This window comes from Hyalella azteca, unplaced genomic scaffold (genome assembly GCF_000764305.2).
Source record: "Hyalella azteca isolate HAZT.00-mixed unplaced genomic scaffold, Hazt_2.0.2 contig3778, whole genome shotgun sequence".
Classification (NCBI taxonomy): domain Eukaryota; kingdom Metazoa; phylum Arthropoda; class Malacostraca; order Amphipoda; family Hyalellidae; genus Hyalella; species Hyalella azteca.
Window position 1 is genome coordinate 4464 of NW_025934014.1, and position 63464 is coordinate 67927.

At 38.3% G+C, this 63464-nt stretch overlaps 6 protein-coding genes across 7 annotated transcripts; 2 read left to right on the forward strand and 4 right to left on the reverse strand.

Annotated features, from left to right (window-relative positions):
• Positions 1 to 3146: 3146 nt before the first annotated feature.
• Positions 3147 to 14002, forward strand: LOC108681409 (bis(5'-adenosyl)-triphosphatase enpp4). Its single transcript, XM_018170432.2, has 11 exons — positions 3147 to 3342; positions 5355 to 5477; positions 6294 to 6465; positions 6856 to 7362; positions 7731 to 7929; positions 8283 to 8382; positions 8814 to 8833; positions 8950 to 9051; positions 9413 to 9565; positions 10077 to 10197; positions 10683 to 14002. Exons 1-11 carry the CDS (start codon positions 3245 to 3247, stop codon positions 10786 to 10788), a joined length of 1701 nt encoding a protein of 566 aa, XP_018025921.2. The 5' UTR covers positions 3147 to 3244; the 3' UTR covers positions 10789 to 14002.
• LOC108681416 (transient receptor potential channel pyrexia) lies at positions 13665 to 18227 on the reverse strand. Its single transcript, XM_018170438.2, has 3 exons — positions 18070 to 18227; positions 16363 to 17707; positions 13665 to 16157 (listed from the first exon to the last, which is right to left on the reverse strand). Exons 1-3 carry the CDS (start codon positions 18084 to 18086, stop codon positions 14592 to 14594), a joined length of 2928 nt encoding a protein of 975 aa, XP_018025927.1. The 5' UTR covers positions 18087 to 18227; the 3' UTR covers positions 13665 to 14591.
• A 6195-nt stretch (positions 18228 to 24422) lies between these two features.
• Positions 24423 to 28203, forward strand: LOC108681407 (stress-associated endoplasmic reticulum protein 2). Its single transcript, XM_018170429.2, has 3 exons — positions 24423 to 24591; positions 27142 to 27214; positions 27661 to 28203. Exons 1-3 carry the CDS (start codon positions 24508 to 24510, stop codon positions 27696 to 27698), a joined length of 195 nt encoding a protein of 64 aa, XP_018025918.1. The 5' UTR covers positions 24423 to 24507; the 3' UTR covers positions 27699 to 28203.
• Positions 28204 to 28630: 427 nt separating this feature from the next.
• LOC108681419 lies at positions 28631 to 37200 on the reverse strand. Of its 2 annotated transcripts, none has more exons than XM_018170441.2 (2): positions 37070 to 37200; positions 28631 to 32808 (listed from the first exon to the last, which is right to left on the reverse strand). In XM_018170441.2, exon 2 carries the CDS (start codon positions 32799 to 32801, stop codon positions 31677 to 31679), a length of 1125 nt encoding a protein of 374 aa, XP_018025930.1. In that variant the 5' UTR covers positions 32802 to 32808; positions 37070 to 37200; the 3' UTR covers positions 28631 to 31676. The 2 variants fall into 2 exon arrangements, with proteins under 2 accessions (XP_018025930.1, XP_018025931.1); XM_018170442.2 differs by having other exon boundaries at positions 37055 to 37200.
• A 7330-nt stretch (positions 37201 to 44530) lies between these two features.
• Positions 44531 to 54086, reverse strand: LOC108681408 (proline-rich protein LAS17). Its single transcript, XM_047879762.1, has 9 exons — positions 53715 to 54086; positions 50215 to 50334; positions 49106 to 49213; positions 48714 to 48810; positions 48264 to 48342; positions 47417 to 47607; positions 45717 to 46552; positions 45516 to 45599; positions 44531 to 45230 (listed from the first exon to the last, which is right to left on the reverse strand). Exons 1-9 carry the CDS (start codon positions 53793 to 53795, stop codon positions 45072 to 45074), a joined length of 1755 nt encoding a protein of 584 aa, XP_047735718.1. The 5' UTR covers positions 53796 to 54086; the 3' UTR covers positions 44531 to 45071.
• Positions 54087 to 54782: 696 nt separating this feature from the next.
• LOC108681411 lies at positions 54783 to 60604 on the reverse strand. Its single transcript, XM_018170434.2, has 4 exons — positions 60508 to 60604; positions 58598 to 59089; positions 58053 to 58114; positions 54783 to 57171 (listed from the first exon to the last, which is right to left on the reverse strand). Exons 2-4 carry the CDS (start codon positions 59054 to 59056, stop codon positions 56496 to 56498), a joined length of 1197 nt encoding a protein of 398 aa, XP_018025923.1. The 5' UTR covers positions 59057 to 59089; positions 60508 to 60604; the 3' UTR covers positions 54783 to 56495.
• Between the last annotated feature and the right edge of the window lie 2860 nt (positions 60605 to 63464).

Consider the following 63464-nt stretch of genomic DNA (forward strand, 5'->3'; position numbering starts at 1 on the left):
ATTAAAAATGAACTGATTCTAAAAAAGCTCTGGTTTGCCACTATGCCTGGCACCTATATTGTTGAATAAGCAATGAGCCAGGTGAGGATGTGGTTTGCAAGTTGCAACCTCAGTCTAAAGTCTAAACTCAAGCATTTACGATTTGAAATTACGTATTGTTTATTAGTAGGTATTACAATCTATAGCCTATTCTGCCTATAGAGTATAGACCATAGTGGCAAAGCAGAGAGTTTTTTAGACTCTCCCTCAAGTTCATTTTTGAGTCCTATAAGTAGACCAGTAAAGTATCCTGGATACCAGCATCATCATACATAAGAAATTGTTTTGCATCTTGGGTAAATGAGGAAATTAAAAATGAACTGATTCTAAAAACTCTCTGGTTTGTCACTATGGTATAGACCATATATAATTTTCTTAGTAAGTTAGTATTGTATAATTTATATTGATATTGCATATGCCTCATCACCAGGGTGTAGAGGGTGGAAGCAGCATTGCCAATATATGGGTTTTTAGGCCCAAAGCGTCGCCAACCATTTTCAAGATACGTTGGCAGCCTCCCCGGGAAATTTTTAATGAAAAGCTATTTACGCAGAGCAATGAAAGCAAGTGTCTACTGAACATGTGATAACGCAGTCTAACTGCTCTAATGTGACTGCAACACGCTCAACATGTGACTGCAACACGCTCAACTACGCAATCGCAAACTTGTTGTTGTTGTTTACATTTGCGTAGTATATTTTAGTGGGAACTCATCGGAACTGATTTCAGGACAAGTTTCACTGCACCCTGATCCATCCAATGTACCGGAAACCTTAATTTTTTCTAAATTGTTGGCCAAAGACTGACAAATATATTAAATGCAAAAATTTCAATCTAAATGTGTCGGCAAGATCTTCTGAAGTAGCAAATTTTGCTATTGAAGCATCGCCAAAGATCTTGTAATATTCATCCACTCTCTGCACAGACTCACAGTGGCCTCATCACTCACTGTGCAATAGTGGCCAAAGAGGATATTTTTTGGCTGCCCATCCCAAGTTCATTTCCAAGTCCTATAAGTAGAGCTAGCAGCTAGCCTAGTAGCCCAACTGTGAACTGCCCAAGGCTGTAAAGTAGGGCCTTTCAGCTCGAGATATTGGCATTTTTTCAAGCTCTCCATCAGCCACCTTGATTTTGAATTGGCGTCCATGGACTATGGACGGTCATAAACTATGGCTGATCATAAACTATGGCTTGGGCAGCCATGACCTATCATAAACTATAGATTGCTCGATCAGCCCTGCCATCACCGTGCTCATCTTTAGCTTGTTTGATTGCTTGTATCTGTCACTCGATCACAATGTGCATACGCCTGGTGCACCCAGCCTCTAGGCCCAATGCTAGTTATGCTACTGCTGAAAAAACTGGTCAATCTATTGTGTTCTAACATGATCTATTGTGTTCTAATCAGTCTAATGTGATCTATTGCGTTCTACCGCAATCTATTGTGTTGTAACGCAATCTATTGTGTTCTAACGTGTTCTATTGTATTCTAAGACTAAGGTGATCTATTGCGTTCTAACGTGATGTATTGCGTTCTAACGCAATCTATTGCGTTCTAACGTGATAAATTGCGTTCTTACTCAATCTGTTGCATTCTAACACAACCTATTGCATTTTAACGTGATCTTTTACATTCCAACATGATCTATTGCATTTTAGCGCTATTTGTTGCATTTTAACGCAATCTATTGATCTATTGCGTTCTAACGCAATCTATTGCACTCTAAAGCAATTTAATGTAACCCAAGGCAATCTAAGGTAACCCAAGGCAATCTAATGTAGCCTAAGGCAATCTAATGTAACCTAATGTAATCTAATGCATTCTAATTCAATCTAATATAACCTAATACAATCTAATTCATTCTAATTCAAACTGGCACTTTCTACTGCAATCTAAAGCATTCTAATGCAATCTTTGAGAAAGACAAGAAACTTATTGAAGGTGTTTTGAGGAGAGCAACTCAAGTCGTCCCAGGATTTAAGGATGTGGCTTATGAGCAGCGCCTGGAGAGGATGAACATTCCTAGTACCTATGGCATATAGGAGAACTTGTGGCAACCTTATCAAAACTTACAAATACACTCATAGCTATTACCAGAAGGAGAATTTATTCACGCTGGACACGGAAGGGATCACCAGGGGTCATCAGTTTAAAATAAAGAAACCAAGGTGTAATACTACTGCAAGGTGGCACTTCTTCTCTCATCGTGTGGTTGATCGGTGGAACGGCCTGCCAGCGGAGATTGCCAAGGCGACAACACTGAATGCCTTCAAGAATCGACTTAACTCAGTTATGCGTAGTTATATGTAAATGTGGAGGAGCCTCCCACCAGAGTGCGACCACTGGACAATCGGGCTGGGCGCTCTTAGGGAGCACGTGTTGCAAATTTTTTTGACTTGACGTGGCCATGTGGCCATTTTTTTAGTTGATTTGTGTTTGAATGCAAGACAACGAGACTCGACGACATTCCCTCGTCGGCCTAATCATCTGCGTTGATTCATGCTATGCTATGCTAATCTTTAGTAACCTTGTTTAGTAACCAGAAGGATTACTAGAAACAAGAACCAACACCAGGGGCCACGGCTGTAAACTAAAAAAATTGCGTTGTAACGCATCCATGCAACATTTGACATCCATGCATTGTTTGACGCTCCGAGTATGAACGCCTTCAAGAACAGACTAGACGAAGCTATGCAGGAGTAATGTTCAGTCATAAAATGCCTAGCAAATTATGGACCAGGCAATAAGTCCAGCAGCTATCTCAATCAATCGTCAGTTATGGAAAGATCGGGTTCCAAAAGCCAGATCCCTTGTGATCAAGTCACAGAATATTCAAGAATCGGCAACAGGCCATGGGCCTATTTCTTCGTGCGACACTTCTATTCTATTCTATTCTATCACAGCATGTCTTCCATAAATTTGGTAACACAACTCAGTTGAACTCACTTGTGACTGTGACAAGCCTTGTAGATTCTCAGTCATGGTATACTTTTTTTTACAGATTTTTAGTGATTCCTGAGTATTGGCATTATATGAACAATTTTAATTTTTATAGTGATATAATTGTAATTTATTAGTCTAATAACTTTTATTTTAGTGTTTAAAACTGTAAAATCATTGATATTACTATTTATCCTGGCTATTTTAATGTAGAAAGTACATAATAACTGCATATTGGATCTGATTTGCCAAGTGGAAGATAAAATGAGTTTAAAAACATGTGTCAGTTTAAAGAATATATCTAGAATATTCTATATGTTGTTGCTACAATATTTCAGCTTGGCTGAAAACACCATAATCAGGTAAGACATTGGAATCAATGGTTAATTACCAATGCCCAGCCAGATCCTGGCCCAAGTAGTAATTTTTGACAAAGCATTGGTAGGATTAAAATAAACAAGCATAAGCAATAATTTCACAAGTCACTTTTAAGGGGAGCGTCTGGGACAAAATGAAAAATTTTGACTTTTTCAGTTTTATACTCGTCTTAAAGCTTACATTCTGACGCATCTAACGGTACCAAAACCATCTATGTATGTTGATTAATGCGTTCACAACACACCAGGGGTGGTTAGGGGTGGTGGAGTTCTTTAACATTTAAGATAGGCCAAAATTACCGGTAGCACACATAAATAGCTAGTCTGAACACGCTGTGCTTCAGTTATCTGCCTGCACTCATATGGGATAGTTCTTGTGCTGATGTAGCTGTTGTTCACACCATCCTTGACAGTTGACAGAAATTGAGCTCCAATATTGTCTAGTCTTGCAACCTTGCACCCTTCAATGTCTTTTTCAAGGCATGTGTGACTTTTTTGGGCCCTACTGAAAAGTTAACTTATTGTCACTGCAAACCTGTCTCCTAGAGTTTTGAAGCTACATCAATGAGACACATATCATTTGATGTGGAATAAAGATTTCTACACAATGATGTACGCGTTTTTCTGATTTCGTTAGAGTTTAGATTTTATTCTGCAAAAAGGGGGGTGGCAGGGGGTAAAATTGTAAAATTTCCAAAAAATGCCCCCACACCCACAAAAATGAGAATTTTCAAAAAACGCATACATCATTTTATAGATATGGTCTTTATACATTGAATGATATGTGTCTCGATGTTGTAGCTTGAAAATCCTAGGAGGAGATGTGATTTCTAAAGTACCCCCTTTTGGCCGTTTTCTAAGATTTTCACATTTTATTTCATTTTTTCAAAAAATTCACATGAAAAAAAGTCTTAAAATTCCATTTTACATACCTATGTATCCCAAATTTCAAATCGATCCATCCATAAATAACTGAGATAAAAATTTGCCCCAGACGCTCCCCTTAAAATCACAGGCAATACTATGCTTTTTTTCTTACTGTTTGTAAAATAATTTATTTTAAAGATTAGGTACCAGTCTTGCAATCCTGATGCTGAAGCAGCATATTTTGGTCTCTGAAAAACTAATTTTCCAACCATACTACTGATACTAGTGTAGATGATGAAAATTAATAAGAAATTTTTTTTCTTATAAATTAAAAAAAGTATGTAAGTTCTTTCACATGCAACACCTGTCTGACAATATTTAGGTCTCAGAAAAGTTAAGTTTTTAAAAAAAACAATTAAAAAAAAATGTCTAAAAGAAAACATGAAACATTTCTCAAGTCAAAGATCCTGAGAACCTTATCTTGTAATTGAAAAATATATACTTTGCAAGTAGTTTTTAAAGTTGCTTTGCATGAAATTATACCTAGGTACATCCTTTTGCTTTACTTTGCAAGCCATAGTTTTAGCTTTTTGGTCCTTTATGGACAGAAAAGCAAAAAATCTATCACTTTTTCTATCCTTATTGGATGGAATTTTGTCATTTTTGGACAGAAAAGCTGCAGCAACATTGTCAGAGCTGCATCAAGATTCCTGCTAGATGAGTTATTTTCTATTTGATAATTTCTAATAAACTACCTATATTACAACCTTACAACTTGCAAGATTTAAAATCTAAAAAAATATGTACCTTCAGAACCAAAATATTTAAAAAAAAAAAACAAGGATTCTTCTCATCACAAATATATAGACATGCTATGAGGGTTGGTTACTTTGTGAGTGCATGTTCATCTATAGTGTTGGCTAATCTTTGATTGCTTTTCCTCAATGTTCCTATTTAACTTTCAATTTAATTTATTTTTATACTTCTAAATGATATCAATTTTTAGCTAGTTAGGTATGCATTAATGTGCTTTATCTGCATGATAGGATGACAGGGTCAAAAGTGATAGTTTTTTGGATTTTATCCATGATGAAACAGATAAATGATTATTAATAAATTTCTATTTTCAGTGGCCTCTCACCAAGTGTCCTTGTCATCTCATTGGATGGTTTCAGCCAAAGTTATCTGCAGAAGTTTCATTTGCCTAATATCAAAAAAATTTTCCAGGATGGTAGCCATCCTAAAATTTTCCAGTAAGTGTTAAATTTATTTCATTTTAAGAGTGTTAAAATCTTTCCAATTCCTAATTCTATAGACCTATTTGTTCAATTCTTGGAATTTGAAATCACTCAAATGTTATTCATACAACATCTGCCAAACTGAAAGAAGCAAAATTAATAAATGCTAATGTTTTTCTCTATATTCCGTATTGTATGATATATTGAGAGTTATGCAGAGCTCTCAGATTTGTGAAGCATCTAAAGAATCTACTCAAAGTTTTTGGCATTCATTTATGAAACATTTTTTAATTAGCAGATCGTGTTCTCTTAGATAACATATTTGACATATACTCATAGCATCATCCATGTGGAATAAAATAGATCAGAAATGAGTGGAACAGGAATTAAGTAACAGGTTCTGCATGTGTGTCACATGATTAGATGCCAATGCATGGCTGACAGCAGCAGGATATTTGTTATTTATTCAATATATTTTTCCCGCCCTAGATCTTAGGAGAAAAGACATTACTTCTGATGTGATATTTTTAAAAATGCTTGAATTGATTATTTTGTAAAAATTATGCAGAGGTCATTTCTATCCAGATTTGTACTTTTATCTAGACCTCACGGCATGTTCTAATTGCTATCATCAAGAAATGTTAGGCATTTTTATTTTAACACTAAGTCCTGAAATCTTTTCTTGAATCTTTCATTTACTGCTGAAATTCCTGTCAATATTGCACCATTGTGGAATTTAAATTTTGTTTCATGTTCCATCCCTGCTATTATTCACTAGTATTTGTTACATGAAATTCCGTGATGCCAGTAAGAAATGCTTTTTATGTTCAGGAATCAGTACCCCACCAACACATTACCCAACCACTTCAGCATGGCCACAGGTTTGTATGTTGAGAGCCATGGTGTGGTTGGCAGTCCTTTATATGATGTCCAGCTTGATCAGATGCTAAATGGCACACATGAAGAACTCTACCTGCAAAATAAATTAGTTAAACCTATTTGGGTAAGTTTTTGCAATGATATTCTTGGCTGACTAAAATTTACTTCTTAACCCTATAATCTTGTGGGCTTGCGTTGAGTTACATCTTCTATGTCTGAGAGGTTTGGTTTTGATATTTGTAGTCATAATTGAGATCTTTTGCTGACTGGGTTGCTTGGAAGCTTCATATGATACGTACATCTGAAAACCTTAGTGTCAAATTTTGTCTGTCAGGTGTTTAAGAAATTTATAATATCTGTATGATTAGTAAAACTTCTTTTGTTCAGCAAAATCAAACTGAATTGAGCTTGTATATGTTCTAGTCTTATTGTTTAAAACTCATTTGAATTTTTAAATTTTTTTCTGTATGCTGTGTGTGTGATTGTTCTGTCTTCAATTTTCCTCACACTTCAGGTTGTAAATGAAGACCATGGTGGAGTTAGTGCTTGCCTGATGTGGCCAGGCTGTGGTATTGCCTACCACAACTCATCAGAAACTTACCATGTCCCTTTCAACTCGAGTGTGACATTCTTGGATCTCATAGACACGGCACTCACACTTCTCTCCCCTACAATGTTCCGCAAACTTGACCTCAAGAATCAAAAAACGAGAATTTCCAAGACCGCGCTAGTTGAATCAGGGCCACCAGATCATGTGAACTCGTCTGATGTAGGAGGCATCAGCAATGGAAATGTGCCTTCATCAACTGAAGTGCCAATTAACAGTGAAAAATATGTTAATTCGTCGACACCATCTGAGCCTGAAAAATCTAAAGCAAACTTGGCAATTCAATCTTTAGCTTCTAAAGATCAGAACAAAAGTAAACCTGCCAACCTTGTAATGTTATACTATTTCCAGCCTGATGCAATTGGTCACATGTATGGTACTGAGTCTGATGAACTCAAAGGAATTCTACAGCAGGTAACTATAATATCACTTTTCCTAGATTTATATCATTCTTTACAAGCTCTTCTCACGCTGGGCATTCTGTTCCTCAAATTTATGGTACACTTTTTGTAAAATGTGTTATATCTTGAGAATATTGGTAGCAAAACTTGATTTTGTTTGCATTTTTTTTTTGCTGCTCTACATAGGTAGTTTATGCTGCTTCTCAAACCTTTCTCTGTTCATATGTTTAAGAAAAAATGACACTTTCACGAGTGTCACTTTATCATTTTGTCCAATCTGCTTTGCTGATAAGCAGGTCCTTGAGCAGAGCAGTTCGTGCGTGTAGAACATTACACCCATAAAAATTAGTTTGTTTTTGTGATAAAAAATATAACCTACAGATTGATGAAGAAATTGGATACTTGATGGGCCAGATGAAAGCCTTACAGCTCACTGACCAAGTCAACCTGATCTTGCTGAGCGATCACGGCATGATCGACGTGCCTCCATCCAACGTGATCGACTTGAAGTCATTTGTTGATCCAAGTTATTATACCTCATCAGGCTCATCGCCACTCCTGCATATTTATACTCAGCCAGGTGATTGAGCGATACCTTGATTGATGAGAGTTATTCAGTTCCATGAAAATTCTTTATGAATAATTTTAAAATTTTCTTGTTTTCATTTTCCAGGAGTTCAATTGTTAAGGCTGATGAGCTTTTTGCAAATAAGGTTGATTATAATGGCTACCTTATTATAGTGAACAGGTCGAGGACCTAACGGTTTACTAATCAAGTGTCTTTGATATCATCATTGCCATATTAATAAAATGAGCTTTTCAAGATACCATGGAATAGTGGTGAACAAAAGCATGTATTATGTTAACCTCTTCAAGCATCATCCTGTACACAAAAAATATCTACAGGTGTTGATTCTTATTATTGTGTTCCAGGTAAATCATACACGGTTTTTGAGAAACTCCAAAATGCTTCTAAAAATAATGCCTTCAGTGTCATCATCAAAGAGAATATGCCAGAGAGTTTGCACTACAAGTGAGTTCAGTAAACTTTGAGGAAATAAACCTTTTTTGAGCAAGATTTGTCAAGCTTAGAAAATGTGGTTTTAGTTAATCTAAATTTGAAATTTCATAACTTAGCACTGCAGAAACAATAGATTCGGATTTTTTTGTCATTTTTTATTCAGATTTAAAAATGCATTATCAATTAAATGTGTCAATATTGTTGGTTTCAATATATATATATGTATATATACCTATATATATTATTATTGATAATAGTAATAATATTATTATTATATATTTATTACCATCGTTTATTGTACTGGATTTTAATGACAACATACAATCGAGGCTCATTAAGACAAACTTTCCTCACTATATTTAATAAGAATATTTCACACGGCTCCATGCTGATGTTTTCTTGCTGTGTTCTAAACACATTATTCTGCAGGCGGTGTTCATTAGCATTAAAATGCGCGTGAGTGGTGCAAATGATAACAGCTTATGCATATTGTACATATACAAATAATTGTCAATACGAGTATTTTTCCAGCATTTATAAGGGATTCCTGCTTTCCGTACTGAAAAAATCGCGTTTCAGAGTCAAGACCGTTCGGCTCTCACGGTTATGACCTCGCTGTTTGCCCTGAGATGGCTCCTCTGATGGTGGCTGTGGGTCCCTCGTTCAGAAGTAACTTGCTGGGTGAGTCCTGCCAATATTACCATTCTTTATTATGTCTAGCAAGCACATGTAAAACATTTTGAAATTCTTTCTATGTTTACTATTCTTCATTATGATAACGAATTTGCAATTATTGTAGATATCTATGTGATGTCATAATGTACAATATTACAATGCTTTGTTATGTCTAGTTATGAGGAGGTGGTTGTTAGAAAACTTTTGGTGTAAACCTGTTTCCCAGTTACCAATTGTATAAAACTAATCATTATTCAGTTCCAAGCCCACAGGTTTCCTAAAAAACAATTGATAAAAATATGTACTTTTCAGTTCCAAGCCCACCGGTTTCCTAAGAACCAATTGTATAATAATATGTACTTTTCAGTTCCAAGCTGCAGCAATGTTGACATCTTCCCGCTGCTGTGCACGCTGCTGTCTCTGCCAACGCCCCACAACAATGGCTCCCTGGAGTCGCTGGAGCTCATGCTGCGCACGCCCCCCACGCTCTACCTCCTCTACAGGACCTTCCTTGTGCTGGGTCTGTGCTCCCCGAGTGTTCTCATGCAATACTCTCATGCCATAAAAACTGAATATTATTCAAATTATTACCTAATAATATATTGGTTCTTTTTAAATAATTAATGAATCTAGTTCAGCATTTGCGTGTGTTTTGTTCTGCCCATGTGTTCATCATAGATTCACTACAATCATGAACCTTGATAATGTGTCGTGATTAGGCATCTTACATAAAATCATATAATTTGCCATGATGTTCCAGAATAAAGCATATTAAACCTTTGATTTGCACTTCAAATGGGCCTCTAAATAACGTCTTTTGCTGGGATCGTAGCTGGGCTGATAGCTGATGTTGCTGTTTACTGGAATAAGCTTTTATGATTAACAGAACATGTAAAAGTCTAATTATATGGTGGTCAACTTATGCTGTTTTGTGCTGAATGAATGTATAAATTAAGTAGTAATTATGCGCAATTAATAATATTAATCAAGAAGTAATTCGGTATTTGGTATTAATTATATTTGGTTGGCAGTGTGCGTGGTAGGACTGATGCTGCTGGGCATAGGGCTGTACTGCAAGCTCCGGCAACCGCGTGTACAGCACCACAGGCTGCGCACCGACCCCCAGTCCCTCATCGGGGGGTCTGACCACAGGTTGGTCCTGAATTATCCCTAAGATGTTCTTATAGGAATTATTCAAGTTAGTCTTACAGTGTCATTTAGCGCTACAATAAATTTGGTTTACTACCATTTGATTAATATATTTCTCTGCATGCGTGTTGTTTGCAGCTGAAAACAGCTCATTAAAGCCAGTCGTTTATGGTCTCTTTGTTATTTAACTAATTTTATCCCTTTAGACTTTTCAGGAGGTAAGAATTTATTTTATATCCATTTCATTAATTACACGTTACGATTTCTTATTTTCATACTAATTTTTTCAGAAGTTTAATAATAAAACTTCTTTATCACTTTTCAATAAAGCTTGTATCCAAAAATGAAATCATGGCGGATATCAATTTATTTCGATAAATCATATTGCAGATTCTTTGTTTTTTTCTTGCTTCATTTGTCGTGGAAATTTTGTCATAGTTTATTTTCTGGAATGTAAAGAAATTTTCATTTAAGCTGAATATTTGCAGGCCCGCCGTGGCGCGGTACTCGCGCCCCAGCGCCATCATGCTGTCCGAGGACGAGCTCGAGGAGGAGGAGAAACTCTTGTCCAGCGCTGACGTCTGGGAAGTGTGAAGGGGTGGAGGAGTGTTATAACGGAGGGAGGAGTGTGGAGGGATGGAAGAGTGGGATAGCGGAGGGAGGAGTGAGGAGTGGAAAGGCTGAGTGAGAAGTGCTATGGGAGTATGAAGGCAAAGCGAGGGAGGTTGAGGTAATGTGCAGGCGAAGAGAGAAAGACTGGGGAAATATGGAGGAAAAGTTAGGAAGTGTTGAGTAAGAAAAACAAGTTCAGTGTTGGGGCGCCTAGCTAAAACAGTGCGTTCGAGTTGCTCACACTTGCTGACCCAAGCTTGTTTTGACTCCTGGAAGGAACCTCGCCTGTCTGGTACCAATTTCCTAGCAAAGTTGACACCGAAACCTCATAGTTATTGTGATGGAAAGTATTGTTACGCCTTCAATTGAGTATTATTGAATTTGTATCACTTGATTATTTTTGCTGTGTGCTTTGTATTCTAATGCAGGCATTTAACTGAGCAAATGCTTGATCAAGTCATTTATTGCTGTATTTCATTTGCTAATAAGGTATGTTTATTGTTCCTATTGGCGCCACTTTTTAGGTATTTTGGCTTGGCGCTCCTAATTTGTTCGTTTACGTATAACGTTTGTTAGAGAAATGATGAGTAATGAAGGTATAACATTTTTATATATATAACTCAGCCTAATTTCTGATTGTTTAATGAAAAATAATTTTGCCGATTCCGATATGGCTAATTAGAGGCAGGAACCGTAATGGCTTAAGTGCAACTTTAACTCTCTACCATCGACGCTGCTTCTGGCCATTTTTCATTGTTCCACTGCAGCCATAATTTATATCTTGATCTGTGCGTTCTTGTATTGATTCTTCTCATTTAATGAGGTAGCAGCGTTCCATATGCTCCTCGATGCTTTCTTTTATATGGCAGGCAATACTGGAATACAGACGACATGCATTTATGATTACATCAACGATGTTCTTTTTTCAGCTCTGTTGCGAAAATGTATTCTAAGCTGCTGTATGAAGTCTGGGCATTACCGTGTGATGCCGTGTTTGGGCGGCCCCGTGTGATGCCGTGTTTTGGTTCGCCCCATGCGATGCCGTGTCATAGCATCACAGTGTTATGCCGTGTTCCGGGCATTACCGTGTGATCCTATGAACAAGCGAGCACCCGTTCTTTTCCCTTATTATTTAGCTTGATATGAATGTTTGCAATTCTCTAGCACGTTGTTTTCCAGATTTTTTAATGAAAGAAATAGTTTGTAATTTTCAATTAGAAATTAAGAGTTACCGCCTTGCTACTGGTCTCTTGCTGGTCCACGATGGCTTTAGCGGTGTATGCCACCGATAATGTTGATCAGTGCCAGTTGATACTATATTCCTTTTGCCAGTTTGTGCCAGTTGACAATTGACATAAAGTGAACGAAATGTGCGGTCGTTCACGGCGGTTGTGATCACTAGTCTTCCTACGCATTCCTTGCGCACGAATTGTTAACTCGTGCTAGAATAAGGCATAAAATTCTCATGTCTTTGTTGACCCGTGATATGATGAGCTGGATAATATATATGCTTATGTTAGTTTGATTTAAATGCGCTATTAAATGCTTCTGCTTTTTGTGACTAGCGCGCTGTAAAATTGGCCTGAAATGCATTTGCATTTTTTGACGCCTTTTCGGATGGGCCATTAATTTATCAATGTGTTATTTGTTCATTTAAAGCGGAAATTAATAGGCGTCCAGCGCTGGTAGTTGGCGGTTACCACGAGCCATGTTCCTGTTAGAAGTTCGCGCTCAAATAAAGGAGCGAAGTCTTGCCACCACAATACTCTGGCTAGTCCCGCTCACACAGCAAGCTTTTCTTATGGTCAACAATTATGAAGTTGATAGAAGTTTCATTTTATTCAGTAGAATCTTTTCCGTACTGAGGCTACACTGCCAGTTTGCGGGGCCTTTTCGATAATCTGACTTAGTCTTAAATTTTATTGACATAACGTTTAGCGCGAGCCGATTTTCTTGATTAATATCCATATGTTGGGTTACTTATACGCAGTTTCCTATTGGTACAAAACTATGAGCATTCCAACACTAGTCATTGATGTCAGGTGAACCGTTGTTTTCTTGGTACAAAACTATGAGCATTCCAACACTAGTCATTGATGTCAAGTGAACAGTTGTCTTCTTGGTACAAAACTATGAGCATTCCAACACTAGTCATTAATGTCAGGTGAACCGTTATCTTCTTGGTACAAAACTATGAGCATTCCAACACTAGTCATTGATGTCATGTAAACCTCTAACTTCGCCGACAGTTTTTAAACTATTAATATAGCTTGTTTTGACTTGATTCTATCTACTCTCTGAGTTAGTTTTGGGTTCTGGATTGTTCAATCTCACTGTGTGTGTTTGTGTTTTGTTTACTATTCGAAGTGTTGTTTTTTTAATTTAATTCTGCTTTATGCGTTTCATTTCAACTGTGTGCTTTCTGCTAAGTTATTTATCTTATGTGCTGTTCCTTCTCACTATTTTTAGCTCAATGTTGCTGTGTCCTATTTTAAGTTGTGCTTTAATCTCACGAAGATTCAGGTGCATCGAAACAAACGCCATAGTCTAGTCATTTCGTGTCCTTGGTTCTCATACAGACAATAATACGAGAGTAGTAAGAACTTGTGACCACACTCAACGTTTCTCTCCTTCATATGAAGTTATCAATAACTTTAATTTCAATTATACCGATTGGCGCTGGATTATTGAAGCCATAAGTATTTTCGAGCAGGTGGTCCGTATGTGTGGACTTATCATTTGCTGGATTCGCAATGTTACTATGATGTTGCCTCTAATCTTAGCAAATGGATGATTAATTATTCCCTAGTTATCACCATTGATAAAGGTTGAAAAATTCATCGATTAGTTTTTTGAGAGGTTCAATATAATCATCACATAACAATGATAACATATACCTTAAAATAAAGTGTTTGCAACGTGTGTGCCATGCTCAGTAGTGACGAACAAGAGATTATGACTTTTTATTTTCCAATATTATTTAAGACACTGTTACATCTGAATAAAATTCTGTATGAAACCTAATATTGTACTAGGTAATTCTAAAAAAATGTGCTCGAACCTAAGAAAATTTTTCCATCAGGGCTTTAAACCACGGTTTTATGAACCGAGCTTTTGTTCGCTTCTGTGCCTTTCTGCCGTCGGCCATGGAGCTGACAAGACGTTTATATTTTTTTGTAATACAGTCAATCTTATTTTCGTTTGTTTTAATGCGCCTCGTTCTTACTTACGTTCGCAAAGAAAGTTTTTACAGTAATTGTTAAAAGCATAACTACGACCCAAAAATCATTCCTAATTTAATCACAAGTGCTATAGGGTTACGTGTTCCTTGATTACATGGCGCCCCGCTGTAAAATTTGAGGTATCTGAATGAGGGCTTCAGTTTTAGGGTTAATTTGTTGTCTATGCTGTAGTTGTGGGGTTAATTTGTTGTTATTGCGTAGGCAGGATTCCTTGCATTTTCTTGTCGCAATCGAGCGAAGGCCGACGTCCCATGTAAGCGACCTGTTCGCACGGCCGTCTTCGTGGCTGTTACGGTTCGCTCGTCCCTTCTTATTTCTTCGCGTCTTGTGACGAAGGAATGAGAAAGTCGCGATGTCAACGCTGCTCCTTTTTGCTGGCTTTAGCGGCTTGGCCACTTGAGTGTTTCCGCCCCATATTGGTGAGTATTGATTTGGAAAAATTGTTGATAATCTCGACCTTCTGGTCTCGATGCTAGTCGCATTGTTCATGGCACTGGTACTCTTGTTTCTAACTCAAAATAACATCAAACTTGCTGCAACTGATCAGCAAGATTCCCTCCGTCGCACATCTGTTTCTTGATCTTTACGCTTCGAGAGGATCTTTTCAAGCTGAGCCACCACCGTTGCCAGCGATTCCTTGATGAGCCGTGATTCCTTCTTGCTGTCGTCCGCCTCTCGGATAAGAAGCTCGAGACCGCAGTGCACAGCCTCGATGCCTCTGGCTGTGTCTTTTTCTTGGCTTCCATGGCCGTATTGCGTTGCTTGGCTAATGGATCTAAAATTTGCGAAAGCTGTGCGCCGCCAAGTCCTGTGGTTCCGATAGGTTGCAACTCTACGGATAGATTCAAGGAGATCATGGGAGAGTTTGAATCCATTAACGTTTTTTGGAGACACCGATAACACGCCTCCGTAATGTGAAGGTAATAACAGAATTCGATCTCTCACCATGACGAGCATTCCGCTTGGCAAAGCCATCGATAGCCAACGGCTGAAGAAAATGTTCTCGAGTGACGCAATGAGTTGAGTTTGTCGAACTAGTCGATCCAGTCCTGCGGACTGTTGCAGACCCTGTATGTCTGAAACCGCCAAGCCGACGAGCAAGTTCATCAGAATTACAGTTCCGAATATGAGGAACATAGCGAAAATTACGTGGGCTGTTCCGGGGTAAAGGATTTGTTCACTTTTGAAGAAGCGTTCATCGTACTCGAGCTCTCCCGTCATCATCACGATGGTTTGTAGAAGTCTCAATAGAATATTTTTGAAGGGGTCGTGATTGTGGAACAACACCCCAAAACTAAGGGAAAACGCGTTGATAAAACACATGTAAGCCAACAGAAACTTGCCCAAATTTTTGGTTCCTTGAGCAAACATCTGAATGTACAGCCCGAATAGAGGGAACCTTCCTATTAACAGTAGCAGCTCAATCCAAGTGAAGAGAATCAAGTAGGCAGCCGCGTGGTACTCCCAGTCGCTCCGTGTTTCCGCGTAATATCCTGAAATAGTCAGGCTGTACGTGAATATGATGATTGGCCAAACAAGAAAATTGTCCAGAGTTGATAAGTAAGTTCTTGGCGAGTCTAGAAGCTGGACTAACTCTTTTGTTGTCAGTGCTGCCGTCATGATCCAGATGACGACCGTGAGGATCTCTTTTACCACCATTAAGCATTTGGCAATTTCCTCCGTGGTTGTCTGCCCAACACGGAAGTTCACTATGAACAGCATGCGCGTGGCCGTCAAGTTCGATGAATTCAAAGACGCTGCTGGATGTTGTGACGGCGCGTTCATCGGGACCTCTACCTTGGGTTGATGTGTTGTAGGATATGCAGTGGGGATAGGATCTACTCTTGCTTCATGAGACAAACTCGGGCACATGGGCTGTGAAGTGAAAGATTGCAACGTGTATAATGTGATTGCCAAGGTCAAAATTGTGTAAAATATTATGTTAATTATGAAGAACATCCTCACTCGCTGCCATTTGAGCTGCAGAAAGCTCTCACATAGAGGGTGTTTAAGTAGCAGCCTTTGGCCTTCGTTCATGAAGCACGTGAGTAGCCGACACTCAGGTTCCCGTCCTTTGGCTCCTCGAAACACACTGAAGTCCAGCTGCGTCTGTTGAGCAAGTGAGAGGTTATTACTTGACGGAAGAGTCTTGTATAATTTCATTCAATGTTAGCGGTACTGTGGTCGATGTAAAAATATCGTTTTCTAGAAATAATCTGTTGTCTATCTAAAATTTCGGTGCTTTATACTTTATAGCAAGATCTATCCAAATGTTTCTTCATTTGCGATAAATTTGTTGTAGTTAAATAGTTACCTGAGTTTCGGGATCGCGATGGGGATCCCTGTCGTCGTGGTCTATGGCTGCATCGAGGACTTCTTGCAGGTGGTAGAGGCCCGTGGGTGTTTTCCTGAGGATGATGTTGAGAGCTGATAGCCCTCCTTTTGTTTTAGCAGATACATCGCCTCCCTTTTTAAGAAACATTTGAACACAATAAGAAGATTCGTTCAAAGCTGCTAAGTGAAGAGGAGTGTAACCAGCAAAATCTGCAGCGTTCGGGTCTGCATTCGCTTGTATTAGCAGTTCAAGACATTCGTAGCATCTGGAACCCTTAAAAATCCCGGCGTGAAGCGGTGTTTTTCCGTCCTGATCTCTGGCGTTAGGGTCAGCTTTGTGCCTCAAAAGCTCCTGCACGGTATCGGCTGATTGAGATCGCGCACCAAGATGCAGCGGGGTTTGTCCTCGGGAGTTCGTTTGTTTCGGATCTGCGCCAGCATCAAGTAAGCGCTTCACAATCCGTACATTTCCCTCTTGCGCAGCTATATGAAGGGCGGCCATCTTGGTAATACCACGCGATGCTCGTACGTCAGCCCCAGCTTCTAATAATACTGCCACTAATTCCTCGTAGCCTTCACCGACGGCCACGTGAAGAGGTGTTTCACTGTAGAGAGTCGAAGGGTTCGGTACGGCCGAAGATTCCAGTAGGAGCTTAACACACTCAATGCTACGCGCTCGCACTGCATAGTGTAAAGCAACTTCCTTCCCTGTATTGAGTCCCGTGTTGACGTCTGCATCGGCATTAATCAACTCCCTTAGTGTCTCAATGCGACCTACTCTAGCGGCGAGCATCATAGGAGTTACTTCCTTCTTGTTGTCCCATATCGATGGGCCGGTCACTTGAGCCCCAGCATTGACGAGCTTAACGATACTTTGCGCATCACCGTTTTCTGCTGCCAAATGCAACGCACTGAACCCTTCTGCGTCAGCAGCATCTGGGTTAGCCCCAAGTTTTAGAAAATAAGATATGAGCTCAACATCATACACGCATGCCCACAATAGACAAACATCAAGCACCACACGCGAGCGACGAGTGCGAAGAAGACTTGCTAGTTCGTTTCGTTTGTTCGTCGACAACAACTCGAGCGATTCAAAAGTCTGGCCTTTAGATGAAAGTTTGTCTCTCAGTGCTCGAAGTCTCCTTTCTCTGGTTAACTTCGCATGATCTTTCCCATTGCTCGCACTTGAACACGCCTGATGACCCATTTCGCAGGCCAAGTCCTCATGCTCCGAACTTTCAGACGAGATTGAGGAGCACGACGCGGCCAACCATTGCGTCCTCCTGCGACTAGCGGCGTTGCTAAGCCGACGATTACGAGAATATCTAGATATCAAATAAAAGAAAATAAGATGATTAAATGTGCGTCAAGAATTGTGACCTTGAAAATTATATCTATTAATAAAATAATGCCTCTTTTGCCATTCATCTACATGGTGCACACGGCGTTGAATAAAGTTTAAGAGTTTTTGTTTAATTTGCATTGATGATGCCCTACAGAGTAAAAATCATTGAGGTTTTCTTTCTGTCGGCGCATCGTATAACGTTGATTCAAATATGTTTGAATAACGTCAATTTGTTCTTGACACTTTCAATGGATATCCTACACCGAAAAGTAATGAACCTGCGTTGGCTATTGCCTTTTTACCTTCCAGCCTCCGACACGCTAATTATAAATAAATTCTTACTTTGAAACTCTTCGCATGGATTGAGGCTCAGTCGATGCCTTCTTCGCTCCTGTCGACCGATCGGGTTGGTTCACTGGTCCGTTCTGCGACGCATGGGATGTTGGCTTACTGTTGACCGACGATAGTACTTTGTCCAAGTCTGGCCACCTTCAACAAAAAAAAAAAAAAAAAACAGCATTCAATCTTTTTTACAGCATTGCTCACATATGTTGCTCAACAGTTGCATTCAATTTTCTGAATAATCTATTGAGCGAGTGCGCAAGTCTTCCATACCTTCGATTTTGATCGCAGACCTCGAAAAGTTCTAATCGAGTCACTGCGTCCTGGGAACATCTTATTCAAGCTTGTACAATTCATTGTATTTTTACAGTTTCATGCAGAATAATTACACATCATTTGGTCACCTGATTAATTTAGGATGTCGTTCTTGTTGTACCCACTGCCGGATGCGAACGCTCCTTCGACTGTCAGCGGACCGTTGTTGTAAGGGCGATTGCAACGGCGGCGATCTTTGGGCCAGCGAATTTTTACTCTCGTTATCGTTGAGGTCTGGATGCTCCCCCCAAGAATAGGGTGTGGAAATACCGTGACACAGTTTGGGATGACTGAAATTTAAAACAATTTCTGATGAATGTTCTACTAAACGCGAATGTAGTTTCAGTTAAATATAAGTTAATGTTACCACAACGTCATGAGCTGTCGGTCGCTTTGCAAATTCACACTTATTTACACCTTGCAAAAGTTATGAAAATCAAATTGATCCTGGAATAAAATGAATTATTTAACCTGTCAGTTTTAATCATTATCAATGCATTAAAATCAACAGTCCTTCCGAGATATGAAAACAGTCAACTTTCTGGGAAAACTTAATTGTGTGACAATTTAAATGACTCCCACTCACCTATCACGAGGCTCATTGTTCCCAAAAGATATGTCGCTTCTACTTCTGGGAACACGAAGACCATATGAAGGTGCATCCGTTTTCCGTTCAACATCGCAGTCCACGTAACCGTCAACTTTCTGGGGATCCCGTGTCGTCTCCACAGTTTGAAACACATTTGTCATCGTTGCTTTCTTATCTTCAATGAACTGACGCGCAAATGAGGAACTCGAGATGCCCTGCCAGAGGAGATAGTCGAAGTCTACTCTCAGATCGTTTCAAATGATCTCCGATTTCTGGGTAATTTGTTTTCGTAGGACCTGGATCTTGCGCGCCCTGAGCGAGAGCTTTCCATTCCATGTGATGAGCGGAATATAAAAGATTAGGATGCCTTAATATACCAACTAAGTATTACTGAGATCTTAAATACATATTCTTTTTCCATTCCGCTATAGAAAGTTGAACTTACACTCATTAATATCACGGATAAATTTAAATCTAACGATTTATGCACACTAATTAGACTAAATAGTTTCCTTGGCGGTAAAATCTTTCAAAAGGATAAACAAATGGAGCGAGGTAAAATGCAGTTATCTTACGTGCAGAAGGTAAGGAAAATACCCTTAGGAGGCAGCGTGTCGAGCTTTAGGTTTGTGATCTAACTGAGGAGCCCGTGGCTGCCAGCTCACTCATTCCCACCGATGTTTGGTAAACTAGAACCTCAGGGCGGTGTCTTGCGACTAAGCTTATTCTTCCCGTTGTAAATAAGGTGATCGATTTAAAGTCGAGCCGCACCTCTACTGACCCTATATTCTGACTTCCGTCGTCATATGCATAAAAAATATTGATATACCTACATATAGAAATAAGAATTTAATGAATGTTAGTTAAGTAATTCAATGTAAACTCCATAAATCCATGAACAACGCTCGTATAAGGCGTCGAAGAGGCTATTTGTGTCCGTACGCCAAGCAAGCGGTTGTTTACTGCACCTAGCCTCGCCCTGACTCTCGCCCTCGCCAACCGCTTGTTGCACTGCCCACCTGTGATGTAGAATGCGAATCTTCTATCAAATTTCCATCATTTTGAAAGTTTAAAAGTTAGCGAATTTAATATTAAACTTGAAGCTTACTGGAATCTGAGCATTAAAATCTATATTTGAATAGTTGGTGTCCGCAAAATCATCAGATTCACTTACATTGAACTTAAATAAAAATGCAACACCTTGCTTTGGGAACGCAGCCGCGCACCACCAATTTTGTGCACCAATAAGCCCCGAATCGAACGCCTTGGATGATTGGATCTCTACGGACATCCACCAATCAGCCGTGAATGGAACCTGCTATCCGTGGCCGACCCTTGACATCACTCTGCATTGAATATTTTGAGCTCTAGGGAACGCAGTCGTGCACCAACGAATTTGTGCACCAATCAGCCCTGAAAGGAACTCCTAGCATACATATATCCGGATGACCACCAATCAGCCGCGGATCAAGTCATCCGTCAGTAACCAGCCCATGACATCATCTTGTTTTAAATATTAGGAGCTTTACGCCACCATATTCTGAAGCTAATAGCCCAGAGAGTAATGGTTGTCCACCACTGAACGTTGCATCGAATCATCACTTCATACCCTGACTTTAGCTCGAACTGTAACTGGCGGACAACGGACTGCGACCAACCAGCCCAGCTCGCCAGGGGAGCGCAGCCGTGCACCACAAATTTTGTGCACCAATAAGCCCTGAATCGAACGCCTTGGATCTCTCCGAACATCCACCAATCAGCCGTGAACCATTGTGCTTTGTCCTCCTCCGGCCTTGCATAGAACCTGCCGTGCACCACCAGGCCGCGGATCCAATATGACTTTCGGACACATCGTTAAATTACGTAATTTTACGTTCACCGCATCTGAGGTTAGGTTTCAGATAGCATAGTTCTGTTCGAAAATTTATCGTCCTTCGACGAGTGGCCGTTCGACCGAGGGCTGGTTCAAGCCACGGCCTAGATATGATTGTCCAGAAGTGTTGAAGGCTACGTTCCGGAAGGCAGGAATCATGATGGTCCATTACATCTACGGCAGTGGTGGTCTTAGGCAAGCGACCCCTCGACAGTGGAACTGCATGAATCCTGCTGCCGTGCATCACCAGACGGTCACTTTTAGCTCGCAACATCCGGGGTTAGGTTTCAGAAAGCATAGTTCTGTTCCAAAATCTATCGTCCGCTGACGAGTGACTTCCGCGGCTTCGCTAAATTGCGTGAAGCCTCTTTCACACACGGCGTGAAATGCCGCAAGCGTAAAAAAACACGCAACTGTATTTACCGCACAATCATTCACATCAGGTGGCTTGTTACCTATTAATCTATCAGTATTGCAATGCTGTTCTCCGAAAGTGGTGATCAGTCTTTGTGAGCTCTATATAAGTGGCTGCTCTAAGAAAAGAAAAGAAGGCTCTCATGTTGTCTTACTGCATGAAACACAGCAAAGGAGGAAAGAAAGGCGGTGCTGGATTCACCATATAGTACATTTAAGACCCCAAGAAGTAGAATTTCTCACACTATTTGAAAAATTAAGAGGATATAAAGTCAAATTCTTTAATTATTTCCGTATGTCAGCAGAAGTTTCGACGAATTGTTGTCTGTACCAGACTACCCGCTGTCTGTACCAGACTAGGATGTGCGCCAAAAACCGCTGCGTCAAAAGCCGCACAGTGTGAAAGATTACATTCAATACCATTGCAAGCTAAACTGTTGCGGCAAATGCCGCAGCAATTTTGGGAGAACACGCGCAGGCAAAATGCGTCAAATTTGACTGTGCGTTAAAAGCCGTCGTGTGTGAATAGCAGTGAAGATTACGTATGTCCGCTGAGGTTCGACGTGAAATACCGTTGCGTGTTTTTTGACGCATACGGCATTTCACGTCCTGTGTGAAAGGAGCTTAAATTTTAGCTCACAACATCTGGGGTTGGGTTTCAGATAGCATAGTTCTGTTCCAAAATTTACCGTCCCACGACGCGCGGCCGTTCGACTGTGGACTGATTTGACACCTGGGACAGATAAGGCCGGCTCCGGCGCGCTCCGTCCACGCGGTGTAATTTTTTTTCGCGTATTGGCAGACGATGCTGGGCCATTCTACGTCAGGCTACTCTCCTGTGGGCTGATTGATCTAATTCAATGGATGTGATAAAGCGGCGTAAAGCTCCTACCATTTTAAGCAAGATGATGCCATGGGCTGGTTACTGACTTATGGCTTAATCCGAGCTGATTGGTGGCCTTACGGAAATATGCTAGGCGTTCCTTTCAGGGCTAATTGGTACACAAATTTGGTGGTTCACGGATGCGTACCCGTGCATCCCTGCTGCCCGCGGTCGATCTTTCTCCATAGCCGCCGTGTCTCGCTGATATAGATGTCTCACGGTCAGTCTGGCCGTAGATTGTTTCATAATGATCGTACTTCTGAATAGTGGTGAAGTCTTCCTCGCCGATGATGTTACTCCAAGCTCATTGCCGTTGTTTTACTGTGGGTTGGACTTGGCCTCACCTGAGTTCTATGTAATGTGATGGGGAGATTCGTAATGGAACAAGTATTGGATAACCTGAGAGTCGTAACTTGATGCATCAAAATCAGCATATTTCCAAACGTGACCCATTTGCTAGTAGTAATTGACAACGGCTAGCAACATTGATGAATGTGGATTGATCGGTACACATAATTTTTTTATGATATCAGGAAGTCATCGATATCATACAACTACAAGTTTATCAGGAAGTCATGTTTATCTACTACTGCATGTTGAGTGAACCGTCAATATCATTTGCGAGAACTGCATCAATGGGTGCAGAAAGTCTTGACTATGAGGAAGCGGACTTCGGACTGTTTTTGTCAATGGGCGGGGCGCATGCCGGAGGCAAGCCTTGACAAAATTCATACTTGGTTCATATTCCTGTCCATACGTAAAAACGCTAGAGCCTAGAGTGCATAACGGCCTATGAAGTTAAGTGCTCAAAGCCGAAGCGCCGGATGTCCACAGCCACAAAATAAGCTTGCCAAAGGTTAACTTGGCCATACTACATCTGGCCAAACCTCTTCAGACCTAACCTAAACAAGCTGCAACCTTTCTCCACCCAAAACCAACCTGAGCGGACCTAACCTAACCTCATTGGTTGCAAGAAGTTAGAAAGGCGGTCCAAGTGTACTGGTAGAGCCAGTCATTGGCTGCAAGAAGGTTGTTAGCCGGGACAGCGCGAATAGGTTAGGCCGGAGTAGGTACAGCCGGATGTAGAACTGCCTGCTTATGAGCGAGAATGCTTAATTAAGTATTGGTTGAAGACCTACGGCGCTATTATCTTTCGGCAGTGTGTCGCTTGTCTGGATTACGGAGTTCAAGCGTAGTCTGGGGCTTCTAGTTCTGAGGCTGAGTAAAGTTAACGCATGGTGAGGCTAGGCGTTGGCTCCAGGGCTTATTTAAGAGTAAAGTTTGCGGCGAACGGCTGCGCCCCAATAGGGCAATGCTAAGACGGAAAGCGGCATTTCATCATGTTTGTGCCTAGGGGACTGAGGAAAAACGTTCACATGTTCGCCGATGACACGATATTGTTTGCCAAAACCAATAGTTCTATGGGAATTCCCCAACAATGGTAAAAAAACATGGCACCTAAAACATTGTTTCAAATCAACAGCACTGTTGCATCACGGTCATTAATAATAATATAATATAGCGGTTTCAGCGTTTATTAGGCCGGAGGCCTGTCGCCGATTCTTAACATTGCAGAACATCCACAGCTTGTTGCGGGCTTGAACTCGCAACTCACTGCTTCAATTCTGCTTTGCTCAACCGCCCGGCCTCCTTGCCGATTCTCACCAGAAACTGGCGCACAGAGCTGGGGGATCGAACCCGCACCTCTCTGCGCTAATCTTGGTATTCAACTTTAACCATTGGGCCACCCCATGGTTTTCTCTGCAAAATTACCTTCCGATTATGCCTTCAATAATATTGATGTATTTTTTTCTCAGTATCTATTCGTCGATTTTTCGTTTGTTCATCATCCGCATTTGAGTATTTAGTGCGATATTTTACGGAGCCAATTATGAAAAAGTCTACCATGAATGTCGAACGTGGCGCGGAAGAATATCAGTTTTCTCTCCACGTGTCGAAGATTTTGTATTTATTTTCTTTTTTTATTTAAGACATCCATACAAATATTATCTTCAATTACTTTCATTTATAACATAATCCTAATTAGGTTTTTCTAATGCATGTTGTTGAATTTTCTTGAAAAAACTTTTGGAATTATTTTGATGAATAAATGATTATATATGAAATTATTCTAAAATAACTTTTTCAAGAATAATAAAAAAGTCAAGAGGCACAATTATGAGCAGCTTTTATTATTTTTATCATCACCGTAATGATTTTTGAGTGGAGACTAGATGCTCATGCGCAATATTACGTTCCTGGATCAAGCCATATTACAACTCCAGAGCCAGACAACACAGATGTTGTGGCCTGTTAACAGTTGGAATCGGTGAGAGTTGGATGTGAAAGCTATTAGCCTTCGAAATGCCTCCGCAGCATCGAATGAAAGCCGCTAACGAAAAAGCGGCGAAAAACATCACGAACAGAGGAAACGTTGTCACTAGCTCGGTAAGTTTCAAAAAGTTCATGTTATTCATAATCGTTCGAATACTAGTGTAAAGCCCTGTCATGTGATAACGTTGATTCAGTGAAGGGCATTTACGTGTGAACATGAAATCTTGCTTTTCAATGGTCAATCGTGTCATTGTGGCTTAAGGGCAGGCCATGCAGACTAATGATGCAGTTCAATGCCAAATCATCAAATGCCAACTAACGTTAAGATAAGTTATTGAGTTGGTCTCATTTTCACTTAGTTAGCTTACTTAGCTACCTTAATTTACATACTGAATTTTTAATTTCTGTCCTTTTGCACTATGAAAAATTGAAAATTAGGCTAATGATCTGTTGGTCAGTTAGTGAACATGAATCACAAGTTAAAAAATCATTCTTGTCCAAGAATCTGGTAGGCTAATCCCCAATAATTCCTGTCAATAAATAAGCTAGGCCTAGAAGTTAGTGGAGTAAATAAATAATCACAGTATTCCTAATTCTGTGGTTAATGATGAAATGATAATGTTTGAGTTTGACTTTTGAGTCAATGATGCATCAAATCAGCATCATTGCTTGTAAAATTGCTATGCAATATTAAAAATTTTTTTGAATTAATTTCTTACTTACAGTTTCTGCCTTCTGCTCTAATTTGAGAGCTATTGTTTTTTTCTTTGCCCAAGCTTAGGAAAATTTTTTAGATCAATATCAGCAATTTTGTAATCACTACTGATCATGCATAGCGACAAACCACAGATTTTTTAGAGTGAGTTCATTTTTAATTTCCCCATTTACTCAGTATTTGGACCAATTTACAAATGTATGATAATGCTGGTATCCATGATACTTTACTGGTCTGCCTATAGAACTTGAAAATTAACTTGTTGGAGAATCTAAAAAATTCTGCATTGCCACTAGCCCACCCACTGTGCAGAGAGTGAACGAAGATTTAAAGACCTACGGCGACGCATTATCGGCCAAATTTTTGCCTTCAGAAGATCTTGCCGACACATTTAGATTGAAATTCTTGCATTTAATATATTTCTCAGTCTGCAGCCAACTATTTAGAAAAAAAGTAAGGTTTCCGGTACGGTACGTTGGATGGATTACGATGCAGCGAAGCTTGTCCGGAAATCAGTTGTGATGAGTTCCCGCAAAAAAAGTAAACAACGTTTTTTTTATTGCGTAGTTTCGGTCACATTAGAGCGGTCAGACTGCTTTATTACATGTTCAGTTGACACTTGCTGTACAATCGGACTGTTTTTAGGGTAAAATTAGTTATTTGGATTTTAGATCAAAATGCTATCTAAAAAAAGGAACTTGGCTGACTTAACCCAACCTAAGAGCTTTTTGTAAAATTTCGATGAACAATCCGACCCTTTATATAAAGGTGAGTGGGTAACTTAAGTTACGTAACCCCCATGTTAGTAAATAAAGGTGAGTGGGTAACGTAAGTTACGTAACCACCATGTTAGTAAATAAAGGTGAGTGGGTAACGTAAGTTACGTAACCCCCATGTTAGTAAGTCGCGAAAAAAATCGGTTTTCCGATGCCGACCGCCAAAAATGGATTTCAGATTCGTAATCTACACCCCAAAAACATATAATTAAAAAAAAAACACCCTTTTTTTTGGATGTAGTTAATCTGCAATAATACCGATTTATTAGGGTTGTAGTTCCTAAATTCCCCATAGTCAGTTTTAAATATGCAGTGAAAATATTGCTGCTAAATAAATCAGTTTAAAAGTAATTAGAGAGATATGCCTATCACAAAATTGATACAAAATAACTTTTGGAATTTTTATTAGTTGATTTGCAGAATATGTACCATAGTCTTGATTACAGTCTTCGAATTTTTCTCGTATGTGAATATGCTTTGCTATTGTGTCGTTTACTGGCATATAAAGATAGAAAATTCTTCATTCAATTTTAAATAAATCATTTATAATATGGTTTTTCTTAGTCATTAACAATCATACAATAACACCAATAGTTGTTAGAAAGACTTTACACACTGCACCAAGCAAAGAAGCATTAGCCCTGATTCCTTCCATTTATGAGCCCTAAAAAATCACGCAATGCTGAGCATGGCCCATCACCCATCAATCTATTACCCTGCTGCATTAAAGTTAAAATAAATTGAAAATTAGATTTGTTGGAAATTTTACAGCAACTCTAAAATTAGGCAATTAAAAAATCTGTAAAAGTCTGTTTTTGCTCCACTGATGAGCCCGTTTATTTGCACTTGACAATCCACAACTAATTATTCTGCCTATAGCTACAACTAAGCAATTCAAGTTTACAACTCTCATCCATTTTAAGAATGGCAATACTGAGCCTATAAATTTTAAAAACTATCAGCATATTTTACTGGAACTGCAAGATAGTTACTGTGAATATTTTGAACTTTCCACTTGCAATTGATGGTTTGTCAGTTTAGATGTTTTTCTTGCTGAAAGCATAATATGTCATATTTTGTCATCTCTACATGTTAAATGGGCGCATGATTCTGTTATAGGTAATATTCATATTTGTTTACGTGAAAACTATAAGGGTTTCTTTTTCATTTCAGAGGCAAGGCAGTGATAAATATCCTGTTGGTCCCTGGCTGCTGGGTCTCTTTGTCTTCGTTGTTTGTGGTTCAGGTAAGTTACTACAAAGTGCACTTATGCTCTGCTTTATTGTTGGTTCTTTTATCTTGAACAGAATTTTATATCCAATTTCTGACTGGTTTGGTTTTTTTCAATCTCCTCAAAAAGTTGATGGAAAATATAAAATACTACAAGCATTGATTTCTGACCATTTTACATCTTCATATGAGCTAACAAATTGGAAAACTTGCAAACCATGATCATGTAAAACTTCCTACATTTGAGTTGTTTATATGCATATACACGTCTTGAATTGTGAATCATTTTTAAACCAAACGACTGAAGAGGTTTTTGTTACAAATGCATGCATCTCCATTGGACATGTTGCTCTTGATTTAATTTATCAGTACTATCAACCTCAAATGAAGCCATTAGTATGACTCTTCATTTATTAATCTAACTTTCCACAAATTTCACTGATCTGTCTTCATATTTTGCAGCTGTGTTCCAGATCATCCAGTCCATTCGTATGGCTTGATCAGGCATCTTGACCGTGTCATCACCTTGGCTCCTCTTTGGTACAACTTTTGAAAATTCATCACTCGGGCTCCGCATTCTAATATTGACCAGTTGCTACAGTATTCTGGAATAAACTTTGGTTGTTTGCGCCTTCTGATAGTCGACTCATATTGATTTTGGAGTTTGCTTTCCCATTATGAATTTATTTTTGTTGTTTTGACATTTTTGTACTGGCTGCACAAAAATTTGGATTCAATCAGTTTTGGTGTTCATTTCTTAAAGTAAAGTGTGTGTGTGTGGCTGTGTGCTGCACTGAGGATCTGCTATATCTGGCCATTTTCTACTTTTTTAATGCGTTCAGCTTTTATATTGCATAATTATGTTCTAGAATAATTTTGTTGGGTTTGGTAGAAGTTTGTTTCCAAACCCAATGATGTTTACCCCGAGTGAAACAAATATATTTATACGTAATTATTGCCTTGCTCTTGTTTAATATGATCGTCTATTAAACAATTCATGGGCCATCTGATTCTTTCTGTTCCTTTACATTTAATTCAGCTTTCGTGTGCGTGTACATCATTGGTCACGAAATTTTACAGCCTGTAGGTTACTTTTGTCGTAATCCATGCGGGTCATAACACAGCCGAATGTGAGCAGAGGGCTGTTATTATTGGTTTCAAGAATTGAACAAGTACGGTTCTTGCAACGAAAACAACAGATCAGTAAAAAGAAAACGGCATTTCATTTTAGTTGACCTCTCAATGGTCCCGAAGTGAGATTTCTTTTGAAAAAATAATATGTACAGCGAAGTGCCCTGCTGTCGTCGCCAGAAAACCGCGTGACTATCACTGACGAGTTTCAACTCAATTATTTCAAACTTGTACAGCTGTTCGTACCGATGCACCAGGCTTAATTTAGAGAACTTAAGGATGCAAATGAGGGAGCAGCTCGTTGGTTTTACAATTGTTTATTAATAAATCTAGCGCAATGTATCGCGTACAAAATGCAGAATGTATTAGACTCTCGAAGAATCTAGTTTTTTGTCATGCGCGAAAGGCGAAGAAAAGTTGCAAATTTATGAAAAATAATATAATTATGAATGAGGCAAGAGCTAGCAAACGCAGAACAGTATTAAATATTCAGCGAAACCAGCAGGTATGTCAAAACGCGCCGCAGCAATATTTGCGGGCACTATTCGCTACACGGTAACACTATGCTCATTACTCCAGATAAAAATCACATAACTTCGCGACGTTATGATCATCGACTAAAATATTTCATCACGTCAATAATTAAATTAATATATGACATCTTAGAACACAGAAGTGGTACCAAGTAAAGTTGCCAGCAAGCCTCAATGTAACTGGAAGCTTTTAGTTGAAGAGCGTACAGCGTATGTTTGATTACAAATGAAGCAAATATTCATCAAGTTATACAAGACGCTGGCCAAGGCTCGGCAGCTGACGGTCCATCAGAACAGACTCGTGTCGGTGCACGAGAATCGCACTGCGGAACTTTGGCTTAGGTTTAACCCCAAAAATGTCGAAGTTAAACGGATGCAAAAGCTTAGGATTGTGAAGTGTAGACATCAACAATGGAAGAGAAATTTAATCGATTCAACCTATAGTATTACACAAATAAACCTTAACTAAAACCAATAAAATAAGATTCGTGCAACGAGAAATTATACCTCTGATCAAGTGAAAAAAGACGAAAGTCACATATTGTGTGTTGATTGCATAAGTTTTGACAGATCGAATGCAAAGCTTAACAGTTATCTTAGAGAGCTACGAAGACGAAAGACGTAATGGATCACGTATCTTAGATCTAAATATACGTATGCTGCATAACTATTCACCAGTCATTTTTAGTGAAGAGATTTAAGGGAAGGAATTATTTCAGGCAGAATACGAGGGTGCATGTCGGTTGTGATATGTGAACATAATTGGCGAAAGAGACGCAAATGACATAGAACAATTGCGAGAAATTTTACTAAACTATCAACTGGGAGAAGAAACGTGTTGCATATTCAAGGCGAGTTCAATAGAATAAGCTACGTAGGTTTACGAGAAAAAGAAGGCAAGAAGACTTAGGTGTGTTTGCAGTTCCAGAATTGAAATTTTCACAGGAATAGTAAGTTCAAGGATGAACATCAAAGCCGTAATATTTTGATTCATTGCTCAACTAACGATTTTCACTAATGAAATGGAGTCGCTCCAAAATTTTTCATCTAATTGACCCTCTTTCTTTCAACTGGAACATTCACTGGAGAATGAATCAGAGATCTGGATCAACATCAAGCTAAATTTTATGCACAAAACTCATCAAAGGCTTCATTTTCCTTTTCAGTTGCAGCAGAAGCACCAAATACAGTTAAGACTGTGACTCGCACAGCATAATTGAGATGACCGTATCACAGAAAGGACAGCATCGTTATGTTGCGCGTTCACTCAGCGGGGACACATTAAGGACAGAGAAGGACATCAAGGTTAACCATTACAACGGGACACATTAAGGACAGAGAAGGGCAGCTTAGAGTAGTAATATTGCATAGACTTAATGTTGTGATGTAACACAGTAGAAATATTGTCATGAGATTATTTGATCATTAAATATGGGTATTTACCCAGTATTGTAGCACGTGCACTGAACAGAAGAGAAACTAAATACACAATATAATAGAGGAATGAGATTGCAAGAACAATGAATGTCATTGTAATGAGACATCTTCATCATAACAATACCTGATGAAATTGGCAGAGCAACAGAATTACAAGCTAAATCATCGGGCATCACGAGATTAATTTTTGGACAACGCCGGTTCATCAAAACGAGCTGTAGAACTCAAGTAAACGCTACACGGTAAACCTATCAACACAGAAACATTGCAATGGGAAAAGAACTAACGCTCATTATCAACGTTAAATGACAAATTCCATGTTTGTAAAAGACGTACATAAAGCATTGCAATGACGAGCCTTAAATTAATGTGGTGGAAATGAGCCAATTGTTAGATAATCCTAAAATTTACATGGATATGAAAATATAAATTCAAAATTTAATGAATACTGTAAAGGAAAAATACTCAGTTGATAAATACTTAAATGCAATATCACAGGAAGAGCTTATTCACGTAAGAGGAATGCTGCTAATGATCAGGCACAATATATATGAGGAAAGATAGCTTGAATATTGTCTAGTTGCTATGCTTTAGGTGTGTTTAAGATCTGTTATTGACGCTTAGCACGGCAATAAATGCATGCAAATCGAATGTAAAGTTACGTCATTTGTACTTGGAGAATAATCAACAAGGGATAACACATAAAGCTGCACAATAAAGTTACTTGAGACACGTATGATTGAGCAGCTAAGGATGAAACAAGCAAAGAAATGAATGCCTGCCTACCTTGATCAATTCACACAGTAACTATCGATAACATGAAGCAATCTTAAAATTTAGCAAGAATAGTTTTACATTATCAATACAAAATTACGATTCAGTTTAAAGGCACTTCGAAGCGATGCTGAACGATGGGCCATCATCCTATCAAAAGGCACAGGTTCAAGTTTTGTTGGTCGATCATTAGGCAAAAGATGGAATATGAAGCTCATTTGAAACCGTTGTATTTCAAGTCCGAATATTTAACAAGAAAAAAAATGTAGACCAGAATGATCGTGTCCTTGACAGCGGTAATAACACAAAAATATGGAGCTTCAAACTGAGAAACCATGGGTTTAGCACTGAACATAGTTTCAGTTACACTTTAAATTATTTATTTTCCAACATCACTGAACATTGGCACAAGATACATTCAAGCTGAGACACATACAAGACCTTACACCCTTAACGCTATGATCAGATCACTAAATGAGATTCATTAATAAAGGTAGCTGTGCTAAAATTCTTTAAGAATCTGCGTTTCTTACATTAAAATAAAATTCAACAACAAATGGAGAATGATTCAAGTTACTTGAAATTACAATAAACTGGTAGAGACTAAACAGATTGTTCAGCAGATGTTCGGGCATTCGTTTTGGCCCGGTGTGGAAGAGTGCCATTCTGTGGGAGCTCAATATGTTCATCATCTTGTTGTGTAGAGGATTTATTGAGCGTGTTAGTGTCATCAGATTGAGAGCACTCGCTATTTTCAGGTTGCCGCGCAGCATAGCCCAATTTATGTAGGACAGCCACCCGCAGTTCAGGAAAATCAGAAGTGCTTTCAAGAAGAGTCAAAAGAATGTTAAGAACATTCTTAACTAGAAATATAGACACAGGCTCACGCATCATGACCCAGAGGTAAATGCGGACACACATGTATGGTATGTTGACGAGAAAGAGATGCAGCATAGTGTAAATAAATGCAAGTATTGTACTGGATCTAACACGGCCATAGTCATTTTGGCTTAGTTTGTACAGGCAGATATTGGGAAGGAGGAGTGTAATGCAACCAAAAGATATTATAGTGTTTTCAAAAGCAAATGAGAAAACCATTTTAGTCTCTGACACAAACAATAAAGATAGGAATGTGATGGCATCAAAGATTTCAAAAGTGTAATTTTTGACCAAGTTTGCAATATACAAGGCCCGCATTGAGTGCCTCGCAGCATCATAATGGCCTTCCACAAACACAAAGAAAACCAAAGCAGTCAAGGCAATGGCCATCTTCATCACTTGAGGTGTAAGGAAAGACTCTTCACTAAGCTGATTGACTATTTCAAACTTGAAAATCATAGCAATTTTCATGATGAGGAAGAAGGAGTAGAACATCCAAGAAATGTAGCCTAGTGGATGATAACCCAGAATGTACTGGTATCTCTTGAAAATGGATTGCTGCTTTGCAGATTCAGAATGCTTGGCATACGATTTTCTTTTGACTAACTGTTCATCAGACTTCTTCCAGTGGCTGTAACTACGTAGCATTGTGAGAGCAAATATCATAACCACAAGGAAGTCTGCAAGGAACCAGAAGTATGGGCGGGTGTCATTAGGTGCAGCAGTGATGAAGAACAGGTTCAGGATTGCACCTTGAGTGGCGGAAGCCAAGATGAGCACCAGCGTCAAGAGCGTGTGAAAGACAAGCTTCCGGGTCAAGATGAATGGACACACACCATTTACTGCCATTATGTACCTGGAAAATCAGAGTTAATTAACATACAGAATAAGTAAGTTAAACAGGTAACCACATTAAATGCTTATTTTACTAAAAAGGTAAAAAACTATAAAAAAAACTTCTAATTCAGAGGAGTGTTTTCAAATTCCTAGCATTCTAAAGCTAATCCCCAGTTAGGTTCAAGCCCTGAGCATTTTTAGTTGGTCATTGTCTTCAAGACAATTAAGATATCATTATACTTCTGGAAATTATGTAACTGCTCATTTCATTTATATTCATAAATTTGAAAGTTTTCAAATCTATTTTCAAATTTTCATTGTTTGAATATTCATAATACCTACACCATCACTACTTTGCCATACTTAATTAATGAGCCTTTGCCACTAACAATTATAATTCAGTAGCATACTTATTGCAACAGTGATGATACGGTAGGTATGCATTTTGCACCGCAGAAACGGAGGTTTGCAAGGACTTCTACAAGAAAAATTCCAGCTAAAATCTTTTCATTTTCAGCATCAAAGAAAATGATCATTGCTAAAATAATACCCAACTAGAAGAATCTATTATGGATGGATATAAGTAGAATTGAAGTAAAATATTTTTCCCTAACAGAACATATTTAATCTCAGTGCAAATTTAGCAATGGCTTCCTATTTAGAAACAGCAAGTTCTATGGTCACATGCATGGTTGCATTTTTCAGCAGAACTACTATTTCAATACTTTCACTGCTTATTTAGGAAGAAATGATAACCTATAAGTTTTTAAACAAAACAATTTTAATCTACTAGTTTGATGCAACTTTGCTCAGGAATGGATCTTGTTAAAGTAGGCACAATGTAGGGCAGGAATGCACAGTATAAGGCAGCTTCTGGAAGGCCTTGTATGCAACAAGGCTTCTAATAATGTGGCAGTTTGAGAATTTGTTCAAAGGTAGGAAAATCCCAATCATGGAGCACGCTGTGTAGTATCTAGTATGGGTCTTACATGCAATTTTTCTAGCTCTGAGGAACTAGCACCTGAATGAATTAAGCGAATTTAAAGAGAGTTAACTAATTACATGGTTAGGTATTTAACCCAAATCTGTATATCTGTCAGGGAAGTAAATTTCAAAATGAGGCCTGGAAAGGCATGAAAATTCATAGTGGCAAAGCAGCGAGTGTTTTAGACTCTTCCTTAGGCTCATGTTTGAGCCCGATAAGTAGACCAGCAAAGTATGATGGATACCAGCATTATCATTCATGAGACATTGGTGTAAATCTCAAGTACACAAGGAAACTAAGAATGAAGTAATTATAAAAAATCTGTTTTGCCAATACGCGTGGAATCATCGTGTAATTCTATATTTAATATAAGAGAACATGGTATTTTGAGATTTTTGACCAATCAATGCTCCTTTACAGACTGGTACACAGCACACTAGCCCACTTCTCACATGACACAAATGCGTACTGAATGAACACAAGACAGCATTGGCCAACAACAACATGTCAACTGACAACAAATGTGAAATTTTTTAATATAAAAGTGCTTTTTGAAGTTGGTCATTAAATGCCTAATAAATAATCAGAAATTTATGTATCCACATAGATTTCAATGCTGTTAACATAGAGAAACATAAATACCATCAAACAGGGTAAGAAGGGACAGATTTGAGCATTTTTTGTTAATAACTTCTTACCATGAAACATTTCATAAACAAGTTTAGGCTCAGTTTATAGCTCTTTGCGAGGGCTATCCAGTGGCATCTTCAAAAAAATTCCATATGCTATTCCTAAGGTGCCAGACACAAAATAAAACCGTCCCAATTTACCCCTCAAAGCGGGGTAATCCGGGACACTGGTAATAAAAGTTAATTTTAAAACGTTTGAAGGGTAGTTTTTTTATATTATTCGAACTTCGAAGTAGTTCCCTCCAATATTATTTAGCAAATTAATGCTACTTTTTACCATCTGTGCACGCATGAGTTTGTCAAATTACAACAAAAAGGAGATAATTAACAACTGAATTATGTATTGACGTTATCATTTTTCGTGCGTTGTCATAATTTTTTTATTGTTTGGTTTCATTCAGCTCGTTGAAAGTTAATTTTTAGCCCCTTACAGATGAGAAGCCAATTAAAAACAAAGCTATTTATTGACATCTAAATAAGTATTGAGAAGTAGTCATTAATTAATTACTATCATTATATAAAAAATCTAAGGAGATTATTTAAAAATGTAATGGAACAATGTAATTCTCACATGAAAAATTGTTTTCAATTTTTTTTAAGAGAACTCGATCGTCGAGTTGCATCCTCTTATTTGTTTTAAGTGGTGTCAATAATCTTCTACCATTGAAGTGTCATTAGAGTGGCTTTTTCTATTTTTATAATTTGAAATGTGCCATAGGCAATGTTTAAATAATTTCTTATGAATTTTAATAATAGACATCGGCTTTTCTTCAAGTATTTTTTAATTTTACTGAGTATTTCAGTTTAAAACTTGTATAAACAATCGTGAAGTGCAATACAGCTCGCCATTGTACTTGTCAACAAAACATTTACAAATTAAAAGCAAAAAGCGGTCAATTTTACGAAGAAATGCGTGTAACTGAGGTCATAATTATTATTAGCAAAAGTTTTTCTGTGCATACCAGTGTCTGTTTAAGGAAGAATGTTGCTTTTATTAATTTATAAATGATCTTGAAGATTAGAGTCATTTTGCTTTCCATGAGTAAGTTAAGACAGTGTTATTGCTCTAAGACTATTTTGCATTGATATACCGCTTACACGAACACTGCTGTGAGCGCAATCTTCATTGCGCAGCTGGCAGCTGCACTGCTGCAGGCAGTGTTATCTAGACTGTCAGCGTGGGAGGTTGTCTGACGGAGGCTGCGAGCCGCTCCTCTAATTTAAGTTCGGCGTTCACAAAACTCAAATTACCAAGGTAATTTAAAATTGATATGTAATTGCACTGTGAGGGAGAGTCTAAAAAACTCTCTGCTTTGCTACTATGGGGAGTGGGATGCGAGAAAGAAGCTAGGTATTTAATTCAGTGGCGCGTTAGCCCACGTGATATGTAGTTCTGCTTGTCTGTACTCTGAATTGCGTGTTTAGTGTGCATGATGGAAAACTCTGCTTTGCAGCGTAGTTATAATTACTTAATGATGTTTAGTTCATTGTGATCAACTCAAGAGACAAATTTTTAACTAACTAACACTTTTTATAAGTCTAATTTTAATTGTTGAGTGAAAGGTGCAGGCATACTACAACTTCCAGTTTCAAGTGATTAGGTACTTTATAGAAACTGAGCAAGTTAGCGTACGCCATACCCAGGATGGTGCTTTTTCCGCGGATTAATCCGGCGTAAACAAGGCTCTGAGAACTTGCCCCGGCGTACGCCTTGGCATACATCAGGAATAATTTGTGTGCTTGTGGTACACCCCTGGCATGCATCAGGAAAAATTTGTGCACTTGGCGCAGACACCTGACCGCCATCGCGGGACCGGGCTGCGTACGTGTTTTAAGCCTTTAAGAAGTTCATTGTTTGCCTCAAATAACGATGTTAGGAATGGGTACTACCCATTCCCCAATGGGTAGTACTTTTTCTATCCAATGGGTAGAGAAAGTGGTCTTGGTGGATCAAAATAATATATGAACCTTTGAAATCAGAATTCCATCCTGCGCAGGTCTAAGAAGTGGTGGTGGGCCGGTGGCCATTGTTTGCATGGGATGGAGTCTCAATGCCTAAGTTGTGAATGCACGGTTTCAATACCAGAAGAAAGAAGCAAAGATAAGTCTGTTAAACTTTACAAGAAAATTGGTAATATCTGTACTGAAATCTCATGGAATTGGAATGAAACAAACAGGGCCTCAATCACACCTTTCTCCATCAATCCTAGATGAAATGAGATACCTACAACAATCAGCAACATTGGACAGGGTGATCACTGATCAGAAGCACTGCAGAGCAGCAGATGCAGACAGTAACATCAGTAAGGAATTAAGGATAATGCACTCAAGATGACATGAGGCTGACTCATCACATTTACAATTTGTAAAAATGTGTAACCTTCCAGTTCATCCCTAATGCATGGAAGCATTTCATACTAAAGATCAGATTACAATGTAATTCCATTATGTTTTATGGAAAAGACTTATCATCAGGATTCAGGACACAGGCGTCAGCCTGGGCTTAGCCTTAAAAAGCCTTTAGGCTAGAAAATTACTATTACCTAGCTTATTATACTTATAGCAATTAGAAACGAAAAAAATTTACATACTGCAAAAATACTCACTAATTACGATATGTGGTAAACTAAGAAATCTTATTTTGGTAACTAAAACGAAGCAATGCACGTGGCGTAAGCAGTAGGTATGTAAACTTCGATGGAAAGACACAACAAACACTCCCCAGCACCTAGCACAACTCCTCTCAGGCAAATGACGTTATTGCGACTTGCGACCAATGTTGCCAACTTTTTTTAATCGCCGAGAATACCAGATGCAGATTGCCTGGCTCAAAATACCAGATATATACCAGAACTTTTATTTTCCAAAACAGATTATATACCTTCAAGTTTGAATACAATATTCGTCAAAAATAATGGTTAGAAGAAGAAAAGTAAATTTTTATCATTTTTACAGTGCATATTTCAAGCTTCATGAATTATGCGGAATGGGAGACTGGGTCTCCCATTACGTTTGAAACCTGCGAGATACGTCGTCCGATTTTTTGGGAGCGCTGGCAGGTTGCAACAGTTCCTCAATCAGGAAGAGGACCCTAAGAAACAGAAAACGGGGAAAAGGATGTTTGTTTTCGTAGCTTATGTTTGGAATTAAATTCAAGCCTTCCAAATAACTTTTAGTTCAGACTTGTCATCGCAACGTTTGTAGTTATTGTGACGTTTCATAATTAGTTATTCTAAATATTTTTTGCGAAATTCTTTCACGTCTAAGTTTCATATATGTTACGTGTTTACGTATTGAACAAATTAGAGTAGAACTACTATGCTGTCAATAGTAGGTCATGTAAGGCCAGCAAGCCTTTAATACTTCATTTGTGTACCAGATTCCACCAAATACAGTTCCCGAAACCTATAGTCTCGTCTCTGCCCATCTTCCTCCTTAGCTAGCTTGGACTTAGAAAGTCATACGACTAGCAAACGTTACAATATACATTGCATTATTGTGTAAAATCTGCATAAGGAAGTGGAGCCACAAATCACATGGAATAGTGTGTTTAACTGGAGATAAAATTTCACAAGAATGTGGTAATAGGCAACTCACCCTTTGCTTTTAAACCACCAAACAGAAACGCAGGAGCTCGCGTCGCAGAGCTAGGTTCGACAACATTTTCGTCAAAAGCTATTTAATCACTGATCATTGAGCAATGATGAACCATCACTCTCGTGCACTTGTTGCACTATACACTTTGTCAAATATTAACATTGTCATTGGAGTCATTTCATCAAGTGGTAATCTCGCGATTCCAAAAATGGCAGGAAAGATCTAGTCGCACCGTTGGAAAAGTAATCTATATGCATAATAGAAGACCACGCCCTGGTCGAATTTTCAGTTATTGCATGCAAGTTGCGCGGCAGCGTTGATTACGGATTGCAGTTTATCAAGTTCTGTGGCCGGAAGTCCATAGAGTGTGGCATTACCAAAGTTCAATCTGGTCAGAACGAGCATCTCCTCGAAGGCCTCGAAGACGGGCCGCGAGAGGTATCTGCTGACACGACAAATTGGTCACAGAGCGCCAAAGCCAGCGGTGGTCACATTGGCAATGTGATTGTTCGTAGAATGTTTTGAGTTCAGCTGAATGCCAAGGTTGCGAACCGAATACGCATGCATTAACAGAGCTGGGTAGCGCTACTTTAAAATGTAGCGGCCGCTACCGCTACCGCTACATGCTCTAAATGTAGCGGGCGCTACCGCTATACCCACAAGATTGTAGCAAGCGCTACCGCTACCGGTACCGCTGCCGCAACAGTAAAATGTAGCGCTGCTACATTATCCGCTACAATGGCCAAATTTATTTCAAATCTCTAAATATTTATTGTTCTGCTATTGGGGTTTACTCATAAACATTTAATGACAATAAAACATTTTCAAAACATATCAATGCAACTTTATTGCAATTAACCTAACCGAACTAGTACGGGTTAGATACAGTAAATAAAAGTTACAGTTATTTTTATGTTTTACATTCCCTACATGGATGTCTACTTTAATCTACCAATCTCAAAAATTATCCACATATACATATAAAAAATCAGTCATTTATTTGTATATATAAGTGGATTATTTTTGAGATAGGTAGAATGAAGTAGATAGGTGAAGTTTCACCTTCCATGTAGGGAAGGTGAAACATAAAAATAACTGTGTAAAAATAACTGTAAGAAAACTGAAACATGAAAAAATACCTGTAAGTGGTAACTGGTAACAACTTAACAAGTAACAACTAACATGTTGACACTATAGTACAGGGTGCGCCACAGAAACTTACTTATTTGAAAAAATTCCTGTGCGGTTAGTTGGTCGGGTAGAGGGGCGAGAGGGGGTGCATCTGAAGGGATTTGTTTCTCAAAGTTTCTCAAATAAATTTGCTGTAGTGCAAGAATTAACTGAACGCGATTTTGCTGCCCCTCAAAATTCATGTAAAATGCAGGTTGACAACCTGCCTGGAGACGCGGTCGTTTTTTTCAGTGGTGAGGCTCAATTCCACATTTCCGGCTGCGTTAACAAGCTAAACATGCGTTATTGGTGTGGTGTAAATCCACGTGAGTTTCACCAGAAGCCACTTAACTGTGAGCGAGTTACTGTCTGGTGTGCGACGTCGGTAACGGGAATAATTGATCCCTATTTTTTTTAAGAAAACGAACGCGCAGTTACCGTTAATGGAGCTCGTTACAGGAACATGATCGAGGAACTTTTTCTTCCAAGACTCGAAGAAATGAACTTTAGGAACGTGTGGTTTCAGCAAGATGGAGCCACAGCACACACAGCACGAGACTCGATGAATTTGTTGCGACAACATTTGCCCGACCGCCTCATCTCTCTCAGAGGCGATCTCCAATGGCCGCCACGCTCTTCAGGTTTGACTCCATGCGATTTCTTTTTATGGGGATATTTGAAATTTCTGGTTTATGTCGATCGACCACGGACCATAGCACACCTTAAGAACAACATTCGCGACGTCATTGCCAAAATACCGATTGATATGCTGCATAGAGTGGAAACCATTATGAAAAAAGCGACTTCATTAGTTTATGCGCAATAGAGGCCGTCATTTATGAGATTTAATTTTCAAAACTGTATGAAAAAAAATTTTGGGATACTGCTTTTGTCGAATAAAAAAAATTTAAAACAATAACTGAAGTACTTTTGTTTTTATTGACCTTTCAAATAAGTAAGTTTCTGTGGCGCACCCTGTAACAGGCTGAGGTTGACAACATTACACCGAAATCTTTCGTACAGTTTTATTCTGTAATTTATATTACGTATGTATCATGCTGGTTTTTAAATAATATTTAATACTATTATGTAAAATCTAAAGGCTTTATCTATAAATGTAGCGGTAGCGCTGTAGCGGCAAAACCTCTTATTGCTACTTGAATATGTAGCGGGCGCTACCGCTACTGAAAATGTAGCGCGCTACTGCCCAGTGCCCACCTCTGTGCATTAAGAACTCATTGCCCACGCGAACAGGTAGGCCGGAAGCTGATGCTGGCGCCGAGCAGTTGCAAGCCAAATAATGTAAGATTTTGGTTAATTGAGCTGGAGCCGGTTAGAACGCTTCCAGTCTGAGACTGCATCCATGCAGACAGATATAAGGTCCTGAAACGCTGCAGAGTCAGCCGGCGCTCAGTAGTCATAAATTTGGTTGTCGTCGGCGGACATATGTCGATTCAAACTACGTGAATCAATTATATGTAATACTCTCGAGAGTATAACAGGAAGAGAATGGGACTGAGGACTGACCTCTGTGGTACGCCGCAAGTGAGCAACGATGGCCTTGCTGTGGTGATATGTAGCAATCATGGTTAAAAGTAATGATAAGTGGTTGACACTGTCGAAGGCTGGCGACAGGGAGAAGGCGGCTGCCTCGGTGGCAGCCGGCTGGAGTTGAAGCCAGTCGCGATTTGGTGCTTGAGAGGTGGAAAGAGCGGTGCTTGTAGAGTGGCTGAGTTTGCAGCCGTGTCAGGACGGGTAGGTGACCAGGGATGCTGTAAGGTGGGGAAGCAGAAGTCGCTCCAAAATGTTAACTGGCAAAGGAGTAGAATGAGACGATAAGAAGAGCCTTGATCCCTCCTTTTCCCGGGTTTTATAATGGAGATGGAGTTTTTCCGCATGACTGGTATGAAGGCGGTGAAGACATATGTTAAAGAGGTGAGTGTGGAATTGGATACCTATTGAGCCAAAGTGCTTCAGATGGAGGATCATCAGATCATTCGGTCCAAAGGCCATATGATTACTTGCCGAGCTGATATCTAGTTTGACCAGCATATCTGTGATGATAAGGAAGTTTATGTCGAGAGGGTGGCTCGAATGGAAGTGACACCAGAGACGGCGGTTGACACACGGGACAATCAATGTAAACTGCTTGCAAAAGGCAGAAACAGTCTCCCGTTGTGAGGAGAGAGGTTGGCCTTTGCATAGTATAAACAGGTTTGGACTGTTGACTAGAGCGCTTCCCAGCTAGCGAACGGTGGAGGTTTCGCTGTTCGATTGTTGGTCCGTTTGTCGCACGTCACTAGGTGGGCGCGTCATTTTTTCCTGGCATGTGCCTGAAGGAACGTTGACATGTCCTGGGGCTTGCGAGTCTTGCTGTCTAAACGATGTTCCCCTGCGCGATAAGGGAACGAAGTCCATGTGGAATCGAACGAGGATGTGGTGCTTTGCTGCCGTGGCGAGGATCCCTCGTAGGATTAATTCGCCCTAGCACTAGATGGGAGCGAAAACCCCCTCATCTTCCACAACGACGGTTTAGCGGCCATTTTGCTTTACAGAAGTTAACATAACGCAATATTGTATTGTGAATAAATAGCTTCATTGATTTGTGGGAAATTTTTCCCACTGATATTATATTCTCATTGATATTATTTGTAGTTCTTCGTAAAATTTGTTAGCTTGATGTTGTTATTTGTTTTGTATTGTATTCAGAGTTTTGTTGTATTCAGTTTTTTCGTAGTTTAAGTAGGAAGCAAGTATCGGCTAGGATCAGCATTCTTTATAAACACCCATATTGTAAAGTCATCCCATCTCGTACCGTTCTTTATCTAAAATCATCATAAATTCTCAGTTATTCATTTTAACTCTTAAAATATACAGCGACTTCAGCTGGAGAAGCATAGGGAGATTCAGAAGTTCTAAACGTCTTCCTGGCTGCTTTTCCCCTATCTTTTTGTTGGTGTGAATGTTGCTTTTTTTCATATTACTTATTTACGCTCTTTTTTTAAATGGGCAGGGTGGCTCAGTGGTTACAGTTCAGAGTACCAGGATTGGAGCAGAGAGGCGCGGGTTCGATCCCAGCTCTGTGCGCCAGTTTCTGGTCAGAATCGGCGAGGAGCAGAATTGTAGCAGTGAGTTGCGAATTCGAGACCGCAAAATGCTGTGAATGTTCTGCGATGTTAAGAATCGGCGACAGGCCCACGGCCTATAAACGCTGAAACCGCTATTATTATTATTATTATTATTATAAACTTTTTCCACGGTACTCCAGACAAATCAACTTTCAATTATTAATATATCAAATTTCGAACTAAGTAAACGAGATCTCTGCTATAGGCCGAGGAACTAGTTTCCTTAGCTGTGACCCACGTTTATCTTTATCTCAAATTTCCAACGTCAAGCCCCCAATTCTGTCCTTTTCTATTTTCCGTCTAGAGTACCTTCCTTCAACTGATTCCCTCTATTTTTCTTATGTGCCTCCAAACTGCATTAAACACTAAGATGCACCAAAATCTTAGGTCTGTATTTATTTATGTCATTATTTGATTCATAAGTTACAGTAGGTTGTCACATAGTTATTGTTCGATTAATTCATTTTTATTGAGTAGAAATATATTCCTTCCAGTATCGGGGACTCATCGGGGCAACAAGGAATTTTTAAATACCGCAACCACTTCATAGATACCGCTAATCTGCCAATATTGTCAACTCCTAATTCATCCTGGATCTATATACTACAGTATATAAGAATTTTCAGCTTCCTTCTACAACCGGCCCAATCAATACCAGTTGAACATTCGTATCAATTTGAATAAATATTAGCTGAATCTATTATCTATTTATTTGTCCGATTGTGTGAGCCAAACATAATTACTCACAGATTAGAAGATCATAATTGCTTTCTATTTGCGAGAAATTAGAATTTAGCACGCTAATTAAAATCGGAGCAGAAAAAAATTCCGGCAAAGCTCGCACAAACGTATTGTGAACAAACTTCTTTTTTGAATTGGGTTAAGATCGGGTTTGAATTGGGTTAAGATCGGGTTTGAATTGACAAACATATGCGCGGAAAACCTATACTATGAAAATGTGTCCCAGCAATTCGCTCCAAATATTAGTGCCAAAAGTGTAGAGGCTGTTCTGTGGGTCTGTCAATTTACACTGTCCGATGGAGCCAGCGCAGCAGGTCACTCGGAGGTTGTCGACATTATGACAGCAATAAGCGCATTGAGAAATAACCTGATCACAAAACGTTCACGAGACCTACAAAGAATGCTAGTATCAACTACGATGCAGGAGGAAGCCATCAAGTATAATCCTACTCGGCGACCTGATCTTGGCGTCCACGTGGAATTCAAAGTCATCAATATTTCGTGATAGTGATCCATTTTTTACACGGTTAAATCGAAAAAAGACACTTCAATTTGAATTTTACAACTTTCGCTCTCGACTGCTATTCAAGTGGTTTAAGCAAGCATTCCGAATATGATAAATTCAAAATTAATTGTTGTTGAATTATTTCTCAACAATTTAGAATTACAGTTTCAGGCCAATCTTGGGATCTTCTTCAACGCTGATACTACTGTACTGTGCTAAACCAGCATATCAATTATTTTTACAAATTTAGGTTGATTAATATTGATAATATTAATCAAAGGAAGGTCAGCCAAAAAAGGGCAGTTGGGGCGTCACCAGGATCGTGAGTTTATTTGCATTAATAATGAAATAAAATAAAAAACGAAATACAACATGAAATGCTTCTCAGCACAACTATAAACCTAGCCCGGCGTTGCTCGGAACTGATTATACCTGATACTTGGTAATCACTTTATTCCGAATACCGCCACTCCAGATCCCACCTTTCCGAATCACATTATTCAAAATCCGTTCAATTCTGTTCCCGCCATTCCAAATCCCTATAAATTCCGAATCCCTCCATTCCAAAACCCTATATTCCGAAATCCGCCTTTCCCAATCCCAAATTCCGAATCTCTCTAATTCCAAATTCCTAAATTCCGAATCCCCAAGACATATAACTTGAGAATTCTCCTAATAATTTTTAACCTTAAATAAATATTCCATATTAATATGATTTTTCACGTAATTTGTCCATCTTATTTACTTCTGCATGAATTTAATTCCCCTAAACTCTACAATCATAAACTAAGTAATAAAAAATTCGGATCGTGAAATTATGCTTAAACACCGATAGTATCAATGTATAATTGTTCATGTACGTTGAAAGTAGTTACTCAAATAAATTTATAACAGGTTAATGAACCAAAGTTAATTTTTTAACATAACCTAATATTATAAATTTTTCTTTATTTTGTTGCTTCCTTTTTTTCTGTTTCCTGACCTGCACAGGGTTTGTGATTTCAAATTTGAATTAAATAACCGATGTACCAGCAGAGCAGCTTGCTAGCAAATAACAAAAAATTAAGTTGTTACTCTTTACATTCTAATTCAAATTACAGAATAGTAAACATGCCATTCTATGTATTGATTATGATCATAATTTAATCATGGATTGACTCCATTATGTACTGATTCAACTGAAGTTCACCACACATCAAATTTTCCTTTTGCCGCAATTAATGAGATTACACACGCTATTGACAATGTGGTAAATCTTTAGCAAACTCATCCGTGTTGAAAAATTTGCAATTTTCTCATTTTTGCTCCTCACTAATAAGCGTCACGCCCATTAATTTTAGTTCGTATGCAATGAGTGTTTCTACCACATTGTACTGGTTAGAGATAAATTGTTTCAAACGTAATCTAGAAACTTGATACTCCAATAACTCTTAATTTAAACAGATTGAACCATCTAGCGAACGAGATTTATCCACTCCAATCGTCCTCTGAGTCATCTTCGGGAGTTGTTTTGTATATGTTATCGATAGCTCCTCGGCGTGCGTCGAGGCTTTGCTTCAATATGTCCATCATATTATTGGTTCGCAAAGACTCTTTCTGGAGTTCACTCTGAACTGGAGCAGACACCTGAAAAAGGGTTGCGGCAAATTCAAGTCACATCAAATATTTTTATTTACGTTAATAGTTACCTCAGCGCTACTTGAGTTTAAATGCAATTTAAGTATGACAGTGTTCGAAGTGTTTAATTTGTTGACCAAAGACTTCGAATATCTTATGATTTAAACTACTTGTGGATAAAGCGCGTTAATTTGTATTGAAAGAATAAATAGTGCTATTTTGAGTTGAGCGTACGATCAGGTGAAGAAAAATCCCAGAAATAATTACAATCTTGATTATAAGATGTGGACCAACCTTCCTCAAGCGGCCTGTTGGGTTGTTACTTTGCAGGGCGGCCAACAGCCCTCCTCGTGGATCACTGCATTGGGTGAACGGAGCCTGTAGGAGATCATTAAATTCATAGTTAAGGTTTGAGCTTAGATATGATATTATTGGGCTTAATTTTGAATAAAAACTTTTATTTTCACATAATTTGAGAACCTCGAGTGTGTTTACCGATTTTGGTTGTCCCTCGGGACTGGAATTCGGGTTGCTGTTAGCGTTCCAGTTAAGCTGAGATGCATTCATTGGATATTGAGCATTGAATTCTTCCCGAAGCTCGGATAATGGTGGTGGGGGAGGGAAATTCTCATTCTCTGAGCCTGCAAACGAGTCTGCGTGGATGGATAAATTTTTCAATGGCAGATGGTCGATTTGAGACGGAATCGGTGGAGGAGGGGGAGAGTCACAGGCTCTCAAGTTATTTGCATCTGTTATTGTGTTGTTCTGATGCTTTGGTGATGTTTTCCCATAAGCAGTTGGTTGAACCTTGAGTTTAGTGATGTTAGTATCCTCTTTGGTCGAGGCAGACCTTCGAATACGGACGTTCTTCATGAACAGGTCATTATTACTCGTGTTTCCGCTTGTCATTTCCTGAGATGCGGAGGGCGAATTGCTAGAATGGGATGCATTGGTGAAAGATTTCTTGGGAAATTTCTTGAATTCGAGGATTTGAGATGGGTCGAACCCCATAGGAGATGTTGGCGAGACCACCGTTGATGGTGGAGTGCCACTCTGACGAATGTTGGGCTTTTTGTTGCGGTTCACAGCAGGTTTAGGAGGAAGATTCCTCGAGTTGAGTTCATCAATGGGGGGTGATGAAGGTGAGCTGGACGATTGGGAATGGCTTCTTGAATTAAATGGTAGTGAGGATGGAGCTAGAGTAATGCCTTGGCCAATGTTGCAATTCTTCAGCGTTGGTTTAGTCGGTAGCTTTGGTTGAACAGGACTGTCTCGAAACTTTTCCGGATCATCGTCAATGTTAGGTTTATTAAGCGGTAAACCTGAGGGCCCTGAAAATGAAGAAAAATTACTATATCATAAAAAACTTTTATCAACATATTATTCAAAGTCGCTGAAAAATGGATCCTGTTCAGTGAAGCATCGGGCCAGTCGAGCATGAATTAATAAATTATCCTGGGTGATTCACGGAAAAATCCTGTATTGCATTTCGCGCCAAGCAGCCAGATGTTATAGGAAGAGAGCGGAAAGTATTTCATATGAGAGACAAGGGCATAAAGTTTTGTGTCTTGCCTATTCAGTTGCCACTATGGATTGGACAAGTGAGTAGGGTGCGTTTGCTGTCGATGCGTATTTTTCTAATGGCCGTTCCATTATCGCTACTCAACGAGCATTCCGTACTCGGATTCGTATTAGTCCTTCAGGTCGGGTTCTTGGTCGAATATCGATTGTTACTAGGGTTCCCCCGATTTGGCTCCGTGTGATTTTTTTGGGGGTTATCTTAAATTAATTGTTTACAATGACTGTCCAATTAAGGACCATAACTTATCTGAAAAACAATATACGCCAAGCCTTCGCCAACATGTCAATATGCTTCAACGAGTTGAACGGAACTTCAAAAATTGACTAGTAACCGAATGCATTGATAATGGGGGCCGTCATTTGTCCGATATCATCTTGAAAACTAAGTGATACAATAATTCAGGTTATGTCTTTTTCAATAAAATTTATGTTGTAGCTAATGATATCTTTTCGAGATTTTTTTATTGAGCTTTCAAATCGGGAAGTTTTCGTGAATCACCCTGTAGCTACTATAATCGAGGCTTTACATCGATATTATGCCAACATGAAGTTAAAAAAATAAATTATACTAATAAAATTGGTTAACATTTTACATGCTTTCTGTTTAGACTTACTTCCGTTCGGCTGCTGTTTTGGTTTTTTCGGCAGTCTCTTAAAGAGCTTATTCCCATTGGACAGGACAGTCTCCCCTTCGACAGGACCCAGTTCAGCAGGGTTGGGTGGTGGCAGGTCAGGTAGAGCTTCTAATTTATTCTTGCTCGTCCTTATCTTCTTAGGAGATTTAACTGGGGTTTCAGCAAGTGTTCTGTTGAGCAAATAATGCGTCAGCAAATTTGTAACTTGATGTCACCTCTCGAGTCACTGTTCAAGAAAAATGAAAAATCATTTTAGTCTGTATCGACCGATCAACCATCCATGAACGTATTCTTCGCTAAAACATTTTTTCAAGGAGTTAATATAATATCATAAATTTACTTCCCACAATGTAAACTTCTTATTTACAAGAAAATACTTGAAATATATTGAAAATTTAAGCGATGAGTGCATTCGTGCAATAAGGTAATTCATCTGTTTCATTTTGACATTTGTCATCTGCGTGGTCTTCCTAAAGTCCAAATGCACTTCTACGTTATAAAATTTTTTAAGAGCAATGCGGCCATTACGTACGTTTGATGAACAAGTGTTTTAATGTAATCTTTAGCATTTACTAATGCGTTTTGAACGTCATATTTTCAAGCATGTAAGTGTGGTGTTCTGTAATTCATGTCGCCATCTCGAACGCCTGAGGACGCACGTAGTCTCACAGATGTGCTAAGGATAACATCACTTACGGGGCAGGAGGTTGTGCCGCGCTGACGACTTATTAATTAAGTCTTAAGAATAACATCGTAGGATGTTAAGTCTTAAGGATAACATCAAGTCCTAAGGATAACATCAAGTCCTAAGGATAACATCACTTACGGGGCAGGAGTTCGTGCCACGGTGAAGTCGCTCCCAGCAACAGGCCGCGTTCCCATTGCGCCGATTTTAGTTTCGCGTTCTGAAGACATAAACACACACGCTGATGAATTCGTTTTATCGTTTATCTCTGGGTATTTACAGTAAAATATCATGAATTTGATGACAATTTAAATAGAAAATTCTTGGATATTATTGTGTAAAATGATATCGAATGGATTTTAAAGTTAAACAGTAGTAATTTGTAATGAAAATTCTATTGCGGAAAAATAACAATATTTCTAGCCCATATTGCAAGACAACGAAAAAACATGTATGTCAAATTTATTGATATCGATCAACAAATATGAGATCATGGAAATACGAGTACTTTAAAAACAAATTAAACTCCTAGAATAAATATCAAGCAAGATGTCTCCCGCATTTTCTTTTTATAAACGTAAAATGACTTACTTGTCCTGAGATGTTTGATCTTCTCGGTGACAGCGTCGTAGAACATGTTCGCCTTGAGAGAGTCTTTGAAGACGAACCCGACAGCGTCTTCCGATTCCTGTAATTATGATACCTTCTCAGTTGAATGCCAGGAATTCCATTCATAATTTTGTTTGAAATTAATTTCCATTGTTTCAAATTGAATCATCGCGTAACAAAATCAAGAAAAATAGTAATATTTATATAATATTATAGTGTAATTTTATGATAAGCTATGTGTTGAATTAGAGCATTAATGATGCATTAAAATTTCCAGTATATACTGGAAATGTTAATGCATCATTATTGCTCTAAATAACAACCTCTTCGAAGTTGTTATTTGGAGCAATAACAACCTCTTCGGCAATAACAACCTGTTCGACGATGGTGTGGGCCGTTGGGTGCAGTTCGTTGCGCTCGTAAGACAGAGCAGGGTTCACTTTAATGTCCACAACCTTTCTGCCTTGCAGGAAGTCGATCATCTGATCAAAAAACGCTGCAATTAGCCCTTTGTTTCAATATAATTGTATCAACAACAGTCTATAAATAAATAATCCGGAGTAATACATCAGGAGGTGATAATTCGAGTGTCCGTTTACAGAGATTAGCTGTAAAGAACGCCTACACTAAGAGTGAGAAAGTGATGTTTAAACTCCCAAATAATATCTTCGGAAAATCGGAATGCTACTGAGCGAAATATTTATGAAAAAAAAAATAGAATTGCGACTAGGCGTCACACGGCTGGATCTAATTCGGCTCTAATAAGACATTAATTAACATCGACAAAACCTGACCAAAATGAAAGAGAAAACTTGATCGACATGTAAATAATCTAGAATGTCTAACCACAGCAAGGCACATGTTCAATAAAACAATGAAAATTGTTGCTCGCACAGAACGATGTCGTTAAGAATATTTGCTCTGTTCGAAAAATGTCCGGTATTTTCCAAGTTGCTCTTCAGAAACACCATTTGAGTTAAGTGCACGAAATTCAAGTTTTAACTTATTTAAGCCATGACAAGGACAAAAATACTCACCGGGCTACAAAATTTGTGTATATTATAACAAGTTAAGATATAAAATTCAGCTTGAATTTTGTGCAGTAAAGTGTTGGTAACTCTTTCAATGTATTGTCCAGTGATTCAGGAACCTATCAATAGAAATAAAAGAAAAAACTATTTATCTGACTAACAAAAAAATGTTTCATAATTTTTATTAAAAATATAGAACTTGGAACAACGAATTCAATCCAATATTGAAGAAAATTGGCTCTTTGCAAGAACACTTATAATTTAAAATAATGTTAAATAATGTAAAAAATGAGAAAATGAAGTAAAATAATGTAAAATAACGTTAAATAATGTAAAATAAAGTAAACTAATGTAACTAATGTAAAATAACACAAAATATTGTAGAATAAATTAATATAATATAAAATATTGTTAAATAAAGATAAATAGTCGAGGTTTCCCTCGTCCCCCACCATGACATAGTAGCCCCGACGGAGGCTGTCCTTGAGGAAGATGGCGAGGCCGTGACACTTGTGCACGAAGGGGTACGACGCGTGGCTGAGCGCCATGTCTGCCCATCCCGTCACCAGCACCTGGGCCAGGAATATGCAATAATGGAATATCTCGAATAATAATTATCTGGAATAATAATTATATCTGGGCCAGGAATATGCAATAATATATACTAATAATGTTTCAGTAAATATAGCTGGTTATATAAATGAATGTTAATTCGTGTAAAGATTGTCATATATCAATGCACATAAATACAAGATTGTCGTAAATAATGCCATATAAATTGGATGTAAAATATTTAAATTGGTAGTGCATCTTAAGGGGCAGGCAAAAAATTGACAAATAAACGTTACCAATCATGACAATACCATCATTGTTTACGGACGTCATTGATATAGTATCTTGATTCACAACATAAACTGAGTATTAGACACAAAATCACAAAACTAAGCTGCATGTCAAAATAATACAATTGATTACATTAGAAGAACAAACACAATCAGCACTACAACCGAAGCAAAAGATCAAGTGTCGTTTGAGCGTGCTGATGGAGCTTTGCATCAAGGACGCAGTGTCAGCTGACAGTCAGCAGACTGCATAACCCGAATGTTTAAAAAAATTTCGTTTGTACTGTAGATTGTATTCACACCTAACAACAGAAATAGAGAGGTTGAAAGATGACTAATAACAAAATAATGGTCAGTGAGTGTCTTATCCAATGAAGACTTGATATGAATCACCAAGTCTGTTTCAATAAAGTGTGCAAGATTTACATGCGAGTCTCGCATTTCAATCTTCTAAAGCTCTAATGCAAGTCATGGTATGATTGCTAAGATTCGGCAAGTGGATATATCTGTTCACGAGAAAGCGTAAAATCTTCTACATAATTTTTATATACTGGTAATGTTCCGTCTATATATGGGGCCCCGATAGCCCTTTTACTATAACGATCACAACCAAAGTATCACTATCGAGAGCAAATCTTAAGCCATTAAGGTATCAGGCAAATCACTTCAGAAATCACTCAGAACAAATTGCTGAATAAGCTTAGAAGAAGAAGAAGGAAAAAATCTTTGCTAAGATCACCAGGCTCTAACCACCATGTGATAATAAAATACTTGGGATCTTGAAGTTGATAGTCGCAGGTTCTAAGAAGCAAAGCTTGGTTCAGACCGAGATAAGACGCTTCCTGTGCGATAATCACCATACCATCGAGCCTAGCGAGTCTAGAACCTTGAAACAGTGACCCAAGTATTGAAGGAAAAGTTTTAGATGATTAAGTCGATCGACGCCACCAAAGTGAGTTTTGATGCATTTTTTTAGAATCGTGAAACGGGAATTAACTGAGATGTGTTTGCAATGCCAGCGTTGACTTGTAGAAACATAATGAAGCTATCAACAACAACAAAAAATAATAATAAAATTAGGCTAATCATTATTAATAATATAAGTTAATGCCAGAATTTGCAGAGTTGGTTTTAGATGAGTAGCTCATGCTATATTGCAAAGAGGTGAAATTGTGAATTTAGGTATGCGTAAATTTTGTTTATGAATTATTCAAAATTGGTTAAAGATTATTCCGAATTGTGATGATCTGCCAGCACATTCACACGTGTTTAGTTTAACTAAACATGCCAGCTCGCTGCAGGAATCTTTATAGACAATATAAGTCAGGTAGAATTAGGAGTATCATTATGCGCCAATTGATACTACAGAGCAGTTTTGCCAATGGAAGGCCGTAATCTCATTTTTAGCGCATTTGCTCATTTATGGAAAAAATGCCCTATTGTGTTCGTCATGTCCGCCTGACTGTCCGTCCGTGACTTCACGTTTTCGTCGACGAGAAAATAAGCTCTCTGTCATTCACTGCAGTGAAAACTGAGTTATATTTTTTATAAAATCTGCACTGGAAGGGGCCTTTATGTAGCAAAAATTGCCCAGCAGTATAAATATATAGGCAACTGCAGATCACACGTGTCAGTTTCTGGGCAGTTTTGGAGCAGCACTGAAACAATGCTTACGCCTATAAGAAATTAGGCTTACAATTTAAGGTGCATGGATGTGTTCCATGGTTGAATTTGTTTTTATTTGTTGGGTGCGCTAAATGTGTTGAATGATAATTAAAGACATGAACATTCTGCATCTAATAATATCCTCATATTTTATTGTTATACTTGATCATTGTAAATATGATTGTACAAAATTGATTCGTTCGCAAAATTCATGGCGACAGAAATTTTCATGGTGACGTAGGAGAAAGACGGCATAGCGATTACTATCTTTATAACAGAAAACGTTCATATATTCACTCTGTATTCAATTATTATCTTTATAAGAGAAAACGTTCATATATGCTCTCTGTATTCAAGTATTATATTTGCAACATAAAACGTTCATATGTTCTCTCTGTATTCAAGCATTATCTTTATAAAAGAAAACGTTCATATATTCACTCTGCATTGAAGTATTATCTTTGTAAAAGAAAACGTTCAAATATTCACTCTGTATTGAAGCATTATCTTTATAAAAGAAAACGTTCATATATTCACTCTGCATTGAAGTATTATCTTTGTAAAAGAAAACGTTCAAATATTCACTCTGTATTGAAGTATTATCTTTATAAAAGAAAACGTTCATATATTCTCTCTGTATTGAAGTATTATCTTTATAAAATAAAACGTTCATATATTCTCTCTGTATTCAAGTATTATCTTTATAAGAGAAAACATTCATATACTGTATTCTCTCTGTATTCAAGTATTATCTTTATAAGAGAAAACATTCATATACTGTATTCTCTCGGTATTCAAGTATTATCTTTATAAAAAAACGTTCATATATTCACTCTGTATTAAGTTATTATCTTAATAAAAGAAAATGCTTCCGAGTTCAACTCCATCGTTCGACACTCCTGAAAAATTAGTACGATCACTTAGTAATCCGAAATTCACAGGCGCACATTTCGTCAATTTTAATACCTGTTAATTTTGAATAGTTAATTTATCATACTTTCATTCTATGATCGTTGAACTGGCGATAGAGATGGACTCCGAAACGTTTTTTTTTATAATGATATGGTGAATTTTTGTGTAGTATTTTTTGTTTTTAAATTCCTTGTTAACTTGCGATCCACGCATTAAAGTGATCTTATTAAATATTTCATTGAATAATGGAATATAAAATTTTTGGTCACGGGTGCTGCAAATCAAATGAGCGTCAGGTTGGCAATTTGAAATCCGTTCTATTTTTCGACAATCTGTGTTAACATAGCATGTAGATCAGTCAATCCAGATTGTTTAAACGATCTAAATACCAGTTGCAAAATCATCCTAAACCATTAGGAACCAAGTTTTGCACAAATGTATAGCAAGAAAATTCGCATAAGATCTGCTTTTTATTTCAAAAAGACTAGCACAACAATATACTTAAAAGAAGAAGAACGTGATTACCACCTTACCTTAGAAGATGGCCCGGTCTCACGTTCCAGCACGCTCCGGTCGTCTCCTTTCATTTTAAGCGGTAAAATTTCATCCATCATCTTTCCTGTTGCAGGGTATGTACACGTTATTTATCAAACGCCAATATTTTATACTGCTAAATTATTTATTATTCGATTTGGTTGAAATGCAGGTTACAAAAACCTTCAGATTTGTCTCGCTGTTACTCAACTAACCGAGGGAGTTTCTTCTTTCTTTCCCTGGCGTATCTTCTTATTTCGTGTTACTGATTAAAAATATCTACGGAGAGAATGTTAGACCGTCCTTGTCGAAGGGCAACAAGACAATGAGCTGGGGCCTCCTTAAGCATACAGTTGACTAGGTTGCAAGAACGTCTGAGGCGCTACTGGTCACACACTAAAATGGTGTAACACAGATGACTGCGCATACGCGATATGAGGCCGGAAACCTCCATCTTAGACGTCTGTAGGTTTCTGCTCGCCGTATCTGAGTTCGTTCCTAAGAACAAACGAGAGCTGAAAACTAAGGAAAAATAATATCAGCAGCATCTTTAAAATTGTGACTCGCGGGGATGCATTGACACACTTTTGGCACACTTAGATTTTATTGACAATATCCACGGATACTGGCACGACTGGCAAGCCAGCATGACAATTTATGATAGAATATCAATGTTCAAAGTTAAATGCCGGTATTTAATATGACACCATGTAAATAATAAGTTAGCTGAATAATTCAGCAAATTTTCTAGATTCGTTGTAAAGTAATTGTGAAGTAATTAGCTGACCGTAGGAGGTAAGTTACATCATTGAAAGCTTGGTGTCGTATTCGAGGACACATTTTTCCGATGATTTCCTCGGCAGAACGTATCCTTTGCAAAGCATAGAGATGCGTAGGTGGTCGATCATATGGCGTCATTAATACTATGGCGTCATCAGTCCTAAAAATGCTTCCGCCCCCCCTTAGTGACTTGGTATTCATTATTAAAAATCTTTATAATTAATGAACAAAAATTTAGACAAATTTAATATAATACAGTCTGATCATAAATTTAAATAAATAATCATAATAAATACTAATCATAAAATAAATAATTATAAACTTGAACATGATTATGGTTCTTAGGTGGCTTAGCGCCGCTATACCGAAAAAGTGGGGGCTTAGCATGGGTGTCAACCTGAAAGACACTGAAGATAGACACCATAGCTGAGATAAATTCGATATATTTGGCCTCCATCTAATGGTGAAATAAAAGAACAGGAAACGCCAATTAATAGTGAGTGTGGTAATTATTAGTGAGCTCTTCAGTAGTCCGGTAAAATAGCAGATAGTTTATTATCAGGCAGATACAGTACAGGAACTAATTTTAAACATTCATGTGTATAAGAATACTTCGACTACACATCTTAAGCAGTTATATATAAAAGCGAACTAGAACTAAATTCTTGCATTGAATATAAACGATGAATTTTTTGCTTAAAATTCTGAGGATTTGAGTTTTCATTGCAACGTCTCGTTTTATGCACAGGCTTTTGTTTTATTTTGTAGGCTACTGTCCTGTTAGGCGGGAACGCCGTGTCGTGTTATGTAGGATCTTTTACTTTTCTGTATGAAAGTTTTCTCTTGTTACGTAGGTTCTTGTCCTGTTACGTAGGGAATCCGTGTCTTATTATTTAGCCTCTTTCCTGCGTAGGCGAACGGCGCGTTCAGTCACGTAGACAAGGCTCGTCATATTTCCCTCATACTGGCCTTGAGACACCGTCAACTTCCCTGCGTCAGGATCACGGACAGCCATAACATTGGATTGCATCACTCGATCGATCGATCATCATTTGTAGATTTGGCATTGCAAGTCTCGAGGATAGGATTTAGCAAAGAAGTCTAAGAAGTATTATTATCATTTGTGATAAATAGTTTTTTTTTTGTTCTCAATATCAATCTAGTGATTAGTTTAATGTGCATTATATGCAATCCTAAATCCAGTTAAAATAGATTGCCGAGTCAACGACCGCTCATTACCCGTCATTGCATGGCTCCTGATATGCCCTGGATTACCTGCCACGATTCTCAATGGTTTTTGACGGCACACTTAGTAGTTAGTCAGAGTTAGTAGTTAGATGAAAATCTTTTAACCTGCTTCTGCATTACATAAATATTTGTTTCATAAGATAAAATATTTGTAATTGTTATCAGATAATTTTATTTATCGTACTTGCATTGGTGAAGAACTCGGAATGATCTCTGAGAGTTTCTTTGTTTTTGGACAATCGTAATGGACTCTTCACATGGGATTTCTGTTCAGGTATAACTAGACCTTCTGTTCATAGACACAATGTGCGAATGTTAATTTGTAAAGAGAAACATTGTCAACCATTGTTCGTTCTCAAAATTGACGTAAAGGGCAAAACATCTGTTATGAGCTTACATCGAGAACCTTTGATAAATGTAGAAATTTAATGTTTACATTTGATTAGCCGCTGCAAGACTAAAGTATCTCCGGCACAGATAGGCGAAAATATTCATTTTATTTACATATGACGTAACGCAAGCTTAAAATACATCAAAAAGAGTTCGTATTTTAAACAGTTTTGACTCATGGCCACGATTACGTAGAAATCACTTCGCATATAAATGCCTTTCAGCTCTTGCAGCTCTGGTAGGGAGTCATAAAGATACTTACAGACAAAAAATAGACAATTATGCATATTTTACAGCGCAAATACGTATCTCCATTATCAAAATATGCTCAACAGAAAGTGATGGCAACCTAGATTGAGAAATCAATTGGTGGGCACTAGCCTCTGTCGAAGCACAGCCTGACTGTAGACCCTTCGTTGCCGTGTAGGAAAAGTAGGTGGCGAAAGATCAGTAGGAGCCGTAGGAGGAGCTAAAGACGAGCACCCTGAAATGCTTGTAGAAAGTGAACTAGAAGATGCGAAAGGCTTTTGAAAATCCAAAGAAATCTTTTCGGAAAGATACCTTCGCTCAAGTGGGTAACTGCTTATTTCGTTGCTAGAACGTGAAATGCGGAGACGATCGGTAGAGGAGGAGTTCCCTACCAAATTAGACAGCGACGAGTCACTCACAGTACGTGATAGTCTACCACAAATCAAAGAACTTAGGCTCAAGTTGTCGAATAGGTTGAATGGTTGATCACCAGGCACTTGGAGTCTAGACTTAGAGTCACTGTCACCACTGACGTGAGATTCTAATGCACCTGTTAAATTCCCATTAATGCTTGAGCTTGACAGTTCTGGTAGGGCTGGTATGATGTTAATATCAGGCAAACAGGACCCGAGAGAATATCTGTTTTTTACATCGGCTGTTGTTTCTCTTGTTCTGCTTCTTAACCGAGCAGTTTGTGGGGTTCTCGCCTCATCCTGCCTGCCAGTCGATGATGGCTGATCTGCGATCTGCGCTCGGTTTCTCGACGAGTCGCCTGCTGAGTCCATCATACTGGAAAATGGACGATATATATTTTTGATATTCCACACTTCAGGTGCATAAATAAACTGATATTATTACAAATATTAATTACCCTTTTAAACGAGGTATCCGTCAAGAATAGAACAATAATTTCTGATTCAGGCCGAGCCAACGAACCTAATGAATGAATGAATGAAGCTTGCTATTCACTAAACGAAAACCAAGCGTGTCTTATATGAGGGTGACGACAAAGACAACAGTATTTTATGAAGGGTTCAAATAATCAAATGAATGTTTTTGAATTGTCATTCAAGATACATTAAATAATAATTTCCTTTTGTTATTATTTCAGGAGATTATGTCTGAGATGGTCTAATTCTGGTTGTCTTTTGTCTCCGCACCGTTCAGTACAAATAATTTCATGGGTCTAATCTTGAACGTTTATTTAAACGCGAGCGAGCTTATTTCCTTGATTATATTCTAATGTTTCAGAAAATAGAAATAAAGGCACATAAGATAGATTTTTGTGATCATATTACAAAATATTTTCGCATGATTGAAATAAACTGCTTATCATTATCAAATAAAACAGGAACATTGCTGCAAGTCATATGCTATGAGTTTGGAGTGAAAAGGCAATTGCACAGGATTCAGCTTACTTTTACCAATCAGTTATGGGAAAAACAAAGCACTTCTTCTAAGCATAGTTTATAGGTATATTATTTATTTAGGAGCAGTGTGTACTTCATATTACTATTCGTTGAGAAATAATTACAATAATTTTGTTATTACTCCGCTAAGATCGTGATTTCTTCTCCAAATGCCAGATAATAATATCAAGTTTCATAAAAGTATAAAACAATACAGTAAGAAGAAATTTGAAGAAAAACTTATGAAAAATTGATACTGACCCAACGGCTGCGACTTTCTCCCTGAAGAGCAGATACTGCCGCTTCCTATCGAAGTGCTTAACCTGCAGGCACCAGGAGTATGTTATGTTTAATTGTTTATGATAATAAAGTAGAGCCAATAGCACTTCAGCAAGCAAAATCTCATTGTATTTTCAACACTGATATACGTCAACTAATTCAAATTTTCTGTCACCGCCGCAGAGGCGTTATACAGAATACTAATTCAGAGTGGCCAACAAAATTTACCTATACTGAAAAATAGAACAATTAATAAAATTCATTGCAAAATGCGTGCAAAAACACTCTTTTTTCTTTGCGTTATGACGTGACTTTTTGAAATAACTGGAAAATTGTTGAAAAAATGAGTTAGTTAAATCTTGGTTAGCAAAACCGTAGACTTATTTAATATACAAAGAAAACTTTTAGAAAGTATTCTAAAATAGTTTAAGATCACCTAGATAAATTTCACTTATTTTTCATAACAAGAGGTGGTTTACTTGAGATTTTCAGCAATAAATCAATTTAAATTCATTCGTGGGACTGACCCAATGCTCAGGGCAGGAGGCCTGGCACAGTCGCCGCAGTTCCATGCACGGCTTCAAGGCTCCATCATGCGACGTGTTGGCTTGCAGACGAGCGCCATACTTGGCTTGGTGCGACGCAGGGCGTGTCACATCCTTGCTTGCGTCACTCTGCATGGTCTTCGAGCACGTCTGACCACCTTCTAAACTCCGATGCTGTCCGTTGCTAATTCCATTAGAAGAAATCTCGTTGCCGCTGTCATTTGAACACGTTCCATTGCGCCGCCATTGTGTGCCGCCATTTAAATAATTTCCGTCACTACTCGAGTCCCTCGTCAAAGGAACGGCGTCGAGACACTCCCAGTAACGGTCTCGGGAGGCGTAGCACAGATTCCGGGATTGCTTGTCGCGGAAAGACATTTTCAACTTTAGAATTTCGATCACTTGCTGGTATTGATATACGGGATAGTCGCCCACTTGCATTCAGTGCAAGTTACCTAAATTAGTATTCAATTTCTGAAAAATAAACAAAATGAAGAATTCATTGAGAATAGTTAATATTACAAATATTTTAACAAACAATACAAAAACATAACTTAAAAACGCAGAATGTTGAATATTACAATAATTATGAACGTTTATTAATTTTCTACATTTAGAGTGAAAATTCTCTATATATAATTTAATTCTATTTAAGTGTTGTAATACAATTACAATTTCACTGCTGAATCAATGTGCGCTAAATACTACTAGTTCTCGAACTATAAGTAAGTTGATTAAAATAAATTTTGAGAGTGTTGAAAGAAATTCTAACTCCATTAAAGAGTGGAAAACAGATTGACATGAACGATTGAACGTGTGAGTTCCATATCATGAATTATGAGCCATCCTTGACAGCTTTACAAGTATCGCGAGAGCAGAAAGAAACTTTGAGGTATTCATTCATTATTTTCGAATAATTATACATCATTTGATGCCTAGATAGTGGCAAAATAAATTGTCGACAGAAGGAACACAAATATCGCATCATGGAAACTATCAGCAAAGGCGCAACAGTCTCACAATTTCAATGGGACAACACAAGGGAGTCTGAAATTTCCTCTTGAAACTGTCTACTAAGACGTAAAATGTCTCGCGATTTCAAAGAGACATCACATTCGAAGATATTGAAACTATTTGCTTGATCGGAACGAGTTACGCGCTTTTAAAGAGACACCACATTGAAGCCTATCATCATATCTTAAAAACTGTCCGCTTAGGCGTAACAAGTCTCGTGTTATCAAAGAGGTTGTCGGCTCGAGCTCGGCCTTGCCAAAAGACCGACTAAAATAGACTGTGGGACAAAAATAGTGACGGGTGGTGATGGAGTGAGAGGGATGCTCGAGGGACTGACTAAAATAAAGACGAGGACAAAACAGGTAATATATGTGGATAAGACGACCTTTGGATCACATCAACAGCTTAGATGAGGCCTGAAGCTGCTTATATACATTTGGCCGGCTAATGTCATCGAGGTTATCTTTGTGGAAGCCGAGCTGTTTAACCAAGATCTTTCAAGCAATAAATGGCACATTAAAAGTTTTAATTAACGACTACGAGCTCATAATCTTGGATAATATTGAGCTAAAAATTTCCTTGCTTGCATGTAAAACCATCATAACCCACTCATTGTTCAGGAGAATTTATTATTTTATTGAAAATTAACTATGCCAAAATGTTTGATCCTGCTATCTTAGAAACGTCCATCTTGCAAAGAGTTAATACTTTTCTATTCCTGATTTGGGTATTTTTTATATCATAAGAGTTTTATTTACAATATATAAGAATTCTTCACACAATGACATTTCTCGTGTTTTTTTTTTTTTTTGTGTGACAACGCTACTCATGAATGAACTTGGCCGTATCTTGACAGATGACAGTGACAAAAGACGCACCTCATCTATGTACGGGTGTCGCAGGTGCTTTCGGCAGCCAAACTCATGTCAGGCTGCTATCATCAGGCATGTCAGGCTTTCCGTTCAAGCCGGCTTGTTTACAGTCTGGAGAGCATCTTTAAGGGAAGTTGTACCTTAATTTTCACGAATTCGAATAAAATCATTAATCAGTTAAAAAGTAAATAAACAATATCCGTTTGCAGGAGAGGACAATGAAGTCAGGAAATAGCGAGTATTCAGCGAGTGTCTTCCGGTGTTGATCTAATTCTCGACCTCTAAACAACATGCCTGCGTAAATGTTTCATATCACCGTTTCTAAAGTATATGGTAAACCAACGTTGTGCTAATTACCGGTTAACAATTATCCTAGTCAGGTGACTAATATGCAGTTTAATTAACACGGCACTTGAATTCCAATATTGTTATGTTTTCATAAAAAACACAGAGCGCTCCCGTAAAGCGTATCAGTTCAGAAAATATCCATCAATTATGGAATTGTAAAGCTATACGACCATTGAAAAATTCACACGGCCTTGTCATTGAATGAATCCGCTCCACAATCGAGCTTCACAGAGGAATCGTTTAACCTCTTGGCTTCTTGCCCATGTTTCACCTTCTAAATGATTCTTTGTTGAAGGGCAAGGAAATCTGATCGTCCATAAACTACTCATTTATGACCGAGTTAAATTTTTAATTAAAATATTTCTTCTTTACCTTTTATATATGATTTGTTTAGATATGTGAACGATGCCGGCAACTCGTTGCCCCGCGCGCTGAAGAGAGCGGAAAGCCACGATGATCTTTGCTACCTCCGCTCATGAGGAGCACAGCGGCGTGACTAAACATATTGGCCAGGACAGAATTGTGAAATGACCAGTCACAATTGTGAACTGAGCATGACTAGTCACAATAGTAAACTGAGCATGACCAGTCACAATTGTGAACTGAGCATAACTAGTCACAATAGTAAACTGAGCATGACCAGTCACAATTAGGCCGAGTCACAGTTGCCGAGTTACGGCCGCAATAATAAGAGACTATTCCTACTTTCACAACGAATTTTGCCTTGTATAATAATTTATTTGCAAAATGTGAACCGGAGAAAAATTCCGCTCTCTAAATTTTAAAGAGGTTACATTATGGCTAGTACGATGCATTCGGGAGGCTTTCCCCGCGTTAATATTTGTTTTCTTTATAAAACTACGCAAATTTAGAGGTTGTTTCTGCAAATATTTTAGGGAATAGAGTGTAATAGCAAATTGTTTTTCGTTATTTTTTTGTCATAGCAAGTATTGTAACTAATATTTCAACCGGGACAGGTTCGTGACCTTAGAAGTCTGTAATCGATGCGGCCAAATGTTTATGTACATAGGACAACTCAATCATAATCGATTAGAGATTACCCACCTTCCCTTTTTAAACGTGTATTATCCGAAAGATATCAAAATTTCACCAAAAAGGTCTGCAGTATTTCATCAGCCTGACATTAGCACGCATTTACTAACTAAACTATTTAATTATTTATAAATATAAACAATTAAATGACTAATAATAAAAATAATTATTTAATAATAATTAATTTTTAATTAGGAATATGTATTAATAATATTACATATTAGCATAATTGAATTCCAATTAACTATGGAGATCCAATTAACCTATTCAAGGGACAACTACGACAACAGCTAACCATGATCACTGCAGCGCCCAAAATCCTGCCCTAACACGATCCCTACTGAAGACAGAATAGAAATGACCGTCTACCAACACTGACACCTCGTAACTGAGGCAACAAGTGCCTGTGACTAAAACTTATAGTGTCAAGTCTGAACGCGCTCTATGAAAAATAATAGGAACAAAAACCTAATCTCTCAACACCGGTATGTCACCTCATCATACCTTTTAACTTAGTGCTCTTGAAATATTAAGCCCTAACTGTATAAAATGCGGATTTGAGTTTAGCTTTAATAATGTTCACGCCGAACACGCCCTAGGTTTTCGTGCAGGCGGAAGGTGCCATACGACATACCTATCTAGATTCTAGAGCCTGTCATTCGGCCGCCCTTGCCACATCGCTCACCACTATGCGTTATTTACATTGGGACGAGCCACCTGCTGCAAATTTCCTCCCTTGACGTGCTCACTTCCTCACAGTCTTCAGTCAGCTCGACTGAAAAACTCTTGGCACTTCTATTTTAGATGCTTTCGTCAAAGCAAACAAAAACATGCGCGGAACGCGTTTTATGTGACTTGATGGTTAGAAAGTTCGGAGTAGAATCGTGTTCTTTCGAATTAATAACTGATTACTCATAAGTGCAGTAGAAAACCACCAGACAATTTCTTCAAGATAATCATCACTTACCTCAATCAGAGGCTCATCTTTCAATAAGGTCGAATTTTATTGAAAATAGAGCAATTATTTCGATAGCAGAGTTCGGGATACCGAACTAAAACTTCATGGTGTTATCTGAACCTGAATTAAGGATGAAATATGAACCGAGTTACAGCAAAGATTGTTTACGAAGCACAGCCAAGACTTCACTATATTGGTAGCTATTTGAGTTAATCCTTTACGGTGCAAGCTACAAATAGAGGGTTTTAGCTTGACTTCAAAACTTCACTTGAAAACATCGAAGCTCTCTGTTGTTCTTATAAATATCAATGAGCATTCACTTAGTTTTAAATATTAATTTATTGTTCCAAGTTGTAATCGCGCAAGAAAAAATTCTCGTCATAATTAACACGACACTCAAATTCGAAGTCCCTCATTCGTTTGATTTGTTTCGTATCAAATTGAAAAAGAGTTTAACGTAAATGTTTGCCTGTGATCGTGCTAGTCTGCAGAAGTTTTAATTACAAAACATTCATTTAAACGAAAATAATTGCTTAAAAAGTTTGAATTTAACTTCCAGGTGCTGAACAAACATTTTTTTTATCACAATTTATCAGCAATGAGA

Coding starts and splice junctions, on each gene's coding strand:
- LOC108681409 (XM_018170432.2), top strand. CDS start 3,245: ATGAGTTTAAAAACATGTGTCAGTTTAAAGAATATATCTAGAATATTC. Junction 7,363..7,730: donor TCAAAGGAATTCTACAGCAG/GTAACTATAATA, acceptor TATAACCTACAG/ATTGATGAAGAAATTGGATA. Junction 9,566..10,076: donor CAGGACCTTCCTTGTGCTGG/GTCTGTGCTCCC, acceptor TTTGGTTGGCAG/TGTGCGTGGTAGGACTGATG.
- LOC108681411 (XM_018170434.2), bottom strand. CDS start 59,056: ATGCAAGTGGGCGACTATCCCGTATATCAATACCAGCAAGTGATCGAA. Junction 58,115..58,597: donor CCTCCTGCCCTGAGCATTGG/GTCAGTCCCACG, acceptor TGGTGCCTGCAG/GTTAAGCACTTCGATAGGAA. Junction 57,172..58,052: donor GAGAAAGTCGCAGCCGTTGG/GTCAGTATCAAT, acceptor TCCATTTTCCAG/TATGATGGACTCAGCAGGCG.
- LOC108681407 (XM_018170429.2), top strand. CDS start 24,508: ATGCCTCCGCAGCATCGAATGAAAGCCGCTAACGAAAAAGCGGCGAAA. Junction 24,592..27,141: donor GAAACGTTGTCACTAGCTCG/GTAAGTTTCAAA, acceptor TTTTCATTTCAG/AGGCAAGGCAGTGATAAATA. Junction 27,215..27,660: donor CTTCGTTGTTTGTGGTTCAG/GTAAGTTACTAC, acceptor CATATTTTGCAG/CTGTGTTCCAGATCATCCAG.
- LOC108681416 (XM_018170438.2), bottom strand. Junction 16,158..16,362: donor ATCGCGATCCCGAAACTCAG/GTAACTATTTAA, acceptor CTTGCTCAACAG/ACGCAGCTGGACTTCAGTGT.
- LOC108681408 (XM_047879762.1), bottom strand. CDS start 53,795: ATGATGGATGAAATTTTACCGCTTAAAATGAAAGGAGACGACCGGAGC. Junction 49,214..50,214: donor GTCGGGGCTACTATGTCATG/GTGGGGGACGAG, acceptor TTTTTTGATCAG/ATGATCGACTTCCTGCAAGG. Junction 48,343..48,713: donor GATCAAACATCTCAGGACAA/GTAAGTCATTTT, acceptor TTATGTCTTCAG/AACGCGAAACTAAAATCGGC.
- LOC108681419 (XM_018170441.2), bottom strand. CDS start 32,801: ATGGCAGTAAATGGTGTGTGTCCATTCATCTTGACCCGGAAGCTTGTC.